Genomic DNA, 68,266 nt, shown 5'->3' on the forward strand with positions numbered 1-68,266 from the left:
TACATTGGTCTTATAATAGCACCTGGCCTTACTTGTTATAAACTCATTTCTGTGTTCCAACTAAAGCCATCATACATGACTTACAATAGCACTTAACTTGCTATAGACAGTCCTGTCATAAAATGTATTAAAACAAACATTTTTTGGGTGACTGGGTGGCTCAGTTAAGTGTCTGACTCTTGATTTCGGCTCAGGTCACGATCTTGTGGTTCATGAGTTCGAGCCAGCTGATGATGTGGAGCCTGTTTGGGATTCTCTCTCTCTCTCTCTCTCTCTCTCTCTCTCTGGCTCTCCCCCGTTCGCTCTTTCTCTCTCTCTCTCAAAATAAAAAAATAAACTTTAAAAAAAACCACAAATTTTTCTAAGAACCTCATGGACATTTTTCTGAGAACCTGAGATGTGGCATTAAGAGAGGACTTTAGGGGCGCCTGGGTTGCTCAGTTGGTTGAGCATTGGACTCCTGATTTTGGCTCAGGCCATGATCTCAAGGGCTGTGGGACTGAGCCCCACATCGGGCTCTGCTCTGATTGTGGAGCCTGCTTGGGATTCTCTCTCTCTCTCTCTCTCTCTCTCTCTCTCCTTCTGCTGCTCCCCTGGGCTCACCCTCTCTCTCTTTAAAAAATAATAAATACTAAATAAAAAAGAGAGGGCTTTAAACATGTTCATTCGCTCATTCATTCATTGATTCAGTTATTCATTTACTTACTTATTTTTAGGATAGGAGAAACTTGAGTCTGTGTACTACGGGAGAATAAAAGTAGCTATCTGACAGACAGGTACCAGAGGCAATGGATCGCAGGGTGTACCTGGATCTGCCAGAGGAGGGACTCCTCACCTCTGGGCCCGGAGGAGAGAGAGGACACAGCATAGACGTGGATGGACTGGGCTGACGTGTTGCATCCTTGTTTCATTCACTCTCTTCGTAAGTTAATGGGTTGAGTCTATCCTTCGAGAATGAGGATGATGAAGTTGAATGGGGACAGACGTACAGAACGTGACTGAGGGGGACAGGATGGGGGGCAGACCAAGGTCTTGGAAAGGATTGTGGAGGGGTGTTTAGGGCCTAGTTGAGACCCGGGCCCACGAATGTATAGAGGAACCAATCTCCGTGGTTGTGGGATTTTCTCCAGCCGCACTCTGCAGCCTAGCGGGGGTAGATCAGACAGGCTGGGGGGTGGAGCCAAGATGTGGCTTTGCCGTCCTGGCAGAGCCGAATTAGGAGGGTGCAAAGGACTCCACACTGAAGGTGGGATCCACACTGAAGTGGGAAGTAGGGGAAGGCGGGAGCGGAGTGGTAGACGGGAGACTTGGAGGTCTCCCGATGACTGTGAAGCACAATTATGCCAGGCAGGGTGGCCAGGGACAACTAGGGACGAAGAAAATTGTGGTCGGAGATTGGGATACTGCAGTGAAGAGCCGCCAGCAACAGCGTTGGAAGGCGTTCCCCCTGCCTGGCCCTGCACCGCTGCAGGGGGCTCTATGCTCCCATGTGCCGGGGACCGCTAACCCAGCATCTTGTCCAATGTAAAGTTTTGAAAAATGTTTATTTATTTTGAGAGAGAGAGAGAGAGAGTGAGTGAGCACGAGCAGGGGAGGGGGAGAGGGACAGCGTGCCAAGCAGGCTCCGTGCTCAGCGTGGAGCCCTATGTGGGGCTCGATCCCACGACCCTGGGATCACAACCTGAGCCAAAATCAAGAGTCGGACGCTCAGTGGACCGAGCCGCCCAGCTGCCCCGTGTCTTGTCCGATTTAGCGGTTGTCCCGGAGTTTGCATTTTCCCACCAAGAGGAAGTATTAACAACTAAATTGATATAAGCAAGCCAGATGGGTCTGCGGGACCACCACTGTTTAATTCCAGCTTCTGCCTTGGTCTCGTCTGCTGGCTTGTGCGAGGCCTGTACAGAGAAGCAAATTCTCACTTTGACACAGAGTTAAACGTAAACAGCAACCGGTGATAACCCTTCTCCCTTTTTCTTTTTCTTTTTTTTAATTCTTTTTCTTTTATTTATTTTGAGAGAGAGAGAGAGAGAGAGAGAGAGACAGAAAGTGCAAGCGGGGTAGGGGTAGAGAGAGAGGGAGAGGGAGAGAATCCCAAGCAGGCACATGTTCAGCGCAGAGCCCAAAGCGGGGCTCAAACCCACAAACTGTGACATCATGACCTGAGCCGAAGTTGGACGCTTAACCAGCCGGGCCACCCGGGTGTCCCCCTTCTCCCTCTTTCTAATCTTTTCCAAATACAACGTAACCCTGTCAAGGACAGTGTGCTGGGTATTCACTGATAACGAAGCAAGTGCACTCAGATATTAGACAACCGACTCATTCTTGTCCCAGGCGGGGATGGGGAGGGGGGAGTATTCACCATTGTGCCCCTTGCTGGACACACACAGCAGGCTGTGCCGGCCAGCTGTGCCCATGCCAAAGCCTACGAGATACAGGAAGCTGCCAGGCCACGAGTTGGTAGGCCCGTGGATGTAGGAAATTACACCTTCACGTGTACATAAAATATGTTTAGGAAACGGAGGCTGAGGAGTCCTGCCGTACAACGAGTAGTCTGAATGGTCTTCGTACAACGGTTATGTCATTCGTTACGTGGTGCAAATCTACAACCCGTTATGTTTTTAAATTCTGCAATCCACCCTTTCAGCATGAGTTCAGAAACTAAAGTGCTTAGTTAATGTGCAATTAAATACCATATTTGTTACTCAAGAAAATTGATCATGAATGTGTAACACGAACACAACCCTTGTCCACGTTTATCACCTACATCGATGTCACTGACCCCTTGAAAACCAGAAGACATAAATCTGCAGAAACGGCGTCAGCGTCTACCTCAAAGGTTTGTACTTATTTTAAGAAGACTGTGCTCAAAGATGAGGATTTCAGGGGATGCAGCTGCCGAGAGGGTATTTATGTATTGCTCTGTGAACGACTTGTTTTGATCCAATGACTTCTCTGCAAAATTCGTTTGCTCGTTTTGATTTCAAGTTTCCTTGTACATGACAAAGAGTGAACCAATAAATAGCTTTAAATGAGGAGCTCTGTTAGCAGCAGGACTTCACAGTTAAATGATGCCACTTATGTGATGTCATCTATACCATTAGATGCTTCAAATAGAAAATGAGTTGAATTAGGGTTCTCCAGAGAAAGAGAACTAATGGGATGGGTGTGTGTATGAGAGAGAGAGAGAGAGAGAGAGAGATTTATTTTAAGCAATTGGCTCACACGATTGTGGAGGCTTCTTCCCAAGTCCAAATTCTGGTGGGGTAGGCCAGCAGGCAGGACAACTCAGGGAGGAGTTGCTGTTCCGGCCCAAATACAGTCTGCTGGCAGAATTCCTTCTCGATTAGGGTCAGCATTTGCTCTGTTCAGGCCTTCAAATGATTGCATGAGGCCCACCCACATCGTGGAAGGTAATCTGCTCTACTCATTTAAAATGATTTAAATGTTAATCTTCTCCAAAAACCACCTTCCCCGAAACTTCCAGAATAATGTTTGTCCAGCTATCTGGGCACCGTGGCCCAGCCAAGTTGACACATAAAATTAACCGTCACGTTAATGAATTCCAATACTTCTTCACTATTGCATCCAGCTCATGGAATCAAAGCAAAGCTTACAGAAATTTATTCTGATGAGGGGGAACTATACAAGATTATTGAGAAAGCTACTGTAAATTCAGTTTAAACATTCAACATTTACGGGGCACCTGGGTGGCTCAGTAGGTTAAGCATCCGATTTCGGCTCAGGTCATGATCTCACGGTTCATGGGTTCAAGCCCTGCGTCGGGCTCTGTGCTGATAGCTCAGAGCCTGGAGCCCACTTCAGATTCTGTGTCTCCCTCTCTCTCTCTGACCCTTTCCCGCTCACACTCTGTGTGTGTCTCTCTCTCTCAAAAATAAATAAATAAAATAAACATAAAAAAAATAAAAAAAATTCAACATTTAGGGTATTTTGGTGGTGATTATTTTTTTCATAGAAATACAAATTTGGTGGAGAAAAAAAGACAAAATTATTTTGTCTCTATGAAAGTTTTATTTTCTGTAATAATGAGTAACAATTATTATTTTCTTGACTTCTTTTTTGGTTTCAAGACTATTATAATTTTATTTTATTTTTTATTTTTGAAGACAATTATAATTTTAAAATAACACATTTTGATTAAAAAAAATTTTTTTTCAACGTTTATTTATTTTTGGGACAGAGAGAGACAGAGCATGAACGGGGGAGGGGCAGAGAGAGAGGGAGACACAGAATCGGAAACAGGCTCCAGGCTCTGAGCCATCAGCCCAGAGCCCGACGCGGGGCTCGATCTCCTGGACCGCGAGATCGTGACCTGGCTGAAGTCGGACGCTTAACCGACTGCGCCACCCAGGCGCCCCCACATTTTGATTTTAAATATATTGTCCAAATTCAGCAAAATATTTCACATGTGAACCAGATTTTCACTTCCCAAATAAAAGTATCACATCTTACAAATGGCATTGTTTGCTGTTTTAAATTTTTCTTAAGTTTTTTTAATTCATTTTGAGAGAGAGATAGAGAGAGAGAGCACGGGCAGGGGAGGGACAGAGAGAGGGAGACAGGATCTGAAGTGGGCTCTGCACTGACAGCACAGGGCCCGATGTGGGGCGCGAACCCACAGACCGTGAGATCATGACCTGAGATGAAGTCAGATGTGCTTGACCAACTGAGCCGCCCACCTGTCCCCGCTGTTTAAAATTTTAAACACTAATAAAAGCTCCAAGTCGTCCTAGAATGACAGGAATGAAATGATAGTACTGTTTCTTTGTCTTTAGAATCACCAGGCTATCACTGTTTAGTTCAAGCCTCTGTGACAATACGGGGGTATGTGCTACCACAGGTGTTGCGGAAAGAAACTGCAAGCCACAAACAAACTGGAAGGGCTCTGAAGTGTTGGGACACCTAATTTAGACACAAATGTGGGTAGTCGAGTCCACGTGTCAGGGGCCAAATGTATAACTAGAAGTGCTCTGAATGAACTCTCGGTGGAACGCAGTGTTTGGTAAAAGGATAAGTAATAAACATGTGCTGATATGAACTTCAAAGTCTATGTCCAAAGAAGTGCATTCGTATGTTTACCAAAAGATATGTAAAGATACATACAAAATGTTCATAGCAGCACTATTTGTAACAAACCAAACCTGGAAACTGCCCACATGCCCATCAACAGGAGAATGGATGTCTTAGAGACTAGAAGGATAAACAGAGTGAAAACTTGGTTAAGGCAAGCTTAAGGCACTTGTTGTGGAAGGAGGGGGGGGGGGAATGGGGGGCAGAGAGAGAGGGAGACACCGAATCGGAAGCAGGCTCCAGGCTGTCCGCACAGAGCCTGACACTGGGCTCGAACTCACAAACCATGAGATCATGACCTGAGCCGTGACCTGAGCCAAAGTCCGATGGTTATGGACTGAGCTACCCAGGGGCCCCTGAACTTTTTTTGGAGCAAGGGCTATGCTATGCACTCTTGCGTTATTTTGTTTAATCCTTGCCATGCCCTGTGATGGAGATATTAGCCTCATTTGACATATAAGGAAACTGAGGCACACTGAGGTCAAGGATTCTGCCCAAGGTATAAACTTGGGATTTAAACTCAGATCTTTCTCAATCCAAAGGCCATATGTACCTTTTCCATTATAGTCTGTTTTCTTTCCATGATAGATAGGGAAGGCAGAGAAACTGGGACAGTATGGTGTTCACACACTGATACATCCTAAAATTATAACTGCTACTATTTCTTGAGCACCTACTATGAGGCGAGTACCATGCTAGGTACTTTACATAAATTGTGTTTACAATTCTCATAACCCTTCATAGCAAGAATTATTATTCTCAGTTTTTAGATGAAGAGACTGAGGCTCTGAGAAATTCAATGACTTGACCAGTTTCACAAATCTCTTACCATCACGTATCTCTCGGCAGCCTTAACAGGGGCCACCAAGTGTGTGCCAGGCACTATGGTGGGTTCTGGAGTCGTACGAACGCTAGGAATGAACAACTGTTGTTTGCTTACCTGACCTATTTGAGAGTAGGGTAAGATTCCTGTCCCCAGTTCCATACAGGGACTTGTGGAGGCAAAAATAAAGATCAGTAATGGTGACAGTTCCCATTTACTGATTATGCAACGTCCTAGGTACTGTACCACACACACACACACACACACACACACACACACACACACACGGATACCATGTCTAATTCTGACAACGATCCTGTTAATACCCTCATTTAACTGAGACGAAAAGAGAGGCTCAGTCAGTCTGATTTGCACAAGGTCACAGAGCAGTTAGGCGTCCCCCGTCCGATTTGCACCCTGACCTGCTGACTCTAGGGCTCTTGGTCTCAACTCTCACACCCAGTTAAAGATGTTTGGTAGAATTAGTAAAACGGAATCCGCAATGCAGTCCAGAGTCTTGGGAAGGGGGCGCCGGGGAACAGAAGCACGTGGTGACGGCAAGCCGAAAAGCCGGCGCCCAGTTTAGGGGCACTAGGAAGAAACCGGGCGGAGGCAGGTGTGGGGAGCCAGGAGCCCTCAGGCTGGGAGACCCAGGGAAAGCTGGACGGAGGCTGCGCACCAGGAGCCTCCGCTCCTTCCGGAGGAAAATTCCCACCTCCGGCGCGTGGAAACCCGCAGGCGCCGGCAGAGGCGCCCGGGCGGTCTGTGGGCGGAGCCTCGGGGGCGGGCGGGGCCGGTTTTGCCTTCGCTCCGGCGGCGGCGGCGGCGGCGGCGGCGGCCTAGAGTGCACGAGCGAGCGGCTCTTTCCGCTCTCCCGCGCGTCGCCGCCTTCTGCGGAGCCTCCGCCTCCTCCTCTGTGGCGCCTCCGGCTTCCTCCTCCTCCGGCTGCCCTCAGCGCGCGCGCCCTTCGGCTCCGTTATGGCGACCCGCAGCCCCAGCGTCGTGGTGAGCGGCTCGGCCCGCGGCACCTGAGCCTCGCGGCCCGCAGTGCGGGCGCCGGCCAGTGTGGCCCGGGGAAGCCCGGAGGGGCGGGGGGCGACCGCCGCGTCCCGGCTCGGGCTTTACGTCACACGGGGTGGCGTGGGGGATGCGTGGCGAGGTGCGGGGTGGGTGCCTCGGGACAGCCCGGGGGAGGGGGGCTGCGTGTGGCAGGGGAGGGTGGGGATGGCGCTTTGGCGGACTCGTGCGGCCGGGGAGGGCCCGCGGGCCAGTTCGGGAAGGATCCGGCGCGCCGCGGGTGGGGGCTTTGTCCGGAGAGGCCCTTCTCTAAACTGGGGGTATGCCGCTGAGGTCCTCGGGGCCCCTGTAATAGAGGGCGCAGGCACGGGAGCGGCCACGTGGGAGGGCATGCGGGGACTGGTACTTGCACCTAGTTCCGCAAATGCCATAATGACCGTGCGAATGCGCATTGCCTGCTTGAACCCTCACAGCAGCCTCGGTAGCGGTAACCATGCCCGCGTTTTTACACACGAGGAAAATAGTGACACGGTATTAGGTAATTTTCTCTCCGCCCAGAGGGAGCTAGGCCTCGAATTCAGGTGTGCCTCGATCCGGATCCTACGTTCTTTGATGCTGCGGGGACAAAAAGTGCGAATCTGGTCCTTACCTTCAAGGACATTCGTACCATCACCAGCCTCTGTATCCTGTCTCCAACCTCATTGGTTCTTTTCGTTTCTGGAACAAGCCAAGCTGCACCCCCCCCCCCCCCCCGCCTTTCCGATCATGCTTGCTAAAACGGCCAACACCCCTCCCAATAGTTACATGCCTCAGTCTGCATCATCGTCATCATTATATTTTAGCAGTTACCTGATTACCTGTTGATTGTCTCTCCCACTAAAACAGAAGCTTTATAAGGCCAGGAATCGCCACCATAACCACAGCATATAGGACAGTGCCTGGCATGTAAGAAATTCTCAATAATGGTTTGTTGAGTGAATAATTAACCACTTGAGCCCCCCAAAAGGAAGGATTCTATTGATATTGGGAACGATGGCTTAAGGTAAAGGGCAGAGTTCTTCGTGGAGTCTGGCCTGGAATCCTGCTTGCTTGGGCTGTTTACTAGCTGTGTGGCCTTGGGTAACTTACTTCCCTTTTCTGGGCTTAAGTGTCCCTAATGTATAACTGAGGTACTAGCTACCTCTGGGTGTTACTGAAATATTGTAAGACTGTCTGCTTAAACAACCTTTCCGTGGTCCTTGACTGGGAATAGTAATAATAGCTATCATCGTGTTTACCTACATAGTCCTGTTTACTCCTTGAAACAACTCTGTAACAGTAGCATGATTATTACCATTTTACAGAGCAGGAATCTTTGGAGCCTCAGAGAAGTTAAGTAATTTTACTTCTTGCCATACCCACGTCACATAGTTGCAAAGAGAAACTCCGACTCAAGCCTAGGTCTCTCTCAAGAGTCCATGCCCTTAAGTGGTATGCTTATTGTATACTATTGTAGGTACTCAAAAAATGGTGGGGGCTTTTGTGTTTACTCAGTTGCTGAGGAAGTTAGATGTTTTTAGCTTTGGGGTGTGATGCCTGCCCCAGCATACAGTGAATTATTATTGCTAGAACTAGCTATTGTTAGTTTCATTTGAACGTTAAGATCTTCGTTGTGTTTTTGGTTTGCAAAGTACTGTTCTTTTTTTATTTCCTTGCCAAAAATTGCACGTTAGTAATAACAGGCACTCGTATAGTGTTTAGTATGTTCTGGTTTCTGTTCTAAGCTCTTTACATATATTAACTGATTTGATATTTTTAAATTTAAAAATAAATTTATGTGGCTCAGAGAGGTTAAGTAACTTATCCAAGATCACCCAGCAATGCTAGGATTTGAATCTGACTTATCTGGACCCAGAGTCTGCTCTTAACCTCCATTTTTTAATGTTTATTTTTGAGAGAGAGAGCAGGGGAGGGGCAGAGAGAGGGGGAGACAGAATCCGAAGCAGGCTTCGTGCTGCCTGTGCAAAGCCCGACATGGGGCTCAAACCCAGGAACCATCAGATCATGACCTGAGCCAAAGCCAGACGCTCAACTGACTGAGCCACCCAGGTGCCTTTTAACATCTCCATTTTAGAAAAATGTTTTATTATTTATTTTTGAGAGAGAGCGGGGGGAAGGGCAGAGAGAGAGGGAGAGAGGATCCCCAGCAGGTTCCACACTGACAGCACCGAGCCCAGTATGGGGCTCGAACTCACCAACCATGAGATCATAACCCAAGCCAAAACCAAGAATCAGATGCTTAACTGTCTGGGCCACCCAGGTGCCCCCACATATTTTAAGATTTTTTTTATTTTTGAGAGAGAGCGTGAGTGGGGGAGGAGCAGAGAAAGAGGGTCGAAAGCAGGCTCTGCACTGACAGCAGCGAGCCCGACATGGGGCTCCATCCCACGAACCATGAGATCGTGACCTGAGCCAAAGTTGGACACTCAACCAAGTGAGCCACTCACGTGTCCCATTTCCCCAACTGTTTTTGGGTTGGGCTCTTCCCAGAGCCATCCAGAACCTTCTTTGTGATCTTCTTTAGCCATTTTATGTCCGGTTCTTGTTATGGACTGAACATTTGTATCTCCAGTAATAGCCAACAGATAAATATGTTGAAGCCCCAGCTGCCCACTGTGTGGTATTTGGAGATGGGGCCCTTTGTGGAGTAATTAGGATTACTAATAAGGTCATGAGATTGGGGTCCTGGTCTTTTAAGAAAAGACACCAAAGAGCTCCCTTCCCCACCCTCCACTGTGCACATAGCTAGGAGAAAGCAGTTGCCTACAAACCTAGAGAGGAGGCCTCGGAATAAAACCTGTTTTGCTGGCATCTTGATCTTGGACTTCCCAGCTTCCAGAACTGCAAGAGATAAATTATTGTTGTTTAAGCCACCCAGCTGGTGGGATTTTGCTAGGGCAGCTCCAGCAGACTAGTACAGTTGTTTTAGAAGGTGTCGGTAATCACCACATGCTTAGACATGCCACACCAAGTCACCAATAAAACAGATGTGGTTTACATTCATTTCGAAGTGTGACTTACATTCATAATCAACTACTTCCTGGTTGATTTAGAAAACTGTGCTAATTCAGTATTAGAGACATGCCAGTGTACTTGACTCTGTTTACAACCAGGCAACAGACTACTTGAAGCTCGGTAGGCTGTAGGGGGAGTCATTGGTGCTGGGTTCCAGGTTTATCTTTAGTGCGTATATAACCGCTGTTGATAATCACAAATTTGTGGGCTGGTCAAATTAGATTCATGTACAAATGACAAGCTTTATTGTGCTGTATAGTTGTATGTATGTCTTTTCTACTAGATTATGTATAAGCTCTTTGAAGGCTCTCAGTTTAAAATCATCTTTGTATGCTCCCTACAAAATTTACTGCACAGTGCCTTACCAAAGTGAATGCTAAATGCATTTTTATGTAATTTAATATATTGCAATCCTTTCCTGTCAAAGCAGCCACTGGATTGTTAGCTAATCCAAATCAGATGAGGTTAATATCAGATATTAATATCAAATCAGACAAATAAGGGCTAATAAGATTAAAGGCCACCGAGTATATTTCTATCTAGCTCTTGTGGAGATTGGAGTTATTGGACCCATTTAATATGAAGTTTTGGTGTTTTGGATGATTAAGAACAAGTTCCTGGGGGCACCTGGATGGCTTAGTCAGTTGAGTGTCTGTCTGACTTGATTTTGGCTCAAGTCGTGATCTCAGGGTCGTGGGATTGAGCCCCCCCATCGAGCTCCACACTGAGTGTGGAGCCTGCTTCAGATTCTCTCTCTCTCTCTCTCTCTCTCTCTCTCTGTTTCTCTCTCTGTCTCTTTCTTTCTTTCTCTCTTTCCCTTTGCCCCTTTCCTTCCCTCTAAAATAAGTAAAATGAAAAAAAAAAAAAGACCACGTTCGTGTTCATTGAATTATATCTCATTTCTTATCATTGGTCCAGGTGCACGTGAGGCTTCTGAGAGTTTGAGTACTCTCTAAATTCCCAGCATGCATCACCTATATCTTTTTCATAGCGGTTTAACACTGCCTTATGGTTATTCATATGCATGTCATGTCTTCTATACTGTAAGCTCTTTGAGGGTAGGTATGTCAAATTTATCTAATCCTGTCTAGTATGTACAACACAGTAGGTTCTCAATAAATAGTTGAGTATTAGTAATAATACAGGTTCTGGATAAGGTCCTCACCATTTTAAAATTAGTATTCTAATATTTGGTCATTATATATGGATTTGAAAGACTTGGACTTTTCATTACATGTAAAAATTGGGAAAAGTTGATGTTGGTGCCTTGTCATCATTTAAATAAATTGCTCCGTATTTAACTTTATATTTGAAATATCTATAAGTAGACATAATAGTATAACAGACCATCATATACCCATTGCCCAGTTCTGACAACAAACTATCTACCTATGGCCAATCATATATTTCTTAAATTAGGACCTGCATCAATAGACCCCTTTTATTTATAGTTAATTTTAATAGAGTTGTGAATTCATGCCTAAAGTCCCTCAAGTGATACAAGTTTTAAGATTTTTTTTTTTGTTTCTGCCTTTTGGAAAGGGTTATATTTTAACATGTTTTTTATGCTTGAAAGCACAAATCAACCCTTTTTAAAAATGGTACTGTTTTTTTTTAAATTTTAATTCCAGTACAATTAGTGTAGTGTGATATTAGTTTCAGGTGTATAATATAGTCATTCAACAGTTCTGTACATTACTCAGTACTCATCACAGTAAGTGTACTCTTAATCCCCATCACCTGTTTAACCCATCTCCCTCCTACCCGCCTCCCCTCTGGTAACCATCTGCTTGTTCTCTATAGTTAAGAGTCCCTTTCTTGGTTTGTCTTTTTTTCTCCCTTATTCGTTGTTTTTCTTAAATTCCACATATGAGTGAAATCATATGATATTTGTCTTTCTCTGACTGACTTATTTTACTTAGCATTATACTCTCTAGCTCCATCCGTGTTGTTGCAAATGGCAAGATTTCATTCTTTTTTTATGGCTGAATAATAGTCTGTTTATGTATGTGTGTGTATGTATATATATATATATATACATACACACAGCATCTTTACACATCTGTGTGTCTGCATATATATATATATATGTGTGTGTATGTGTATATATATATATATACTTTATGCATTCATCAATCGATGGGCACTTGGGCTGCTTCCATCATTTGGCTATTGTAAATAATACTGTAGTAAACATAGGGGTGCATGTATCCCTTTGAATTAGTGTTTTGTTTTGTTGTTTGGTAAATACCCAGTAGTGTGATTCCTAGATCGTAGGGTAGTTCTATTTTTAACTTTCTGAGGTATCTGCATACTGTTTTCTACAGTGGCTGCATGAGTTTGCATTCCCACCAACAGTACAAGAGGGTTCCCCTTCCTCCATATCCTAGCCATCACCTGTTGTTTCTTGTGTTATTGATGTTAGCCATTCTGACAGGTGTGAGGTGATATCTTACTGTAATTTTGATTTGCATTTCCCTGATGATGAGTAATGTTGAGCATCTTTTCAAATGTGTCTGTTGACCATCTGTATGTCTTCTTTGGAGAAATGTCTGTTCATGTCTTCTCATTTTTTAGAAGTTTCTGTATTTTGAGAGAGAGCACAAGTAGGGGAGGGGCAGAGAGAGAATCCCAAGCAGGCTCTGCACTGACAGTGTAGAGCCTGATGCAAGGCTCGAACTCACAAACTGTGAGATCATGACCTGAGCTGAAGTTGGATACTTAACCAACTGAGCCACCCAGGGGCCCCTTCTGCTCATTTTTTTAATTGGATTATTTGTCTTTTGGGTGTTATGTCAGTTCTTTATATATTTTGGATAGTGACCCTTTTTTGGATATGTCATTTGCAAATATCTTCTCCCATTCAGTAGACTGTCTTCTGGTTTTATTGATTGTCTCCTTTGCTGAACAGAAGCTTTTTATTTTGATAAACTTGAATAGTTTATCTTTATTTCCCTTGCCTCAAGGAGACCTATCTAGAAAGAAGTTGCTACCGCTGATGTCAGAAAAATTACTGCCTGTGCTCTCTTCTAGGATTTTTATGGTTTCAGGTCCCACATTTAGGTCTTTAATCCAATTTGAGTTTATTTTTGTGTATGGTGTAGGAAAGTAGTCCAGTTTCATTCTTTTGCATGTGGCTCTCCAGTTTTCCTAACACCATTTTTTGAAGAGACTTTTTCCCATTGCATATTGTTTCCTGCTTTGTTGAAGATTAATTGACCATACAATCGTGGGTTTGTTTCTGGGCTTTCTATCCTGTTCTATTGATCTAGGTGTCTATTTTTGTGCCAGTATCATACTATTTTGATTACTACAACTTTGTAGTGTAACTTGAAATCTGGAATTATAATACTTCCAAGCTTTGCTTTTCTTTTTCAAGATTTTTTTTTTTTTGGCTATTCAGGGTCTTTTGTGGTTCCATATGAATTTTAGGATTATTTGCTCTAGTTCTGTGAAAAATGCTGTTGGTATTTTGATAGAGATTGCATTAAACGTGTAGGTTGCTTTGGGTAGTATGGACATTTTAACAATATCTGTTCTTCCAATCCATGAGCATGGAATATCTTTCCATTTGTTCATGTTGTCTTCAGTTTCTTTCATCAGTGTTTTATGGTTTTCAGAGTACAGATCTTTTCACCTCCTTGGTTAGGTTTATTCCTAGGTGTTTTATTATTTTTGGTGCAGTTGTAAATGGGATTGCTTTCTTAGTGTCTCTTTCTGTTACTTCATCATTAGTGTATAAAAATGCAATGGATTTCTCTACATTGATTTTGTATCCTGCGACCTTACTGAAGTTCTAGTTGTTTTTCCAGTAGAGTCTTTAGGGTTTTCTACATATAGTATCATGTCATCTCCAAATAGTGTAAGTTTTACTTCTTCCTTACCAATTTGAATCCTTTTATTCCATTTTTCTTGTCTGATTGCTGTGGCTAGGACTTCCAGTACTGTGTTGAATAAAAGTGGTGAGAGTGGACATCCTTGTCTTTTTCCTGACCTTAGGGGAAAAGCTCTCAGTTTTTCACCATGAGTATGATTTTAGCTGTGGGTTTTTTTTTTTTTTAATGTTTATTTATTTTTGAGAAAGAGAGCGAGCACGCACGAGCATGAGCAGGGGAGGGGCAGAGAGAGAGGGAGACACAGAATCTGAATCAGGCTCCAGGCTCTGAGCTGTCAGCACAGAGTCCGACACGGGAGTCGAACTCAGAAACGGTGAGATCATGACCTGAGCTGAAGTCAGATGCTTAACCAACTGAGCCACCAAGGTGCCCCAGCTGTGGGTTTTTCATATATGGTATTTATTATGTTGATGTATGTTCCCTCTAAAACTACTTTGTTGACAGTTTTATCAAGAATGGATGTTGTACTTTGTCATATGCTTTTTCTGCATCTATTGAAATGATCATATGGTTTTTATCCTTTTTCTTACTAATGTGATGTATTACATTGATTGATTTGCAAATATTGAACCACCCTTGCATCCCAGAAATCAGTCCCACTTGATCGTGGTGAATGATTTTTTTAATGTATTGTTGGATTTGGTTTGCTAATATTTCGTTGAGGATTTTTCCATCTGTGTTCATCAGAGATATTGGCCTGTAGTTCTCTTTTTTTGTAGTGTCTTTATCTGGTTTTGGTATCAGGGTAATGCAGACCTCATGGAAGCAATTCGGGTTTTCTTTCCTCTTCTGTTTTTTGGAATAGTTTGAGAAAAATGGGTATTAATTCTTCTTTACGTGTTTGATAGAATTTACCTGTGAAGGCGTCTGGTCCTGAACTTCTGTTTGTTGGGAGTTTTTTGATTAGTGATTCAATTTCATTGCTGGTAATTGGTCTCTTCAAATTTTCTATTTCCTGATTCAGTTTTAGGAGGTTATATGTTGCTAGAAATTTATCCACTTCTTCTAGGATGTCCAGTTTGTTGGCATGTAATTTTTTGTAATATTCTCATATAATCACAAATCAACCCTTTGACATTAAATGTGATTTATAAATCTAATAGTATTGATTGAAAATAGAAACTTTTGAATTAGAAATTAATTTGGTATTTTGACAGAGGTAGAATTCCTATTTTGGTGTGCATCCCAGCTGTTCTGTCTATATTAGACTGCATGTCTAGGATGAACTCTGGGCAGAATTCACATTGGCTTTGATTGAAACAAATCAGACTCATGAAGTTCTTAGGCTGCCTGCAAAACCTATAGCCAGGCACTGAGCCATTTTCACAGAAGCTATAGGCTTTATAAATGTTGCGTGTTTCAAAGAGTCCCGGGTGGGTCCTGGTTTATGCTTGTGCGGAGCAGTGAGTAAGTTGGTAGAAGTGGTGAGTAACCTTCAGGGAAGCCAGTTTGGTTTTCTGGATCTTCTTAGTGTTAAAGCAGTATGAAGTGGTACATTTTCATTCTTGTCAGGTAATAGCAGATATATTCTGAGCCAGACTTGAATGTTTATCCTCTCATCTCGTAGGATCTAGCAAGGTCTGTCTTTTCCCAAAACTTGAACTGAGTTTCAGTTTATAAAATTTAGAAAAGTAATATTTGCTTGTTAGAAAGTATTTTAGAAATGTTCCTATAGGGGACACAAATGTCCCATTTCCATTCGTTTTGTAGTGAAAGTGTTCTGAAATACACATGATGTGAATGTTTAGCAGACACATTAGTACTTTATGCCAGATCTTAAGATCTGGCATCATCTTTTTTCCCCAAAAATATAATTTTTCTTGCTGTGTATGAAAGTAATATGTGTTGGTTTAAAAACAAGTTAGTACTGACTTCCTACCACCCTCAAACTGGCTGCCGAGCGAGTGCCTGGGCACTACATGCCACAGGGCCGTGCCCGTGTTCATGTCCTGGTCCACCTACCTGAATCACTGCCAGCTTCCTGGCCATGTGCATAGGTGGAAATGGTGTGAAGGTAACATCAGCTGGATAAAACAATACCTAAAATTCCACCCAAGTCTGGAGAACTCAAAACTGACCTTTTGGGACAGAAAAAGTAACACAAACCTCAGATTTTTCAGAATATAATTATGAATTCTGTGAATAATATTATAAATCTTAAGTATGTATTTTTAAAATTTATTGAAAGCCTAGCTACCTGTCCTTAAGCATCTAACATAGTGCTGACGGAAAGGTGTTCAATAGATGTTTGCTGATACTTTGAGATTTAATTATGGTTTGACCAGTATTTCTTGAAAACTGCCAAAGCTCTTATCATCATCTTCTTGAATGTGATTTGGAAGATATTTAGTCTTGAATATCATGTGAAGTAGAGTATTATAACTGGTTTATTTCTTTGAATTTTAAATATAATGATGAGTAGGAATTATAAATCACCTATGATAAAAAAAAAAGTGAAATTGACAATGAAAATAAAGGCCAGGTCAATATTAAAGTGTGCAACTCAGCGAGTTCCCCCTTCTTGTAGTTGACCACTGTTTGGTATATTCCTTCATGCCCACCCTTTCTTCCTTCTTCCACTCCTTCCTCTCCTCCTTTGTTCCCTCTCCCTTCCCCTCCTCACTTCTTTTTTATTTTTTGGGATTACAATTTTTGTTTGTAGATTTTACTTTCATACATCTTTCAGAATTCCTGTACTTTTTAGATGTGTGTAAAAAAAACACATAATGCCACAAATAATTTAAAAGAAAGACTACTGAATTTTTTTAAAAAGCAGTATATACTCAATGAAGGAAATTTGCAATATATAGTATAAAGAACTAAGTAAAATCACTATAACTCTCTTCCCCGAGATAATAGCTGTTATGATTTTATTATATTTTTTCTGTATAGGTACATGTATAATATTTATAAAACTATAATCATAGTACATTTTACCACCACAGGTACCACATCATCGGTTTTATTCAATAGTTTGTATGCCAGCTATTGGGCATATGAAGACAGCCAAATATGGTTCTACTCAAGCAATCGTGGAGTATCTGCTAGGAAGGCACCTCATGGATTGATTATAACAATCTCAGACTTCTAAGAGTTTGGGTTTTTAAGAAATCACTTAGCTTTCTTGGTGATTTTTTTTCCCCCTACTCTGAGGTGAGAGAGGCTGTTTGTATTTGGGGTAGGAAACAACAGCTTTTGTTCTGTGTGATTTTTTAACTTGTTAGACTACAGTGTATGAAAATTTTTTTCTACAGTGTTACTAAAATCGTTTTTACTAAAATTTCAAACATACTCAAAAGTGGAGAGAATAGTATACTGAATCCCCATATGCTCGTCAGCCGTGTTTAAAATGTTATCAAGATTTTGCTACATTTGTCTTAACTCTTTAAAGTTTTTCGTTTTCTCTTTGTGGAGCTAAAGGAAATTTCATACATGTCATTTTACTGATACAATCTTAACTATTCATCTCTAAAGCATACAGTTCATTTCTTATATAACTATAATTCATTGTCATACCTACAAAGTTACAGAAAATTCTTGATGTCTCATACCTAAATTTCTCTTTTTTTTTTATTTTTATTTAAAAAAATTTTTTTACATTTATTTATTTTTGAGAAACAGAGTGAGACAAAGCATGAGCGGGGGAGGGGCAGAGAGAAGGAGACACAGAATCCGGATGCAGGCTCCAGCCTCTGAGTATGTGGTCAGCACAGAGCCTGATGCGTGGCTTGAACCCACGAACTGTGAGATCATGACCTGAGCCGAAGTCAGACACCCAACCGACTGAGCCACCCAGGCGCCCCTAAATTTCTCTCATAGGCTAAGGTTTTTTAACATCTAAATTCAGTCGTGTAATGCTGTCACTGAAACAGTCATATTTCTTTTTCAGATTAGTGATGATGAACCAGGTTATGACCTAGATTTATTTTGTATACCTCATCATTACGCTGAGGATTTGGAAAAGGTGTTTATTCCTCATGGACTAATTATGGACAGGTTAGTAAGATCTTAAATTGAAGTTTTTGGTTTTTTTCTTAATTTTTTTCTTAATTTCTATTTCTGTTTTTTCTTAATTTTCAGGTGTCAGCAACTGTTTTAAGGCATTGATGTTTGAACATAAACTAGGCCAGCTTGTTGAATAATAGAGGTTTTCTGTTTTAGAGCCCTCTTTACAAAAAACTTGGGGGGAGAGCTAATTACCCAGTGTAAGTCATGGTATACTGGGAATCTGTAGGGAGTAGAATAAAGTAAACATTGAAGGGACATTGGAGGAATGAACTCTAGTAACAGTCTTTGATTGCTCAGCCTTGAACAGGATAATGGGCTGGGGCTAAATCACAGGAGGGGAAGGTAATGTTTTGACTATTATACATGTCTAGCTTGAAAAGTTCCCCTTAAATGAATTGCAGTGAGAGACCTTACTTGGTATTTAAATGCTTGCCTTGTGTGGCTATTTTGTTTTTGACTTTAAGGTTATAGTATCAATATATAGCTGTTGTAAAATATTCTAAGGATTGAGGCTTTAAATGAGTAGAGTTCTTCTTCTCAGCCTCCTGCATAGTCCTTCGTACACACTGGCTATTCACATATGCTGTATGCAAATATATGTACAGTAACTCTTGAACAATGTGGGGGTTAGGGATGCCACCATCTGCGCAGTCAAAATCTGTGTATCACTTCTGACTCCCCTTAAAATTTAACTATTAATAGCCTACTGTTGACCAGAAGTCTCACTGATAACATATAGTTGATGAACACATATTTTGTATATGTGTTATATACTGTATTCTTACAATAAAGTAAGCTGGAGAAAATATGTCATTAATAAAATCATAAGGAAGAGAAAATATATTTATAGTATGATATTTATAACAAAATCCATGTATAAGTGGACTTGTGTGTGCAGTTCAAACCTGTGTTGTCCAAGAGCCAACTGCATATATTTTGACACATAGGCATGTACTATCCTATAGGTCTGAAGTGTATTGGAGATGTTTTCATATTAGTATATTTAGAGCTTTCTCCTATATTTTGAAGGTGGTACTGTCATACAGGTCTGAAATTTATCGGGCACTGTTTCATACTAGTATGGTTAGAGCTATCCTATATTTTGAAGGTTGCATAACATTCCATTTTCTGACTGTACCATAATTGATTTAAGCAGTCCTTTATTGACGGACATGCAAGACATCACCATTATTTTACAGACCATACTAGAAGGGAACATCCTCTTATACACATTTGGTCACTTGCTTCAGCTTTATCCATGGGGAAAATCTGGGTCAAGGGGAAGGTATTTATTGAATGCTTCTGATACCGCCAGATTATGCTCCAAAACGTTTTAATTTATACTCACAGTGGTATACGACAGTGCTCTTTTTCGCAGTCTCTTACAATATTGCCTATTATCAGGGAAATCTCATTTAATCAGAATTTGCCATTCTGATAGGTGACAATGGTATTTTAAATTGCATTTTAAATATTTTTTTTAATGTTTATTTATTTATTTTGAGAGAGAGAGCAAGTGGGGGAGAAGCAGAGACTGAGGGAGAGAGAATCCCAAGCAGGCTCTGCGATGTCAGCTCAGAACCTGATGTAGGGGTCGAACCCATGAACCGTGAGATCATGACCTGAGCTGAGACCAAGAGTTGGACACTTAATCGGCTGAGCCACGCAGGCGCCCCTTAAATATTTATGATAGATGTTACAGTATAACTGTATTTTGAAGTTTATCTTTACTTTATGAAGCAAGGGTATACTTCATGGGGGACAAAGGATGTGTTTGGTGCAAGTTTAATGCCTAAAGGGGATGTTTGTTATAAAGCTAAATATATTTCTATTATATCGTAAATTAATTTCTATTAAATTCCTGATACTTCTCTAGGACCGAGCGTCTTGCCCGAGACGTGTTGAAGGAGATGGGTGGCCATCACATTGTAGCCCTCTGTGTGCTCAAGGGGGGCTATAAATTCTTTGCTGACCTGCTGGATTATATCAAAGCACTGAACAGAAATAGTGATGGATCCATTCCTATGACTGTAGATTTCATCAGACTGAAGAGCTACTGTGTAAGTATATTTAATATATGCTTATAAAAACCTCGGTAACTGTACGTTTTTGTGTGTGTGTTTGAAAGTCTACAAACCATACTTACATGTTCATTGCACTTGGTTACAGTGACATTTTCTAATCTATTCACTACTACTTTGTATACAAGTGAATATTGTCTTTTTCAAACTAGTCACCTTAGACTAGTCACTTTTCTTAAAGGATTTTTGATCTGGTTTTGTTTTTCTGGTTTTTTAAAGACCACTTTTGGGAGTTGCTGTTGGGACCTGGAGTTATATTTTTGACTATACTTAGTGTTGGCAGATCTCTTCTCTTCTCTAGAGCTAGATTGGTTTTCCGGGGAGTTGAAAGTCAGTTTGCAGCTGATAAATAAGGTGGGCCAACAGTTGTTTCCTAGAAAGCACATGTGGAGTGAAAGCACCGGCCCACTGAAGAAACCACTTTGGATTCAGTTACTCTGCCGGTGTCACGGGATCTCAAATGTCTGAGAATATTGACACAATAACCATTATTGACACTGTCAGATGAGCCAGAGTCCGTGTGATCTTTACATGTGAATTTCATCCTCCATAATTTCTTTGAGCATGTGAATGTGTGATTTTTATTAGTTCATAGTGTTTGTGTCTGGTTGCCTGTGGGCGCTGTAGTTCCTGTGGGTTACTATTTTCCTTACAAGTGGGGTTTCTCCTAGCTTCTTCAAAGATTAGAATAAATGTCTGGTCTTTGTTGTTTCATGAATCTGTATTGTGCATCTTTGTAGAAACTAGCCTTATGTTTATATTTTCATTGAGAATAAGGCTGCTTACATTTAACTTTCAACCTTCATTCTCCCAGTTGATCATCTATTTGACCCAAGTTTTTTGACCTTTTCCACATTTTCATCAGTCCTGTGGGTGATTGGAGAACGATTTAAGACATTTTCCCTATCCCCCGAAAACCCTTTGTGCTCATACACCATGACATTCCTTCACAACTACAAGCTCCTTTTAATTTGTCAAAGTCTTGCATGAATTAAAGAATTGCTTAAATGAAGAGTTTGGATCTTCACTCAACAGAAGTTAGTTACAGTTAGTTAGCTGGTTTACACTAAGATTGGAATCTAGTCAGTGTAATTGCTGGCAGTAGCTACCCAGCCTTTAATTGATTGTTGCACAGAATGCTTTTTCTTTGAAAACTTGAGAAAAAAAATGAGGGGAACTTAATATTTTCTTCTTTAAAGTATTTTATAGTTATAAGAACAGTATAAAGCCATGGAAATACTTTGACAGTTTAATTCCATTTTCTCCTTTCAGGTTTTTTTTCCTATTAGTTTTAAATCTTAGAGGATTATTAAGCTTAAGCCCTGAGGTGATAAAAAGAATGAGATCTTAGGGGCACCTGGGTGGCTCAGTCGGTTAAGCGTCCAACTCTTATTTGGGCTCAGGTCATGACCACATGGTTCATGGGAGATGCAGCGCCTCATTGAGCTCTGTGCTGAAGTGCAGAGCCTGACTGGGGTGTTCTCTCTCTCTCTCTCTCTCTCTCTCTGCCTCTCTCTTTCTCTCTCTGCCCCTCCCCTGCTTACATGCACACTCTCTCGCTCTCAAAATAAATAAACATTTAAAAAATCACATATTAAAAAAAAGAATGAAGTCTTAAGCATAAGCAAAGCAAGTTTTTAGGTTAGTTTTTACATAGAGAAAAATCATATCTGTTCTATGTGAAATTCTGTGTAAATTTACTACTAAACAACAAAAAATTAAACCCATATACTTACTGTTGATTTGAAGTAACATTTCTGCCCTATTTAATAATTCATCAGCTTGTCATGGAAGATCTTCACACGTACATATTAAAAATCATGCAGCTTAACTTGATAAAACCCTGAGATGGAAATTTAGAATTGTTGCAGTGTCAGTAACATTGATGTTAGTGTAGTTTTACATGCTGATCTTGACCAATTTGAAACAGTGAATTAAACCTTAACTGATCTGTACTAATCCTAAAGTAATGCTCCATGAACTGTTAAATGTTTCTGGAATATGTAAAGAGCAGTAACAGTAACAGCACACTGCATCTAGTTTTCCTCCAAAATAAAAATTGCCTTTTTTTGATTAAAGAATACATGTTTATTACAAAAAGCATACAATTACAGGAAGTAAAGAAATGAAGAAATGAAGTTACCCTGACTTCCACTACCACTTTTATTTCTAATGTGTTATTTTTTATTTAAAATTTTTTAAAAATGTTCATTTATTTTGAGAGAGCGAGAGAGTGCATGCAAGCGGGGAGGGGGCAGAGAGAGAGGGAGACAGAGAATCCTAAGCAGGCTCCCCACTGACAGCACAGAGCCCGATGCAGGGCTTGAACCCGTGAACTGTGAGATCATGACCTGAGCCGAAATCAAGAGTGGGATACTTAACTGACTGAGCTACCCAGGTGCCCCTATTTCTCACATTTAAAAGAATTTTCTCTCTGAGTATACATGCGTACATATCCGAGTTTACACGTAGTCTTTTTTTTTAAACATCACAAACAATAAGATCTTTTGTCACCATCAGATGTCTTAATTTTAAAAATTCTTGGATTGGCGACTCATATCCATCAGCTCGTTCAACTTTAGCACCAGCCTCATCCCCAGTAGCTTTTCCAGAAGCTTAACCATGAAGCTCCATGAGCTTTCCCGATTCAAACTTAGGCTTCTGCAGCATTTTCACTTTTCTAATGAAGACATCCTGGGATGGATAAATAGACCGACAGGCCTTTTCTGTGTGTTTTCCAGTGCTGTCTGGAATCAATTTGTTGACGACTTCTTTCAAGTCACTTGTCTGCACCTGTCGGGTCATGATCTCCACCATCTTTTTCTGAATTGGGTGGACCTGTTGGTGCTGAGCGTGAGAGGTCTTCTGAATCTGATTGTTGCATTTGTTAGTAAAACCAACACAAAATAGATGAGGCCAGTAACCATTGCTAGTCTTGGCGTCAACATGAGATTCAGTCCTGGTCTGCCATTTTTTGACCATGGAGCACATTTTGTCATGGGTAAGATCTGTGCCGTGGAAATTAGGCAGTTTTTGCCCTGGAAATCTTCAGTAATTAGCTTGCATTTTCTAAATGCAACTTCATCATTCTGCAGATCAGCAAGGGTCACTTCAAAAATACAACCCTTGAGGTCATCATATGCGATTTTGGTTCCTTGAGTTCTTGTGACTAGCGTTTTTCCAATATTTGTTATATTGAACATAGCTGGTGCTTTCATATCATACCAGTCTTTCCTAGAAAATGGATCAACAACTTTCTTCTTGGCTCCGTTTTTGCCGACTTTTGTAAGGCACTTGTTCTTGCCAGCCACCATGGCACTGCTCAGGGAGCCAAAAGGGCATAGTTTACATACTCTTAGAGTAGCTAGGTAGGATTTTATTTGCTTAGTGCCTCGATGGGAAATTGCCTGGGGATTCCAAATACCATATTTCATTAAATGTAAGGTGTCACTGATGTTAACGTACCCCTGTTTTTTGTACTGCTACAAAAGAAGACACTGTCAGTTATATTGTAAGTTGCCATCAGTTGTAATACATCAATTTCAAGGGTATTAAAATGTGAGTGTGCAGCTTAGAACAATGAAATGTAGTACTGTATATTCAAAGACCTTTTCTATCCTTAAGGCTTTGTGATAATTCAGAAGAATGGAATAATTGATAAATATGCAAATGTGTTTTCTTTCTTATAAGTTTAATTTCATAGTAATTTTTTAAATAATTTTTTTCATCATAAAAAGATGAAGCCTCTGGGTGGCTCAGTCGGTTAAGTGTCCGACTTCGGCTCAGGTCATGATCTCGTGGTTCACGGGTTAGAGCCCCGCGTCGGGCTCTGTGCTGACAGCTCGGAGCCTGGAGCCTGCTTCCGATTCTGTGTCTCCCTGTCTCTCTGACCCTCCCCCCATTCATGCTCTGTCTCTCTCTGTCTCAAAAATAAATAAACGTTAAAAAAAATTAAAAAAAAAAGATGAAGCCTCGGGGAAAAATTGTTAGGTAAATTTTTTGTGGTAATATTGTGTGGGTCTTAAACAAAGGGAAAATTAACCTGATTTATCGTGTCCAGACAAAGTGGCTTACGTTAAAATGAAATTGTTCTTACGATTTGAAATCTTGGAGAAAATTTTTTGGGTTCTGAATTATTATCTCCATGTACATTTGAGAACAGGGAGGTGCAGGGGGATAAAATGACTTGCCCAAGATCATACAGGTTTTTTGAATTGAACCCGCACCTTTAATTGTGCAGAACCGAATCTCGTTTGGGAAAACTTGTAACTGACTTGAATTCTCTGATATGGCTTCCTTTTATTTCTTCATTTTCTACCAGTTAGAAGTTTTGTATGCAAACAAGTTATCTCGCCAGTTGTGAGATTTCTTTTCCTCAGTTGCAGTCAAGGTGTGTAAAGCTATAACTTTCAGTCTTGATCTTGGAAGTCGCTTGGTTAGTAGCTTGATTAAGCTGTTTTATGTATCAAAGATGCAAATTACCTTGTAATTTGTAAGAGGGTGGCTATTTGAACTTGTTAACGAAAAATGTGGAAAATATTGGAGTAATTTCTTAAAGTGCCTCTTATGAGAAGAGGTCAGTAGCTTTCAGTCTGACCTTTTCCTTTATTTAGTCGATTGCTTTCAGGTCTGCTTTTTTTTTTTCTTTTTTTAATCTTTTGGCTTTTTAAAAAATCTTCTATAAATCTAATATCTATCTGTCTATAAAGCAAGTGGAGCGATTTCTATTTCCTGCTTATTCATTTAAGACCATAGACATGTATGGGGGAAAGAAGTTGTTCAGCAGGAATTGGCAGGAAAGGGGATGTGTACTATCTGTGGTATAAGCATCTACCAGAACTGTATCAAAAGTATACTCTGTAGCCATTTCCTGTGGGTTTTCACTTGGATGTAGGCTGAGGTATTATATAAACACCTTGTTTCTTAGAACATAAAGGTAGTGTTCAAGTTTGGCCCTGCTAACCCACAAATTTTATATTCAAAAAATGAAGGAAGATAATTCACTCAGCAAACATATTGCCCATCTGTTGTATACAAGGCCATGCAAAGTGGTTCTGTTGAACATGTTTATTTGATCAGATCCTTGCTCCAAACCAGACCTGGAATGAAAAGCATTAAGATTGGGTGCAATAACTACTCAAGGTTGTAGAAACTGTATTTGAAAACGCTAGATTTTTAAAAAAATTTAAATGTTTATTTACTTGAGAGAGACAAAGCATGAGTGGGGGAGGGGCAGAGAGAGAGAGAGACAGACAGACAGACAGACAGAATCTGAAACAGGCTCCAGGCTCTGAGCTGTCAGCACAGAGCCCAAAGCGGGGCTTGAACCCACAAACCGTGAGATCATGACCTGAGCTGAAGACGGAGACTAAACCAACTGAGCTACCCAGGTGCCCCGAAAACACTAGATATTAAATGTCAGCACTAACTCTTCAATTTCTTCAGTATTACGTTGTGCAAATGGTATCTTTGGTTTGATTAGAGCAGTGCTGAGCAATAGAACTTTCTGTGATGATGGAAGTGTTCTATATCTGTGCTGTCAAATACAGAGCCACTCTGTTGAGCACTTGAATTAGGTCTTCTGCAACAGAAGAACTGAATTTTTAATTTTATGTAATTTTAAGAACAGTTGACCCTTGAACAATACAGGGGTTAGGGTGCTAACCCCCTGCACAGTCGAAAATTCTTGTATCACTTTTGACTCCCCCAAAACTTAACTACTAACAGCCTGCTATTGCCCAGAAGCCTCACTGCTAACATAAACAGCTGATTGATTAACACATATTTTGTATGTTTTTTGTATTATATTCTGTATTCTCACAGTAAACTTGAGAAAAGAAAATGTTACTAAGGAAACCACAAAGGAGAGAAAATACACTTCTAGTTCTGCACTGTACTGATCAAAAATATGCATGTATAAATGGGCCTGCACAGTTCAAACCTGTGTTGTTCCAGGGTCACCTGTAATTGCCACGTGCTCAGTGGCTACTGTCTCGGATGGTGCAGGAATAGATGCTCCAGGAGCCCTGCTTCATTAGCATCATTAAAAACATTTGTTTTACTATTTTTTATTTTTAAACATTTATTTGTTTTGAGAGAGAGTGAGAGCATGAGTAGGGGAGGGGCAGAGAGCATCCCAAGCAGGCTCTCCTCTGTCAGTGCTGAGCCCAATGAGGGGCTCAATCTCATGAACCAGGAGCTGAGATTAAGAGTCAGACGCTTAACTGACTGAGCCACCAAGGTGCCCCTATTTTCTTTTGCCTTTTAAGTAAGTTCTGGGCCCAACATGGGGCTTGAACTCACGACCCCAAAATCAAGAGCCCCAAGCTCCACCGACTGATTCAGCCGGGCGTCCTTCACTATTAGCATCATTTTTTAAATTGATAATAATAACTTTTTTTTAAAGGAACGTATTTTTTCAAAAAACTCATAAAACACGGGTAAATCAATTACTCTCTGGGTGTATATCCTTCCAGACCTACTTTTTCTGTATATATTTTTCAAAAATTGGGTATCTGCCGTTTTTCATCTGAGGTGTGGTCTACTTCTAAAGGTATATGATTCTAATATTGTCACTGCTGTTGATATTTGATCACGGTACAGGAAAGTGGGGAAAGACAGAGGATGCTTGTGGTTAGGATGTGCGGAGCGCCTGCCTGAGTGTGGTGCACCGGGGCCGAGCTGGACGTAGAGGGAGTGACTTTCCCGGCAACTGCACTCGAGGGCTCTGAAAGAACTGTCTGGAGTTCGCTGCAACGAGCAATCCCCGTGGTGCTAAGCCCAGACGTCCTACCTCAGTACGACTCCTAGTCTTGCCCTCTTGGGAGCTCAACTCTGGGGGTTGGCCTCTCTGCGTCCTCTTCTTACGGTCTCCTGTTTGTCTGTTTGTTCCAAGCCGTTCTTTTGCAGCCCGTTCGTTGTGTGTTCTCGCACAGCCTTCTCTCCTGCTTTCCTGTACCGGGCTGCGGTTCTTGTTGCCGCCTAGAGGCTGCAAAATCCCTAGCCATGTACAGCTAAGAATAAACAAAGTTCCTTCCTAACTCCTTTCTCATTTTTCTCACCTAGACTCATGAAAGGTAATTGTACATGTGAAATTGCTATAACACTGTATGTTAATTATACCTGAATAAAAAAAAAGCAAAAATCATAACTGCCAGTCTTAACACTTAAAAAAAAAAGGTAGACACAGTTGCTAAGGGTAGGTATCTGTAGACCCAGAGAGTTTCTTTGGGAATGTTATGTAGTCGACGATGACACTCTCGGTTGAGGACAGATTGGGCTGTCTGGCTGGGACGAATGAGGGGATGGCGTGATTGAGAAGAGGGAAGAGCAACTCGTGAGGGGGACTCTCCCCTCCCCCATGCCAGCCCCATCATCTCGTTAAAGATGAGGCATGCGAGAGTCAACTCAGTAATGTAACAAAGCAGGGATACAGGGGGAAACTTGTTGCACCAGGAGAGGAGGGGAGGCAGGTTCCTCTGGCAGGACACTTGATCCATGGATGCCATTTCTGTGCGATTGGGGCATTTGACGCCTGTATCCTAGCACACTGGGCTGGAATATTTTTCTTAAACGCATCTTCTTTAGTAGCCTCCATTGGAAAGGTGGCTTTTCACGTGAAAAGGAGATTTAAACTAAATTATCCTCTTGAGGGGTGCCTGGGTGGCTCAGTCGGTTAAGTATCTGACTTCGGCTCAGGTCATGAGTTCGAGCCCCACGTCGGGCTCTGTGCTGTCAGTTCAGAGCCTGGAGCCTGCATTGGATTCTGTGTCTCCCTCTCTCTCTGCCCCTCCCCCACTTAAGCTCTGTCTCTCAAAAAATGAATAAACGTTAAAAAAAAAAAGTCTCTTGAGGCAAACAGGAATACGGAGGTTTGTTTGGATGCTAGTGGAGCAAGTGTCCTACATGCTTAGAGTTCTCTTTTCTCTTAGTGCGTCACCATAGTCTTTGAATCATGGGTTTTTTTCCCCTTGACTCCATACTTTTCAGTTCTCCTTTCTCTGTTTAAAAAAAAAAAAAAAAAAAAAAAAGGCGGGGGGGGGGGGGGAATGGCATTTGGAATTGCACTGTAATACCAAACTTGTACAGAAGATGTCACTGTCTACTTTGCTGTACCATGTAAATCATTTACTATGATTCATTCATAGAAAGCTTCAGGTTTTGTACAGTCTTTCTTTTTTTTTCTCTTTTTTTTTTTGCTATTAATCATTTCTCTCTGTTTGAAATTCTAGCTTTTAAGTTAGTTGAATAAAAGGTGTCTATTATTTCCTTGAAAAGTAATATGCTTGAATTTTTTCATATCAGAAGTCATACTTAGATCTTTTTAGTTTGCAACACTGAATAGTTTTGGCCCAGTTGTGTTTTTTTTAAAATGATGCTCCATATAAAATGGACATGTGTAAAGAAGCATATGATGAAAATGGAAGTATATAAAGGTAAAAAGCCTTGTTATCCCCTTTCTCACTACTGAGACGTAACTGATGTTATAAACTTGTTTAAAATGCTGAACAAAAGTGGTTTCATAGGCAACACATTGCTCTACTACTTGGCGTTTTTAATTCCCATTGTTCATGTCAGCATGTATAGATTTTCAGATTCTTTTTAATAGTGGCACAGTATTACCTTTTGCAGATGAATTTAATTTAAATAGGTCCCTGTTAATAGACATGTTGGTTGTCTCCAGTTTTTCTTTTTTATAAATAGTTGATACAGTGAACCTCCTTTATATGTATCTTTGCATAGTTGTGTTTTTATAGCATCAGTAGGATTGCTGGGGCAAATGGCACACATGCTTATGATTTCATTTTATTTTATTTTTTATTTATTTTTAAGTTTTATTTATTGAGAGAGAGAGAGCGAGAGAGAGAGAGAGAAAGCGAGCAAGCAGGGGAGGGGCAGAGAGAGAGGGGGGGAGAGAGAGAATCCCAAGCAGGCTCTGTACTGTCAGCACAGAACCCGACTGGGCCTTGAACACACAAACTGTGGGATCATGATCTGAGCTGAAGTCAGACGCTTAACTAACTGAGCCACCCAGGAGCCCCACATGCTTACAATTTAATAGGTATTGCTATGTCATTTTGAAAAAGGCTTGTACCAGTTTATACTCTCACTGGGAGTGCTTGTTCCCCCTCACTTTTGTCAACATATATCATCAGGCTTAAATTTTGCCAGTGTGAATGGATGAATGGTAGAACCACGTCGTTTTAATGTTTGTCTCTCAGCTCAATATCATTTTATATGTTACGGCCTTCTCTTCTGTGAATTGCCTATTTGTGTTTGTTCTTCATTTTCTATTGGATTCTTGTTCTTGGAATCCAGCATATAATGGGAATATTTGTTACAGATCTTTTCTTTCAGTTTGGGTTCATGTTATGCCTGGGTTTTTACCCTTTCTAAGAATGTGGAAATATTTCTTCTACGTTTTCTTCCGGTCTGCTTATAGTTTTATTTTTTACATTTAGATTTTAATTCAGCTGGAATTTATTTTTGGGTATGCTGTGAGGTAGGGATCATACTTTATCCCCCCCCCCCCCAAATGGATAACTACTTCATTGAATAATTCATCTTTTCCTTACTGACTTAAAATACCGTCTTTATCATATACTAAATCCTCATATATTTCTGGGTGTGTTTCTGGGCTCTATTCTGTTCCGTGGGCTCTTTGTAACTGTGCTGGTACAGCGTTGTTCTAATTGCTGTAGGTGTGGTATGGTCTGTTCTCTGGTAGGGTAGGCTCAGCTCTTTCGTTCACCTGCTCTTTGGCTCTAGCACAGCCAAATTATGATTATCACCACTAACTACAGTGGATAAGGAGGATTTCCCTTTGAACTCCTGTAAGGGTCTCTGCTGGATTCTGTGACAGAAGAAAACTGGGAGCCTAAGAAGCATGCCTTAAAGGACTACTAATCAGACCTGTTTCTCCAGACTGTGTTGAAGATGACCTGGCTCTTGCCTAGATTGTTGAAGGCAGTATTTTGGGGGTTGAGTGTGATATAGACCAGAATCTACAGCTTGCTTGACTCATGGGAATGGTCCAGGGCCAGAACCAGACATCTGTCATGCTAATAACTTCCTTCATGGTTCAGAAATTACTGTGACTGAATATGGGTGGCTGCTATAATACTGCCCACTTGACAATGTGTGTCTCCTATTTTTTAGGACTCTTAAAAGCATCAAATCAGTAATGGCCAATTAGAACTTTAAAGTTCTTACTAATGTCTAGCTGAGAGCTACCTTGTTCATTTCTTGAAACATAATTCTTAATAATTTGTATCATTTAGAATATCATAATGATATGACATTAGATAGCTAACTTCTTAAATCTTCTAGGTCCCATTTGATAATTTGAAATGTGTGTGTGTGTACGCAAAAGGATATACATATATGTATTTATATCTTTTTTTTTTTTTTTAACTAGAATGACCAGTCAACAGGGGACATAAAAGTAATTGGTGGAGATGATCTCTCAACTTTAACTGGAAAGGTATGTGTCTTGAAGGGGAAGAAAAGAGTTCTCTTGACTTCATGCCAAGAGTCAATTAGTAACACTGTGCTTTATCACTAAGAGGCAGTTTACATGGTTATTTATACACCTAAACAAGGGTTATTTAACTCTTAGAAGCAATCTAAGTTAGCTATCTTTCCCTAGGTCATATGCAAGAGAGGCAGAAGAATCCAACATTAAAGTCCATATTACAAAGTACTTTCTCTGTGGTGATCTAATTTGGAATTGTTCAAAAATACATTTTTGGGCATCTCCTGGGCAGGCGGCTCAGTCAGTTAAGCGTCCAACTCTGGATTTCGGCTCAGGTCATGATCTCATGTTCGTGAGATCGAGCCTCATGCTGGACTTTGCACTGACAGCTCATCATGGAGCCTGCTTGGGATTTTCTCTCTCTGCCCCTCCCCTGCATGCACATTCTCTCTCTCAAAATAAATAAGCTTTATATATATATTGGGGGCGGGGGCGAGAAACAGTCTTCTTTTTAAAAACAGACTCACTCAAGGGCACCTGACTGGCTCAGTTGGTAGAATGGGTGACTGTTGATCTCAAGGTCATGAGTTCAAGCCCCATGTTTGGTATAGAGATTACATAAATAAATAAATAAAGCCTTAAAAAAAGTAAAAAAAAAAATAGATTCACACAGCAAAACATGTAGTAGTTGTGGAAGTGTGGGTTCTAGAGATGGACAGCTTTTTTTTGTTTGTTTTTAAATAAACTCTACACCCAACATGGGGCTCAAGATGAAGAATCCCATGCTCTACCATCTGAGCCAGCCCTAAGATGGGCAGCTTTGATTCAAAGCCTGGTTCGGTACTTCCTCTGTGTGACCCTCGGCAGATTATCTCATCCCTCTGCCCTCCCGTATGTAAGGTGGGGACAGTAATGGCAGGTACCTCATAGAATTAAGAGCATTAAGTGAAATAGTGCATTAGATCTCTTCCAACAGTTTCTGGTAGTTAGAATACTCAATAAATTCAAACATTCTACTATTTTAAGAAATCTCAAAAAGAGTTCTTTAAAATGCATCAAGATATTTCCAGTGTAGACAGTTGGCCGAAATAATAGAGATATTAAGATATTTGAATATTATTCTTGTGATATATTGAAATGATTTTTGAGTAACCAGTGATAAATCATGGAATGTTACAGTTTTTTTCAGCTGCTAGTTATTTTTTTATTTCTAAACACTGCCAAATATAAAGGCATAATCTCATAAAAGTATCACAACCATCCCATGAGGTAAATACTGTTACCCCTATTTTACAGATCAGGAAACTAAGACTCAGCAAATTTGAAACACTTGTCCAGAGTCACACTGCCGCTAAGTGGCAGAACTTGACTTTAAATGCAGGTCTGTCTGGCCCCACAGCTCTTTTCTTCCTCTGGCTTTTAGGTTTTAATGGTTACAGCTTGCTTGACTATCTGTTAGGAAACTTTAGCATGCAATACTGGTGTCAAATCCCCTTGCCCCATGTCAGTGTCATGCCAAACTAATCTTGTCTTCCTCAGCATCTTTTGAAAACTTCAAAAGAGAAATTATAATCTGTTGACTTTTTCCCCTTCCTGCCCATCTTATATACCACTGCCAAACCTATTCTTCCCTTCCAGCGTGCTTTGCCCATATTTAGAAGTCATTTGAAGTCCTTACTCCTATAATCAGTTTTTAGTGCTGGAAGGGGCCTAGCCTTCAAAGCGTCCTGGGATTCCATTTGACCTTGCCTTTCCCGCCTAATGGCTCTATCCTATTATGTGGCTTTGTGATCTTTAAAGGTCTCTTTCTAAGATAAATTTCTTTTCACGATCATCACAGTAGAACACATTTATTGTGGGGAAAAAAAACAAGACACGTTAAGTTGGGTGAAGCTATTTCATGGTGGTGAGATTGTTTAGACTTTCTATTTCAGTTCTTTTTGGGACACTGTGTGTGTGCAGATACATAGGTATATAAATGTTCTTCCTCTTTTTCTCCAGTTAGTGCTTGAGAATATGGGCTTTGGACCCTGAAAACACTTCTTTAGATCTTTACCACTTCACTAGTTTTATGACTTTAGGCAAATTATTTGACCTCTGAGTCTCATTCTTTTCATTTATGAAGTAAGGATGTAGCTATTTGGCATAAAATGAGCTCTCCATAATGGTAGAAATTCTCATTATTTTTAAATATTTTTAAAATTAAGTTTCTTTATTTGTTTTGAGAGAGAGAGCGAGTGAGCTGGTGCACATGGAGGGGAGGGGCAGAGAAAGAGAGGATCCTAAGCAGGCTCCTTGCTATCCGTGCAGAGCCCGAGCCTGGCTCGAACTCACAAGCCGTGAGATCATGACCTGGGCTGAAACCGAGTCAGACGCTTAACCGACTGAGCCACCCAGGCGCCCCTCGTTGTTTATTTTTAAAACAGTATTGAGATCGTACTCTAGATACTACGATTTTGTATCGGGTCAATATTTACTCTCTTTGGATTTTGATTGATTTGTACAAACTGTATCATAATACCAGAAGTCAGTGGTTATGATTTAATCAAGGTTGTGCAGCTAGAATTAGAGCCAAGACTAGAATACAGTTTCTGTCTCATAATTCAGTTCTGTTTTCAAACTGTAACTCCATCCCATGGTGTAAATTGCTTGCTGCAGCAATGAGCCACAGTTAGGATGGGAGGATGTTGTCCTTCAGATGTGCTAGCACAGAGCCACATGGTAGGTGGTGAGACAGTTATTGGTCCAATAATCGCTTATATTTGCTTTTAGTAGTGATTGAGATTGCGGTATCTTTTGAAAAGAGCCAAATTAGTTGTGATATGAGGAAAGGGGTAAGTGATATACAGACTGTGGTAACAGTGTTACTTACGTACATTACAAAATACACACAAAATTACAGGTTAAACAGGGTAAGGTTAAAAAAAGTTCTAATATTTCTTTCTTGCAACCCTGTGGATCTCGTGTGCCCTACCTTGATAACCACTGACTTAGAAGAATATATAGAACATTAAAATTCCGATGCAGTAGGTATGTGACCAAGAAATGAGATCTGCAAATACACAGTATAGCATGAATCTTTCTTATGACAATGATTAAACCAGTATGTGAAATGCTGCCTCGTTCCCATAACTGACATAAGAATAGATAGAGCTCTTCTCTACCTTGGAGGTCATTGTTAGATGGTTTCTCCTGTAAGGGCTTTTCCAGTTATAAAATTCTGAGAGGTAGAAACTGGGGTGAGGGTTTATGGTGGAAGAAAGCATTGGTACCTTTCTTTAGTTGAGTCCAAGAATACGAACACATCCAGAAAATGCAGATCAGTTTCAGCCTAATGAGAAAATGGGTTTTGAGTTGGGTTCCGTATGGTAAGTTAAATGCATGATTTTGGAGTTACAGTAAAAATTATAGTTGTTGAATGTTAGAGTTGGAAGATACATACTAGTTCAAGTCCCTTATTTTACACATGGTAGACTGAGGCCCAGAGAAATTTCACTCTCTGCCCAAGATTAGACATTTGTTTAAAATAATGAGAATTAAAAAAATGTTTTTTAATCTTTATTTATTCTTGAGAGAAAGAGAGACAGAGTGAGAGTAGGGGAGGAACAGAGAGAGAGGGAGATGCAGAATCCAAAGCAGGCTCCAGGCTCTGAGCTGTCAGCACAGAGCCGGATGCGGGGCTTGAACCCACGAACCGTGAGATCATGACCTGAGCCGAAGTCGGGCACTTAACTGACTGAGCCACCCAGGTGCCCCTAAAATAATGAGGATTTTTTAAAAAAATGAACATATAGGTCAAATTTTATTTTTAAAAATTCCATTATAGTGAAAATTTCTAATTAAAGAGTTCCATATCCCAGCAGATGGCCCATTGTTTAAATCAGGGTTTGATATAGGAAGGTATCTTAAAACAAGAATTTGGATGATGAGTTTGTTATGATGTGATTTGAGTTATAATTGGAAACACTGTCTGACTCATTGTACTGATTTTCATTTTTTTTTCTTCTAGAATGTCTTGATTGTTGAGGTAAGTTCCACCTTCTTTTAATATAGTTATTTATGACTCTTCTGATTTAGTTTGCATAGTCCTAAAGGTAATCCAGGGAAAGAAATTCCTCTTCATCAATTTTAATGGTGGGCTTGTGTTATGTAAAAGGGAGTAAGATTGTTTTTTTGTGAGAAATACTTAGTAATTTATTTTTATTGGATAATGGAAAAATGTTGGTATATTTCTTACCCTTCTCTTTTGGGCTTGAAATTTTTTTTTCTTTCTTTTAAAGTTGTGTATATCATTCCCGTGTATGTTTTTTTATACTTCTGTTGCATATGTGTATCCATATCCAAAACATATTTTGTGATTTAATGATTCTGTAGTGCTGCACTATACATATTCTCTCTCACCCCTTGTTATTTTCACTCAATACATTCTGAGATTGTTCGTGTTGGGACGTACGGTTCGTTGGCCTTAAAGTGCAACATCGCATTGCAGTGACAGATCCACCAATTTATGGCCCTACAAATAGGGCAGGCCTTCCACTTTTCCTACAGGGCTGCTAAGAGCATCCTTTTGCGGTACCCTACATGCACGTGTGTGAGTTGCGTCTACATACAGGCACTCAGGAGTGCAGTGACCACACTAAGTACATTTTGTTTTACTGTTATTGCCAGATTACTCCACAGAGTGGTTGTATGCTTTTTCATTCTCACCAGGAGAATGAGTTCTCATTCTTGTATGTAAAATGTTTAAGGCTGAAGAGCAACAGTATCCCCCAATTCATTTTCGTTGTTTTTAAGGTTTTTAGAAACTTTAGCTTGTGGATTAAAAACTAAACAGATAACACTTTTCCAAGGATGCAGGAATATCCCTGGGAACCGGCTGCTTGTTCGTAAATGTAGGTTAATTCCACTTCAGATTGATTTTGTGTGGGGTAATGCCACCTAACAAATTGCTGCAAATCCAGCTTAAAACCACACGTGTAGCGTCTCCACTTTCATGGGGCAGGGGCCTGAGTACCAGTTAGCTGGGTTCTCCGCTCGGTCTCATCAGGCTGAATCAAGGCTGGGGCTCCTGTCTCACCCATGGCCCGTGGTAATCTTCCAAGTTCATTTGGGTGGTTGGCAGAATTTAGTGCTTGTGGTTGCAGGGTCGAGGGCCCCGTCGTCTTCCTGGCTGCTGGCCTGGGGCGGCTCCCAGCTTCTAAAGGCCGACCTCGCGCCCTTGCACGGGGCCCTCTCACCTGGCAGCTGACTTCTTCGGAACCAGCAGGAGATCCTCTCTCCGGTGTGCTGTCTCATAGAGCTAATCACAAGAGTGACCGTCCCCCTCATTTTCACAGGCCTGCTCATGCTGGGGGTAGGGGTTATCCTGGGCGTGTCCACTGGGCAGTGGGAGTCTTGGGGGCCATCCGAATTCTAGCGACCGCGGCCCGGAAATCCGCCTCTTTCTCAGGTCTGTAGCCCTGACGTTGCTGATGACTCACACCTACCACTTTGTGAAGCTTCACACCATCTGTGGAGGGTTTTCGTTGAAGAGCATTAGGGTTATGGTTTAAGAAGTTTTTTCTCAACTGGAGATGGGTTTGTTTTGGATAATGTCCTACTTTTTTTAAAATGAAGTAGGTTCCACACCCACCACAGGGCTTGAACTCACCACCCTGAAATCAGGAGTCACGGGCTGTGCCTATTGAGCCAGCCAGGCGCCCCGTTAATGTTGACTAAATAGCTAAGATTCACTTTCATGTAAAGTCATTTTGTATAGTAAAACCTTATTTATTTGGATACTTTCAAGATGGCATAAAGCAGTGTTTCTCAGAATGTGGTCTATTAACCACGTGCATCCGAGAGTTGGTTACACTAAAAAAAAAAAAAAAAAGCATTATTCCATTTACACACCACACTTTGGCATTTTGTATTTATATAATTTCTCAGTTTGATTCACTATATAAATGTCTTTTCTCTTTTTTTTTTTAAGGATATAATTGACACTGGCAAAACAATGCAGACCTTGCTCTCCATGGTCAAGCAGCATAATCCAAAGATGGTCAAGGTTGCAAGGTATGTATATAACATTATGACATGGGGCATTTTCTTCATTTGAAACAGGATTAAGTAATTGCTTCTTTGTAACAGTAAATGTGCTCGCGTCGTGTTGTCTTCAAAAAGTAATGTGATCTCGAATAAGACTCAGTAAATATCCTTTGTAAATAATGTTGTCATGTGTTAACAAAGCCCTTCATTGCAGTCATTTTTGCCTAATATCATTAACATTTGGTTTTTCAGCATGCTGATAATGGTATCAACTTGTCCCAGGTAGCATGGTAGATGGTTTGGGACTCTCTTGGAAAAATGAGACCAAGGATCCCAAATTGAGGTTCGGAGGTGGCAGGAGGGGGATGGGTTCCGAGGTCCAGGTAGTGGCGACACGTGCCAGCCTCACCTCCGGGCCCTGCCTGTGCTGTTTGGCTTGTGCTTTCTTAGTTCTACCTTTGTTTGTAGCTTAATTATAATTGTATTTCATTATAATTACAGTGTAATCCCTGACAACTGGGAGATAGCACTTTACTCCCACTTTGCAGATAAGGGTACCAAGGCGTAGGGAGCTGGCCGAAGGCACACAGCCTGGCTAGCACACTCTAGAGGTGAGGTTTGAAGCCAGGCAAGCCGGCTCAGAGTTCGTGCTTTACCGCCTTAAGTTTTCGGTAGGGTAACATCCCAGATGGTTTTTTGGTTTTTGTTGTTTTGTTGTTTTAGATTTTTGCAGTTTCAGCGTTTATTTTGAAATCATTGACCATGCTATAATTTTTCTGTGACAAGAGTGTATAATGATGCACTCTTAGGGCACTAGTACCCTGGAAGCCAATCGGGGCTCTTGCTTATTTCTCTACGTGCTCTTTAGGATTGTAGATGTCAACCCACTGTGACCTAGGATGTCCTGTAGCCTCTGAATGTTCCTTTGTCCCTCTTTCCCGGAGTATGCTGTGGAATTGAGAATGCCTCATGAAAGAGGGATTTTGTGTTGCTGGAGGTATGACGTGCTCAAAGAATAAATACTTAGGTCATTTCTTACTGATGCATTTGGCCTAAGTCAGTGTTTCTTAACCTTTTCTTCTTAGTCTCTCCCTCACCGGTGAATTTTAATATCTCAAATACATTGTATGTCTGTTTACAGTATGCGTGTATCTGTGCTTTATACATAAGAGTAAGCATGAGAGCTTATTTTTGTTATTCAGTGCAGCTTTAAGAATGACTAGATAACCATTTTAACTTAAAAGTTTAATTCAAAATGTAAGCACTGTTGGGGCTCCTGGGTGGTGCAGTCGGTTGAGCATCTGACCCTTGATTTTGGCTCAGGTCATGATTCCAGGCGCTGGAATTCCAGGACCCTTGATTTTGGCTCAGGTCCTGCATCCAGGCGCTGATCATGGAGCCTGCTTGAGATTGTCTCTCTCTCTCTCCCCCACCCTGCCCCTCTCCCCTGCTCATGCCCTCTCAAAAAATAAAAAATAAAACACTTAAAAACTATGAACCGATAGGAATGTCAAACGGAATGGCTGCTTTGGCAAATAGTCTGGCAGTTTCGTGAGAAACAAAACACGTAGCTATCATAGGACTCCAGCATCTGCGTTTATCCCAGAGAAATGAGGACTGACGTTCTCACAAAAATTTGTATATGAAAGTTCATAGCGGCTTCATCTGTAATAGCCCCAAACTGGCAACAACCAAAATGTCCCTCGGTGGGTGAATGGCTAAGCAGACCGCCGTGCACCTTCTGTGGAGCCCCGCTCAGCGGGACAGAGGAGCGCGCCATTGAGCCACGCGGCCACTTCGCTGAGCCTCGGGGGAGTTGTGCTGATAAGAGCCCATCCTGAAAGCTCACCTCCTGTGAGTCCATTTACGCCACCCCCTTAAAGTGACAAAATGATAGAAACGGACAACGCATTAGTGCTTGCCGGGGTGAGGGGGGTAATGGGTGGGTGTGACTGGAAATAAAGAGGTGGACAGAGAGAGCCTCGTGTGATGGAAAGTTCTGTATCTTCAGTGTGGTGGTGGTTACATGGATCCACGCGTGTGATAAAATTGCCAAGAAGTATACGCACGCGCACACACACAAATATACGTGTGAATGACTGGTGGAATCTGGAGAAGGTCGGTTCCCCAGAGTCTGTGTGGGAACTGGTGGTGGCAAGCTCCTAGCGACGTGAGCTGTCAGCACTGGAGGAACCTGGGGAGAGGGCACGTAGGACCTCCCGTGCACTTTTGTGACTTCCTGGGGATCCATAATTATTTCAAAATGAAAACTTTGAAAAAGCTGTTAACGTTGGACTCTCTAGCTGCTTAGTAACTTTTAATACAGGTGTAGCTCATTCTGTTGTGCTTTGCCTCATCGCACTTTGGAGATGCTGTGCGTTTTACAGACTGAAGGCCTGTGGCAGCCCTGCATCGGGCAAGTCGGTGCGCAGGCGCCGTTCCTTTTTCCAATAGTATTTGCTCATGTCGTCTGTATCACATTTGGATGATTCTTGGAATGTTGCAGAGTTTTTCATTATTATTGTATGCTTGCCGTGGGGATCTGCGATCGGTGATTATGACTTCTGAAAGCTCAGATGATGGTTTTAGCATGTTTTAACAATACAGTGTTTTTAAATTAAGGCACGAACACTTTTTAGACATAATGCTGTTGCACACTTAATAGACTACAGCGGAGTGTAAACATAACTTTGTGCACTGGGAGACCCCAAAATTGATTTGACTCCCTCTTTTGTGATATTTGCTTTGTTGTGATGCTCTGAAACCAAACCTGCAAGATCTCTGAGCTATGCCTATATAATTTACTCACTTCTACAGACTGTAAAAATTAAAAAAAAAACAAAAAACAAAAAGAAACCTGTGTCGGTGTCCCATCCGTAGCAGTTCTGATGTATGGGTCAGGGGTGTGGTCTGGGTATCTTGAGTGTTGTTTTGTTAAAGTTCCCAGGTGATTCCGATGTGCAGCTAAGGTTGAGAATCGCTTCCTGTCCTTCCCAGGTTTTTAAATATATTTATCTAGGAAGGTATAAAATCATAAGTTGTGTCGGGACTGCCCTTAACGTGCGTAAAGGCTGTCGAAACACTGTCTGCAACTTTTCTTAACGGCTGAAGATTTTCAGCAGGTACTAGGCATTTGAGTTACAAGATTGGCTTATGTTGGAGGTGGCTTATCCCACCTGTGATTTTCGCTCTCAGAAGTAAATACTAGCTCCTCCAGCATGCTAGTTATATTTCAGCCTAAAGATCTTTGTAAGCCACGAATTAAAGGTCTCAAAAGGCGATGCTCACATCTCCTACCCCTTTGCAGCGTTAGGATTGGATTTCCAGGGATTCTGAACCACTCGTTGGCACTCCCCATCCATTCATCCTTCTGATTAGCCGCCCTTCGATGGGTGCATGGGCGCTCGGGGTGCAGCTCTCGGGACAGTCGATCGTGTTCCAGGCGGGGCTCAGTCAAGGGCCTCATCTGTGGTGTGAACTCACTGCTGCTCCTGCCCAGTGATCCCTGTGACCCAGTTCGCCGTTTCATAGTGTGCCTTGGGGTGTGTTGAAACCGAACGTAGTATATTCCACATGCAGGTGAAAGCAGGTTTTAGAGCACTGTGTTCTCTTGTGTGGTGCCCTGTCATGTCTCCATATGTCACATGTTACATTTTGTCACTAACAGCTTGCTGGTGAAGAGGACCCCTCGAAGCGTTGGCTATAAACCAGACTGTAAGTGAATTACTTTTTGTCAATCATTGAACCATCTTTAACCCAAACGAGTTTTGTCGGAAATGGTGTAGAGTTACTTTAGAGAATATTTGCGGAGAAGGCACATTTGTAAGCATTGGATCGGAAAGTGATGTGCTGTATCTAAGTGATGAATTGCGATTCTTTGTAGTTGTCGGATTTGAAATCCCAGACAAGTTTGTCGTAGGATATGCCCTTGACTACAATGAATACTTCAGGGACTTGAATGTAAGTAATGCTTCTTTTCCTCGCTCTCATTTTTCAGAACCCGTATACAAATTTACGAAAGAGAAGAATTGTTTTCTCTTTCCAGCACCTCATCATTGGAACAGACTGATGGTTCCCATTAGTCACATAAAGCTGTAGTCGAGTGCAGACGTCCTGAGAGCTGGAACGTGGCCAGGCTAGCGCGACACTTCTTGCTGGCTGCAACAGTTGAGCAGCTTTAGTACACAGTAACTGTCCCATTATGATTGCGGATGATAGATGTGTGGTCATAAGTAAGAAATAAGCGAACTGGCTCAAGTCTTTGCACTCACTCTCTTTCAGATCCCTGCCTCTGCTCCGTAGGCGGGAGGCCTGAGAGCGCGTTGGTGCACACGGGCGGGGGAGATTAGCCAGGCCGTGCGAACATCTGTCTGTCCAGCGAACAGCCCCGCGGCACGGTGCAGAACGCGCTTCTTGCCTTGTGTCGCAGAATACGCTTTTCTAATGTGGATTTCTGACTTTCTGTTTTACAGCACGTTTGTGTCATTAGTGAAACTGGAAAAGCAAAATACAAAGCATAAGATGAGATTTCAAGTTGAGTTTGGAAGCGCCTGGAGTCCCCTTGGAATCACCAGTCCCGTGTTCTAGTTCTGTGGCCAGCTGCCTAGTAGAGCTTTTTGCATGTATCTCCTAAGAATTTTATCTGTTTTGTATTTTAGAAATGTCAGTTCTTTATTTGCACTATAAGCATATAGACTATCAGTTCCCTTTGGGTGGATTGGTGTTTGACTTGTGAATGAAAAATCTCTTAAACCACACCACTATTGAATGAAAATAATGAAATTGTATCTGTAAGAAACATTTAAAGAGAAGATATATTAGTTTTTTAATTGGTATTTTAATTTTTATATATTCAGGAAAGAACAGAAGTGATTGAATATTGGTAATTATACTACTGTGTATTTAGAAGAGGAAGAAACAGTTTTCCTGTCAGTGACAGCATCTAAGGTATTGTTGTGTTGGATAAGCCATACGTCCTGGAATTATTTTACTGTTTCAGTAGTATCGACTGTATTTTCTCACTTGTTCAGATGATTTCCGGTGAATCTTTGTCAACAGTTCCTTTTAAATACAAATCTGCAAATTCCAGAAAACTTGACCACGTTTTGAATTCTTCAGTGTAAAAATCCTTACAATAAAGGCTGTCTCTTGAAAAGAAACTATGCATACCTATCATTTCTCTACAAATTAACCTAGTGTCGTTTTTTTGTCCGTTACCTTTTCCTTGTCTGTTAAGTTTTAGCAGCTATTTTAGTTGTAATCTTTACCAAGCATAGCAAATACTGATTACCTGGTAGAGTGGGTTGGCAGAGCTAGTGAAATCCTTACCAACCCGGGGGACGTTAAATTTCCGACACACGGTGTACTTTATCACACCTCACTGTGTTAACGCAACACGGCTTTGTCTCGGAGTTGTGTTAGATGGCTCACATCGCAGTCTCGCATGCGGCTCAGCAGTCTGCCTGCAGACACGTGATGGTACCTTCCTCATGTAGACAGGAATCTTACTGATTAAAGACCAGCAGCAGCAAAACCTCTTGTTTTCTGGGAGCAGGAAGAAAAGTTTGAAACCCAAACTCTCAGTGGCTTCTCTGCCCCAGGTAGGGTATGAACCGGCAACCCCGTGAGCCATCTAGCCGTATCGATGCCTTAAAAAGTTGCTGTAGGGGCGCCTAGGTGGCTCAGTCGGTTAAGCAGCCGACTTCGGCTCAGGTCATGATCTCGCGGTCCGTGGGTTCGAGCCCCGCGTCGGGCTCTGTGCTGACAGCTCAGAGCCTGGAGCCTGTTTCAGATTCTGTGTCTCCCTCTCTCTCTCTGCCCCTCCCCTGTTCATGCTCTGTCTCTCCCTGTCTCAAAAATAAATAAAACGTTAAAAAAGTTGGCTGTAATTTCCGGGAGCGAAGTAGGGAAGAACTTTAAGTAATACCAAGTAATCATTTGTCGCAGTCCTAGAACTTGCAGAAAACCTTTTCACTTCCGTTCTCTCCTTTGATCTTCATAACCCTGTGACGTGGAGGTTGGCGTTGGTGCACGCAAGTGGAGCACCCGCCGTGAGTCCCGATTCCTCTCCTCCCGTCAACACGTCACCTCCCGGTGGGCTACCCGATGGGCTGCGTCCCGCTGCTTCTCCCCCGCCACCTTTTCGGGTGCACTTCCCACCTCCGGTCAGGTTGAACCGTGTGAAATGACCGTTCTTGTAGGTAAAAAATTATTGGCTGTTGGCAATTTCGAGTGGTATAACGTAAAAACGTGCTGTGTTATCTACATTTGTATGTATTGCTTACTCTTTGTCTCCCCCATCCAAGTCTTCTAGAACTGGAGCCCCATTAGGGAGGCAAGAATTTTTATCTGTCTCGTGCACTGATGTAGACTCAGTGTCTCAAAGTTACTGGGAACTCAGGTGATGTTGAATGGATGAATGGCTAAGAGCCCTGGGTTAGACCACCCTGACCTTGGCTTATTAGCTGTATGGCATTGAGTGACTGAACCTTGGAACCCGTTTCCAGCTCACGAATGGGGGGAATGCTGGCTCTCCACAGGCGTGCCGTGAGGCTAGTTAGATGCGGTAGTGCAGGTGACACAGGACAGTGTGGCCTGGGACCTAGCAAGGGCTCCGTGGACATTAGTTGATGCTGAAAGAAATGAATGTTTTGAGAACTTAGGTGCATGGCCGGTAAGTGGCAGAGAATTAAAATGAGATCTGTCTGATTCTTGCTACAGTGTCATGAAGAAGCTCAGCTGTTTTCCTCTGATTCACCGGAACTCCTTGGTTTCTGGTTGGGTGATGTTTGAGCTGCTTGGTAAACCCATCAGGAAGCCCAGCTGGCAGCCAGGAAGGAAGGCCCCGGGAGCTCACACACTTTTCTTTTTTCTTTCTTTCTTTTTTTAAATCTATTTTTAGAGAGGGAGTGCAGGAGGGGCAGAGAGAGACGGAATCCCAAGCAGGCTCCGCACTGTCAGCGCGGAGCCCAGCGTGGGGCTTGAACTCCCGAGCTGTGACATCATGACCTGAGCCGAAACCAAGAGTCAGACGCTCCACCCACCGAGCCACCCAGGCGTCCCTCATGCACTTTTCTCATAAGAGTTCTCAGCCCTTACTTCACCCGCTTTTCGGGCGTACGCTTCTAATCATTTTATTTCTTTAACCAATTTACAACAGGTTACGCGTAGTCCGTTCATAAGACGACAGAAGGGACACACCATGGGAGCATCAGTAATTTCTGGAATAATGGTCTGTCAAGGTAGAGGAAGAGCACCAACGGCAAAAAAGCTAAAGCCTTCTGGGGTCGCTTAGTCATTTAGAGGAGCAGATGGGCATACAGGGCACGCGTCAGTAGTCCTCGGCTGCACTTTCGTTGTATAATAAGGGAGGTGCATGAGGAGAGGAAAGTGAAATGTCATTTGCTTGATTTTAGGAGATGCGGGAACATGGAGTCTGTTTTAGGAATATTCCCACGGGGTGCCTGGGCGGCTCAGTCGGATGAGGGTCCGACTCTTGGTTTCAGCCCAGGTCACGCTCCTGCCGTTCATGAGTTCGTGCTGTGCTGACAGCACGGAGCCTGCTTGGGATTCTCTCTCTCTCTCTCTCTCTCTCTCTCTCTCTGTCTCTCAAAAGAAAGAAACTTACAACTAAACAAACAAAAGGAACATTCCCATCCAAGGCAATGTTGGTGCTTAAGGAGAAGGGGTAAGCATCTCTCTTCCTTGGAAAACTCACGTGCACCTTATTCGCTGCAGCCTCGCTGCTTTTCTCTCAGTTCCTCAGCCATGCCAGTCTCCTGCCTGCCACTCCGTTCCCCCCGATCAGCCGGGCTGGCCCACGTACCACCCCAGTGGACCCTTCCCCGGTCTCCTCCAACAGCCTCAAAGTCGCCCTCTGCCACATTCCGTTTCACTTTCCTCGCGGCCCTCAGCACTGTCGGGCTGGGGAGGAAACAGTCCAGGCGGAGGCGGTCTCGGCGTAAGTGAGACCGGCGCCACGCGGCTGCCCGCATCCCCAGTCCCACAGGATGACACCAAACCAGAGAGGGCGGATGACACAAGGGCTAGTTGCCCTGTCGTGGAGGAGCCGCCTCCACGCCCCACTAAATGCTTTTCTAGCCGGCAGCTCTGTCCCCACTCGGGAGGCGAGGTGGCAGGTCCCATGGCTTAGCCCGAAGCCGGGGGCGGGGGAGGGATGAGAAACTGCCGCATGGCACAACCCCGCAACACGAGGTGGGTGACAGCCTCGGCACGGCTCCTCGCAAGGCAGCGCGCCTTACCTCCTTCCTGGGAGGGTCACTGGGGTCGGATAGCGGTTGACTTTACGTGGCCTACGTGGTGACATCTGTGGCAGAGGGGTTCCCTTAGAAGCACCTGCCGATCGATCTTTCTCTGCTTCCTGCCTGGCTTCCCTAATAGACCTTGGGCCTGTGAGGGCAGGACCTCGCCGGTCTTTTCCCCCGCCGCATTTCCAACATCTGCCTGGCTACTACAGTGCTAAGTATTTGTTGGATAAGTGATAGGAGCTCAAAAAGCAAATAAACTATTGAAAAATTCTATCTGAATCACCTAGAATTAGAAGCAAAATGCTCAACATTTCAGGGTGAGCAAAAAAACCCAAGAAACAAAAAATTCTGTTTCTTGTTAATACCAGCTAATACTGAATGATTACCATATGGAATGGAGTCATACTAAGTAAGCACTGTTGAATCTCTATGATACCCCTATGAGGCAGATTGTTTTGTGTTTTTAAAAGATGTTTATTCATTTATTTTGAGACAGAGAGAGAGAGAGAGAGAGAGTGTGCGTGTGCATGCACGCAAGCAGGGGAGGGGTGGAGAGAGAATCCCAAGCACGCTTGTGCTGTCAGCACAGAACCAGACTGAGTCCCCATCGCACAAACCTGGAGATCACGACCTGATCCCTTATCAGGTCAGATGCTTAAGCGGCAGCCATCCAGGTGCCCCGAGGCAGATGTATTTTGATCATCCCGATTTTGCAGATGAAGAAATGCAGGCCCAGAGAGGTTGTGTCATTTGCCCAGGATCACACAGCCAGAGGGGGCAGATAAGGAATTTGAACCCAGGCAGAACCAGTTCTTATTCCAGAACCTGCCCTCTTAGTTCATTGCCACTTAACCGTTAATGCCCAGCTTTCATGTGCAAACGAATACACTGACAGCATAGAGAAAAATATTAAGCTCATTGAAGGTAATAGCTCCAAATGACTTGAACATTAAGCAGCTTTTTGAGGTCACAGCCGATCACTAGGAATGTAAACTGACTTCCTCCAGCGCTAGGAACCCTTTTCAAAGACAGTTACGGAGTTCTTCCAACGTGATCTTCAAGTTGTTCTGCTGGCTCCTTTTACGATCCCATGGGCAGCTTCAGACAAAATAACTTCCTGGCATGAAGGATTGTGTGTGTGCTCTTTGCCATTTTTAAATGTGAATTTTATAGATACTTCAAACCACTTGAAAGAGTAATGATTTTTTTTAATGGTTTTTCATTATTATTTGTAACTTCAAGCATTACTGGTAAAAACTGCCAGATTCTTTCAAGTTTTCTCTTTACACGATCTGGGTGCACTTCACAGCGAGCCTTGTCGTTGTGACTCATGACCGAAGTGACTTTCAACCTTGGTGGCTTTACAGCGAAGCTCCCTTTCCTGACAATTTTTTCTCTTTCCTTCATTACGACGACCTTTGCGAGCTATGGTTCAGTTATATTGCCCACGGCTTCCCCTGGAGCCCCGGGCCAGAATCAGCCGTCACCTCAAGGAGCCCCAGCTGGTGTTGAAGAACGGCGTTAGACACCAGGATGTGGCAGTGAGGTGTCCTCACTACCGCTGGGGTGTCCCTGCCTCCGGGTCCTCCTAGTGGGCAGAGCTAGAAGACGAAGCATGCACACTCACACACGTGTCTATGCTTGTATCCGTCTACGTGTGAAAATGAGTTCCCACTGGTGTCTGCTCTAATCCACACGGCAGGATTCATTCTAGCCCTCTCCTTCCCTTCCTTGTGAACCTTTTGCTTTGGGAGAATCTGGCTCAATTCACTACCCTGTCCAACCCCAGGATCGTAAAAGTGGTTACATGTGCCCGTAACAGATTTACCTAACAAGAGCCCATGTCTGGGCGCAGATCGCTTCGTCGCAAGCCTTACAGCATCCGGTTGAAATACTGTTGCCCGGAGTTATTTTCTTCTGCCTCCCTTTCGGCATGGCTGTGTTATTCACCTGTGCGGCACGTCGACCTCGTTGCTTCGTTCCTGTTCGCGGCAGACCCTCGAGGTAGGCACTCTCGTTCCCGCCATTTTCTTAGATGAGGGGATTGAGCCCCACAGATGTAAGGAAGGTGTCCAAGGTGACGTCTTGGAACATAGCCAGTCCTCCCAAACTGGGATCTGACCCCAGGACCGACGTTTGTGCCACACCTCTTCCTTAAAATTGTCCGGTCCCTCCTCAGACTGGGTCTCCCTGAAGCTCGGCGTGTCTGAAGTCACCTTTCTGTTAACTGTTGGAACCCTCTCTCGAGTTACTCAGGTGTGGTCCAAGTCCCCAAGGGGCCACCCGGCCTTTGGTTGGAACCTGGGGGAAGATGTTGCCTTCAGTTGATCCCACCCTCCCCATTTTCAAACTGTGTTTACGTGTGTTACGGGCAAATTTGGAAATCTACCAATTTCTTTCAAAGGCCACGGAGCCCTCCTAGAAAACAGTTGTGTCTCAGGCTCTGTGCTGGGCATTTCGGGGATAGAGCGGAATGCAGCCGGTCCCTGCCCTTGAAGGGCTTAAGGTCTAGGAGGGGAGAGGGGTCAAGTATACGGGTGTTGTCATGCAAGGCAAGGCTCCATTGTGCTGGAAGGAGAGGGCGCACATAATGTAACCCGGGTTCAAAGAAAACCCAGAAAGAGGAGGGGACGGCAGGCGGCATTCTGAAAGAAGCTTCAGGGACAAGCAACATTTCACATGCAACGTGGGAGGAAGGGAAAGGTTTGGATAGGTACATAGAGAGGAAGGGAAACTGGGGAACAGTTTGCAGCCACAGGGTCTCTGAGCAGAGGCACGGGTCAAAAAAAAAAAAAAAATCACAGGGCAGCGTGGGAAATGGCGAGAAGGCTATTTTGGCCGTGGCTTCTAGAAAGGATGTAGAAGGGAGCGATACGAGAGAAAGCCAGAGAGGTGGATTGGGGTCCTCTTAAGGGCTGTGAGTCTGTTAGGATGTTCTAGACTTCCAGTCAGATGGCCCAGCTCAAACTGGCTTAGACAATAAGGAGGCGTCTTGGCCATGGGACTGGGAAGCCCAGGGGTAGCTCAAGCCTGATCAGTTTGATCCACTGCTCCGTGCTGATGCCAACCCACGTGGTCTCCATCCCATACTCCGCTGTCTGTCCTGCCAGCTTCATCCTCGGCCCTCCCGCCGTCAGATGACATCAGCTGAGTGCGAGCTTCGTGGAGAATGGCTCTCTGGGTCAACTTGCTTTTAGAAGTGGTGACAAATCCCTCCTTGGGTCTCACTAGACAGAATGGGCTCGAATGTCCACTTCTTAACCAGTCACTGGCGGTTGGGGGTGGGATCGCCCTTTGCCCCATCAGACCCACTTCCGGAGCTAAGATTATAGAGTGCATTTCCCTCGAGACCCATAGAACAAAATCAGAACTTGGTAAAGAGGAAGTAAAGTAACGGGGAATTGGTGCTGGGGAGGCAACCAACAACCTCTGTGGCCTCAAGTGCCAAGAAAGGAGTCTTGTGCTCGTTAAGTGAAAACTGGGGAATGTGGAAAGTTTTTAAGTTTGATAAAGTAAAAATATTCCTGTTTTTCAGGGCATCTAAGATACTATCCATTGTTTGTCTAGCGGGACAAACAACTTGGTTTCTTCAACAAATAAATTGCAAAGAAGAACACGAAAGGGGAAACCTATGAAGAGAGTTAAAGAAATATCAACCAGTAGTAACATATGGACCTCATTTATGTCCCGATTCGAGTAAACTTTAAAATACACATCTCTGGGGCACCTGGGTGGCTCAGTCGGTTATGTGTCCAACTTCGGCTCAGGTTGTGATCTCACAGTCCGTGGGTTCGAGCCCCGTGTCCGGCTCTGTGCTGACAGCTCGGAGTCTGGAGCCTGCTTCCGATTCTGTGTCTCCTTCTCTCTCTGCCCCTCCCCTGCTCACACTCTGTCTCGCTGTCTCTCAAAAATAAATAAACATTAAAAAAAATTTAAAATACGCATCTCTGACATGAGACGATTGGAAATGTGAACACTGACTTGAACATATGTTGATACCAAGGAATTATTGTGGTTTTTAAAATGTGGAATAATATGTTGTGGTTATGGCAAAAAAAAAAAGAGTCCTATCTTTTAGAAATACATGCTGAATTATTTACAGATGAAAATGGTTTGATGTCTGGGATTTATCTCAAAATAATACAGGAGTCAGGAGAAATAGGTAGGGTCATGACTACAAGATTGGTTATGAGCTGATAATCGCTGAAGCTGGGTGATGGGTATATGCGGAGTTCATGATGCCATTCTACCTTTTTCTGTGTTTGAAAATTTTCATCATAAGTTGCTTTTAGAAAGGAAGAAAAGGGGGTGCCTGGCTGGCTCAGTCAGTGGACCATGTGACTCTTGATCTCGGGGTTGTGAGTTCAAGCCCCACGTTGGGTGAAGAGATTACTTAAAAATAAAATCTTTTTAAAAAGGAAGAAAAACAGCTTATCAGGATAAGCCTGAGAAGGTGGACAGGGCCCTTGCCACCATCTGGCATTAAGAATACTAAAAAACATATTATCCAGGGACTGTGACAGATTAAAGATGGCTAAAAATTCTTTCTAACCTTGCTCTTAAGAGGTGGAGCAAACTCCCCTCTCCTGGAATCCAGGCTGGCCTTAGAGAGTTGCTCGACAATTGGCGGCAGAAGTGATATTCAAGGACTATTGAGGCTAAGTCATAAGAAGCCTTATAAGCCTTATTTGGCTCTCTTAGAACATTCTGGAAGACTTGAGCTACCATACGAGAAATTTGACCACCCAGAGTCGGTCATTTGGGAAGCTTCCAATAAAGAGTCCCAGCTGTACTCAATCTTTTACCCAGCCCCACCAAGTCTCCAGACTTGAGTGGAGCCCACACGGACCTTCCAGACCAGCCCGTCTGCTATGTGAAATAAAAGAATCACCCGCTGAACCCTGCCTGAATTCCTGACCCATAAAATCATGAGATATAATTAAATGGTTGATCCTTTAAGTCACTATGTTTTGAGGAAGTTTTTGAGGCAGCAAAAGGTGGCCAGAACAGAGCCATCTATCTAAGTGACAGGTGGTCACTTAGGGATAATGTCATGAAGGGATAATAAACATGGAAGTCAGGATAGTGTTTCCTGGGGGAGGGAGGTGTAGGGAGGAAGAGGTGGGATGACACGGGGAAGAACACGGGGCCTCACGCTGAGGTTGGGTGATGTGGGTTCTCAACTGGGCATTTTTATTTTGCCTGCGCTTTACAATACCGTAGGTACTAAATATCACATGATAAAAAAGACTTTTTTAAAAGATCTCAAGCAAGCACGGGGAAATGTTAAAATTTGTTAAAGCTGAGTGGTGGGTACACAGCCATCTGCATTCTGATTCTCTGTGCTTTATATTTGAAGGGATTCTCTAGACATCTGACATATAATTAGACTATTGTAAGATTGATTAGTGGGGCTTCTCCAAGGACGGAAAAGAAAAAACAACATGTGATATGTGTATATGTGAGTGTAGAAAAAGAGGCCGAAGTTCAGTTCCCAAAATCGTAATGATTATTATCTCAGGGAGGTTCTCGTGTGTCTCTTGTGGTAACATACATGGACCATAAAATTGACCATTTTCAACATGTTAAAGTGTACAATGCAGTGGCTTTAAGTACATCTGCCTTGTGAGGCAACTATCACTACTCTCTATCCCCAGAACCTTTTCATCTTCCGAAATCGACACTCCATGCCCCAATAATCCCCTAGCCCCGCCCCCCCCCCCCCCCCCCGCCTCTGGAAGCCATCATTCTACTTTCTGCCCTGTGAATGTGACTGCTCTACGTGGTTGAATGTAAGTGGAGTCATACAACATCTGTCCCTTTGGAACTGGCCTTTCACTTCGCGTGATGTCTGCAAGATTCGGCCATGTTGTAGCAGGTGCCAGAATCTATCCATTCGTCCGTCGATGAAGCCCAGAACCCCCAATGTGACTGTACTGAGATAGGACTTTGAAGAGGTAACTAAGATTTAATGATGTCAGAGGATGGGGCCCTAGTCTGATAGGACTGGTGTCCTTGTAAGAAAAGGAAGAGACACCAAGGATGTGTGAAAAGGCCACGTGACGACGTGGCAAGAAGGAGGCCATCTACGCCGTCTACAAGCCGTGAGGAGAGGTCGCAAGAGAAACTGACCCTGCTGGCACCTTGGTCCCAGACTCCAGCCTCCTGAGCTGTGAGGAAATAAATCTCTCGTTTAAGCCCCCCCCAGTCAGTGGTCTTTCGTTATGGCGGCCCTAGCAAATGAGTACATTTGGGTTGCTTCCACAGTTTGGCCATTGTGAACAAGGCTGCTGTGAACGCGGGTGTACAAATATCTATGGGAGTCTGCTTTCAACTCTCTTGGGTACGTATCGAGAAGTGGAATTGCCGAATCATACGATAATTCTATGTTTAATTTTTTGGAGAACTGTCATGCTGTTTTCCACAGTGACTACACCATTTAGTATTCCCACCGGCAGTGCACAAGTGTTCCAGTCTCTCCACGTCCTCATCAACACTTGCCATTGTCTCTTTTCTTTTTTTTAATATGTACAAAAATTTTAAGTAAACTCAACCCCCAACGCGGGGCTCGAACTCACAACACAGATCAAGAACCGCATGCTCTTCCAACTGAGCCAGCCAGGCGCCCCCTGATTTCTTGCTAATGGCCATCCTGGTGGGTATGAAGTGGTATCTCATTGTGGGTTTCTTGTTTTGTTTTGTTTTGTCTTTTTTTTTAAAGTGTATTTATTTTTTGAGCAGGTGAGCAGGGGAGGGGCAGAGAGGGAAGGAGACACAGAATCTGAGGCAGGTTCCAGGTTCCAAGCTGTCAGCACAGAGCACAACGTGGGGCCTGAACTCACCGAGCTGTGAGATGGTGACCTGAGCCGAAGTCGGAGTAAGCCACCCAGGCACTCCTGTTTTGTCTTTAAGTAGGCTCCTTACCCCACGTGGGGCTTAAACTCATGACCCTGAGATCAAGAGTCTGAGCCAGCGAGGTGCCCCTCATTGTGGTTTTTGTTTTGCATTTCTCTAAAGATTGGTGATGTTGAGCATCTTTTCATGTGTTTATTAGCTTTTTATTTATTAAAAAAATTTTTTTAATGTTTGTTTATTTTTGAGAGAAAGAGACAGAGACAGAGCACGAGCAAGGGAGGGGCAGAGAGAGAAAGTGACACAGAATCCGAAGCAGGCTCCAGGCTCTGAGCTGTCAGCACAGAGCCCGACATGAGGCTCAAACTCATGAACCGCAAGATCATGACCTGAGCCGAAGTCAGACATCTAACCGACTGAGCCACCCAGGCGCCCTATTTATTTATTTTTAAATGTTTATTTATTTTTGGAAGAGAGAGAATGCCCATGAGTGGGGCAGGTGCAGAGAAAGAGGGAGGCCAAGGATCCAAAGCAGGCTCTGTGCTCACAGCAGAGAACCCAATGCGGGGTTCAAACTCGAGAACCATGAGATTGTGACCCAAGCCAAAGTCTGATGCTTAACCAACTGAGCCACCCAGGTGCGCCTCGTTATTTAAATGTATTCCTTCTTTGGAGAAATGTCTATTCAAGTGCTTTGCCCATTTTCTAATCAGGTCGTTTGCTTGGTTCTTGAACTTTTATGTATATATTTAAATGTGTATCATCAGAAAACATGAAATTATTTTTGATGAAACTAAAACAGAGAAAGGGGATTATTTTTAAAAGGAAGCTAATGCACTCTGATTTTTTTTCGTATCTTTTCAATCATTATGATTTTTCTGTCATTCTGATTATATCAAAAAGAAAGCCTCAATTTGTGCTATGGTTTTTAATGTTCTCTGAGTTTCAAAAATGTGGGAAATACAGAAACGTAGAAGGTAAGTCATCCAAATACAATTGTAAGCGCACAGTGTTTTTTATCCTAATTGTAATCACATTTTATGTACTACCATGACTTCTTGCTTTTGCGTGTGTGTGTCACACACATTTCCAGGCTACTGCATGAGAAGACCAACACTTCCTCTCAACCTCTCTGGGCCTCAGTTTCCACTGAGAGTCCACTTCCAATAACATGGGGTAGGTAGTCAGCAAATAATTCTTTAAAAAAATTTTTTTAATGTTTATTTATTTTTGAGAGAGAGAGAGAGGCAGAGTACAAGTGAGGGACGGACAGAGAGAGAGGGAGACACAGAATCCTAAGCAGCTCCAGGCTCTGAGCTGTCAGCACAGAGCCCGACGCGGGGCTCGAACCCACGAACTGCGAGATCATGACCTGAGCCGAAGTCAGACGCTTAACTGGCTGAGCCACCCAGGCGTCCCTAAATGGTAATTCTTAATACAACTGCTGCCCAAATTTTATTGCCAGTCTTCTTAACACCTGTATGCTATTTTAAAAACAGTAACTGTTTCAAAATCAAAATAGCTCTTTATTTCCCTGTGTGTGGTCTCTGGAAGGCCCTGGCTTAAAGCAGTCCCTTTCACAGCCCTGCCTAGATGGCTGAAAACTTCCACGGTAGGATGTACATTTGAACCATACACCCAATGCTGAGAATGTTCTTTAAAAACGAACCCAATGGGGCGCCTGGGTGGCTCCATCGGTTGAGCGTGCAACTCTTGATTTTGGCTCAGGCTGTGATCCCAGAGTCGTGGGATCAAGCCCTGCATCAGGCTCCACACTGAGTGTGGAGCCTGCTTAAGATTCTCTCTCTCTCTCTCTCTCTCTCTCTCTCTCTCTCTCTCTTTCTCTCTCTCTCTCTCTTTCTCTCTCTCTCTGACCCTATCTTCAGCTTGCACTCTCTGTCTTAAAAAATTAACCAAAGTTATTCATTTATTAGTCAGAATAGCTTTATCATTTTTTCCTGGTTGTAGAAGGTATACATTCTCAATGTAAAATACATACATATGATAGGTTAAGTTTAAAGGAAGAAAGTGAAAATCCCCAGGGAAATCCATCCCAGAGAGAACCACAATTTAAAAGTTGGTGGACATACTTCCTGACTTTTCTCTCTGCATATACATTTGTGTTTTCTTAAATGATAGGACTTTTAAAACAGAAATAGTATATATTCTCAAGAGCCTTCTTAATGTAAGAATAGCTATCACAGTATGAAAACTCAGTTTGTTGTTACTGTGGCTCTGGCACTTTATTTTTATTATAATTTAAAAAAGGTTTTTGGGGGGGCAACAGTCTTGTTGAAAGACTGGGGATTGCGGTGCCTGGGTGGCTCAGTCGGTTGGGCGTCCGACTTCGGCTCAGGTCGTGATCTCACAGTTCGTGGGTTCGGGCCCCGCATCGGGCTCTGTGCTGACAGCTCGGAGCCTGGAGCCTGTTTTGGATTCGGTGTCTCCCTCTCTCTCTCTGCCCCTCCCCTGTTCACGCTCTGCCTCTGTCTCAAGAATAAATAAAAACATCAAAAAAAAAATTAAAAAAAAAAAAAGACAGACTGGGGATCTTTGCTGGCAATGGCTTCAGAAGCCATTTTGTTCTACTGGGAGGGAAAAGAATGAGTGCATTATGGGTGGGAGGGATGAGAAAGTGGGCAGGAGCCTGTGGGGAGACTGGAAGAGGAGGCCTGGGATTCAGGTGTCCAGTACCATTCTTCAACGCGCTCCCGTCTTCACTTGGTGACCCAGAAAGTGCTGGGTCCAGTCAATAGGGGCAGAGCTTGAGTCTAGAGCACTATCTATCTGCCCAGGAGCATGTGAGCCTGAGGAAGTCCCTCCAGCACCATAATCCAAGAATAGCAGGACCACACAGACTGCCCACCTTGTGAGTGTGGCCATTACTTTTGCTAACTGTCCCGTTGTCTTGTGAGTGCGAAAATCACTTTGTCGGGGTCTCGAAACGTCCCCAGATCATTCACTGCCCTCAGGCTTTCAGGGAACCACTGTTCATGGAGAGGAGCGATGGAGGGAAGCTCTCAGAGCCTTATTCAGAGGACAAACAAGGATAAGGGAGGGGACATCCCTTTTACAATAAAAATGTGACCTCCTAAATACCTATTGAATGTGTCTGCTTTTCTCGAGCTCTTTGCTGCCATCCAAAATCAGGCCCATCATCTTCTCCTGAGCTATGGCTTTGGCTGTACACCTGCATTTTTATTGTCTCATCTATTTTAAGGACATGAGACCGGGAAGACTCTAAAAGACAAGGTAGAGTACCATAAACACAAGGATGTGGGAGGAAGAGAACTGGCCGGGGAGTCAGGGCACGTAGCCCATTCCCTGCCATTCATCTCCTTGTGGCCTTGGAGAGGTCCCTTCCTAGTTTCAAATTTCTCCTTCTGTAAGAAGGGGGTAGGACAGTGAATTCTATTCAGCAGTGCTCTCATCCGAAAGGGTGTGGGCAGGACAGAGTTGCAGGCACCTTGGCTCCTTCACCATCTTGCCCAGCCCCAGTCCTAACCAACCCTACACAAGCATAATGGTTATTAGCTGGTAAGTGACCTGCCTATTTCTTCTGCAGAGGACGATAATGGAATTCAGAATGTCTCCAATATAGTATTCATAATGTCCTGCATTCAATAAAAAATACTACATACACAAAGAAGCAAAAAAAAAAAAAAAGTCTCATTATCAAGATAAAAAAAAGTGACTGTAAACAACCTGAGGGAGCCCAGATGCTCTAAGTAACAGAAAGAGATCACGGCACTTACAAATATGGTCAAAGAACGTTAAGGAAACTAGGGTTTTAGTGAGTGAACAGATAAGGAATCCTAGCAGAAAAACAAAACCCCGGGGAAAAAAGGGAAATTCTAGAACTGAAAAGTACAAGTAACATAAAAGATTCACTTGATGAGCTTAAAATAGAAAAGAAATAGTAGAAGAAACAGTAGTTAAACTTAAAGGCAACCAAGAGAAATAACCCCATCTGAAAGATTAAAAAAAAGAAGAAAAATGACCATAGTTTTAAGGCCCTGTCAGACAATATGAAATGATATAACCTAGGTGTAATTGGAGTCTTCGGGAATAATGAGTGAGAGTCAGGCAGGAAGCATTTGAAAGCATTTGAAAATGTCCCACATTAATAAAAACCACCACCAACAACATTGATTTACAGTTTCAAGAAGCTCAGTGAACCCCAGCTAGGCATATCATAGTCAAATGCTAAAAACCAAATATAAAAAAATAATCCCGAAATGACATACAGGGAAGCAAGGATAAGATTTCTTGCTGACCTGAGAAACGACAGAGGTCAGAAGAGAATGAAACAACTTTGTTAAACTGGGGAAAGAAAGAAAGCCTGTCAACTCAGAATTCTGCATCCATCCAAAATTGGCCTTCACAAATGAGTGGGAAACGGCTTCAGATAAGCCAAGGGTGAGAAAATGTGTCCCTAGCAGACCTTCATTACAAGAAACCATTGAAGGAGGTCCCTCAGACCAAAAAGAAATAAGGCCAGAAGGAAAGCCAGGTATGCAAGAAGGTATGTAGAGTGCTGGAAATAGCAAGTGAGTGACCTGATTTTACAATTTTGAATATTTTCCATTGACTTGCCTCTACCCCTCTGTCTGTCTCTCTCATTTGTTCAAATCCCTGGCTAAGTGGTCTCATAGTGTCCACTAACCTTGTAAACCAGCTTTCAACCCAGTTGATAACCTATCAGCTCTACTTTTTTCCCTCTTGGGAAACAACCTTCTTGAAGCCTTCCACCCCCTGCTCCGGTCTGAACTTGTAGCTCTCAAGGTCTAGTGCACGGGTTTCATGCTGGCATCTCCTCCACTATGACCTTGGGAACTGCCTTTGTACCTCTCCTGTGTTGTGCCCCTATTTGATGGATCCCATATCTTTGTCTTAATTGGTTTCCTCTCACGTTCTGGTTTCTTTCTCTTTTAATCTGTGTCCCGTTGTATAGTTTCCCGATTCCTGCCACAATTGTAAATCTTGGCATTTTCTTCTCGAACAAAATAAGCAGCATTGTTTTGCAGTCGTGCTTGAAAATTCTGGTATTTGAGGTTCTTCTGCATTTATTTCTACTGACTGTTATTTCTACTGGTTCTTCATCGTAATGTCTTAAATTTTTATGTGTCTTTGTGTTGGACATTTGGTCTTAGTTTAAAGAAACAACTTGAAGACTAAGATATTGTTGTTCCTCCAAAGAAGATTTTGATTTGTTTTCCCTAGGTGCCTGGGGCTCCCAGCTATCTGAAATAAACTTAACCTGATTTCAGGGTATGAGACTTCCTGAGTTACACAGATGAATGGAAGACAGGCATGTGAGACATGATTTACATCCAATTCATCCTTACTCCTAGGGCACCATTTCTCAGGATGTAGTCCAAGGCAGGCGATGGTTTACCAGACTTTTTATTCTGGCCTGAACCTGGACTCTGACTTTTGTTCCCTGTCCCTGGGAGTCCACCAGAAGTACCTGATCTCTTGGCTGCTTCTTCTTGATTAGAAAAATCTCCCTGAGCCAAAGTGACCCAAAGTGACCCAAAGAGCTGGTCTTATCTCACTGGGTTGTTGTCCTCTCCTGGGTCTTGACTCACTACTTTCTCACTAAAATTATTTTGTTCACCATCTTTGATGTTTTCAGCAGGAGTGTTGGTCCCCATTGCCTAGTCTGCCATTTACAGAAGCGACGTCTCTCTCTTCTACATTTTGGCGGCATGCATCCTCCAGTAGCTTCCTGAGAAAAAGTGCCCAAGAGTTAATTTTTGAGGCCTTGTATGTTTGAAAATTCTATCCTCATAATTGTTGGTTTGGCTGGATTTGGAACTCTAGGTTGGATATGAATTTTAATATTGAACGCATTCCTTCCTTGTATTCTAGCGGCCAGTATTTCCCTTGAAAAATCCAAAGCCATTCTGATTTCTTGTCCTTTTCATCTAATCTCTTGTTTTCCCCCTGGAAGCTCTTAAATCTTCTCTTTATCCTTGTATTTGAAGTTTCCATGATGACGTTGCTTTGAGTTGGGTTATTTTCACTCACTGTGCTGGGCACACTGTATTCTTCCAGACTGGAAACTCAGGTCTTTCAGCTCTGGGTATTTTCATGTAATATTTTTTGGATAATCTCCTCTCCACGCACCCCGCCCCCATTTTGTTTTAATTTTCCTGCTCTCTTTCTAGAATGTCTATCTAATATTTGTCTCCTGGACCAATTCTGTAATGTCCTTTTTCTTTTTGGTCCTATTTTCCCACTTTTTGCCTTTTTGTTCTACTCTTTGAGAGCCGTCCTAAACTTTTAATTTGCAAGAGTTCTTTCTTGTTCTCTAAATGCTCCTGCTTGATGAATTAGGTCTCCAAGGATATTGTGGATTGTTAAGCATTCTGCAGTGTGCATTATTTCCTTTTCATTTGAGTTTCTTTTTTCCTATTTGTTTCTTTTAATGTTAGAAGCTTTTTACTAGTGTCTTGGCCAGAACCAGGACGAGGTACGCCTAGGGTACAAAATTTCGGGAAGCACTCCCTTCTCAGGCTCATCCAAATGCAGGGTCAGCACGTGAGGGGGAGCGCCTCCTAAAATTGTGCACACTGGGCACCTTGCCTTACTCTAGTCCCCACTGTGGACCCTGATCCATATTTAAGGATGAGAAATGAACATACTCATTACGGATAAGTCTCATTAAGGATGAGAAATGACCCATGCCACGGAAGCTCCGTGGCATGGGTCAGGCCTGTCCACTGGCTGCACTTTAGAATGCCTGGACCAGGACACAGACATTTGATTATGGCATCTTCACATGGACAGCATCTTAATTTGGGTTTTCTGAAAAGTGGAGGCTGAGAAAAGGGTTTGAGAGAAGGTAGTTTATTTGGGCATTGGTCTCCGAAATTTGGAGTCAAGGAGCTGAGAGAGTGACACGGGGCAAGAGAGAAAGCCAATATCAGTGTGTGCATGACTGAGGTCATCCCCGTGGAAAAAACATGGGTTTTATTTCCCCTAGCTCTTCCCCTAGTCCTTAGAAGGACTCAGAGGTTGGGGCACCTGGGTGGTTCAGTCCGTTAAGCATCCAACTCTTGATTTCAGCTCAGGTCATGATCTCACAGTTCATGAGTTTGAACCCTGCACCGGGCTCTGCAATGATGGTGCAAAGCCTGCTTGGGATTCTGGTTCTCCTTCTCTCTGACTCTCCCCCGTTTGTGCTCTCCCTCTCTCTCTCTCTCAAAATAAAGAAATAAACTTAAAAAAAAGAAGCACCCAGAGGCCTCCCAGAATTGACCACCAAGAACAAGAAGCTGGAGCATTTATTTATTTGTTTTTTTAATACAGTTAGAGGCTTAATCGTACATTTACTTATTTACTTATTTATTGATTTATTTTTAATTTACATCCACATTAGTTAGCATACAGTGCAATAATGATTTCAAGAGTAGATTCCAGTGATTCATCCCCTACGTATAACACCCAGTGCTCATCCCCACAAGTGTCTTCCTTAATGCCCCTTACCCTTTTGGCCCATCCCCCCACCCACAGCCCCTCCAGCAACCCTCAGTTTGTTCTCTGTATTTAAGAAGTTCTTATGTTGTGTGCCCTTCCCTGTTTTTATATTATTTTTGCTTTCCTTCCCTTACATTCATCTGTTTTGTATCTTAAATTCCATATATGAGTGAAGTCATATGGTATCTGTCTTTCTCTGACTGACTTATATCACTTAGCATAATCCCCTCCAGCTCCATCCACGTAGTGGCAAATGGCAAGATTTCCTTCTTTTTGATTGCCGAGTAATACTCCACTATATATATATATATATATATATATATATATATATATATACACCACAACTTCTTTATCCATTCATCCATCGATGGACATTTGGGCTCTTTCCATACTTTGGCTATTGCTGATAGCGCTTAAGACATGTGCAATGGTTGGGGCGCCTGTGTGGCTCAGTTGGTTAAGCATCTGACTCTTGGTTTTGGCTCAGGTCATGATCTCATGGTTCGTGGGTTTGAGCCCCACGTTGGGCTCTGTACTGACAGTGCAGAGCCTGCTTGGGATTTTCTGTCTATCTCTCCTTCTGTGTCTGCCCCTCTCATGTGCTCTCTCTCTCTCTCTCTCAAAATACATAAACTTTAAAAAAGAGAAAGAAACTCTCAACGGTTCCAATTTCTCCATATCTGGCCAACACTTGTTGTTTTCCGGGTTGTTTTCGTAGTAGCCATCTTAATGAGTGTGACGTAAATTTATTTTTAAGTATAATTGTGTCTCTCTATGGTCAACAAAAGCCATTTTCACTCGCCAGAAATAAAAAGAAAGGAAAAATGAGCACATAGTGCTAAATACATTGGTCTTCTCCTCTACTAACCACCCTCCCACCCACCAGTAGTATCATACTCTATGAACTCGGGGCACAGCAGTACAGGGTCCTCTGTTCCCTCCACCTGCTGTTCCCTTCCCCTGCCTCACATTTGGTTGTAGGGCTTAAATAGCACGGCCTACTTAGGCTACACAAAGCGCTAGACCAACACGGCGGGAGGGAGTGTCCTGCTTGTCAATTGCTAGCTACGTAAGCACCTCAAAACATTGTCTCTTAGAACAACAGCGATCATTTGTTTTGCTCAGGAATCTGCGATTTGGCGGGGATGGCTTGTGGTATCCGAGGACTGGGCAGGGATGACCCTGAACCACGGGGGGGCTGCAACAGTAATGGGCCCCCTGGGCCTCTGTGCCCCTCCTTATGGGGGTCTCAGGGCCTTTCCACGGCATCTGCCCACATGGCTTCTCCGGCACGGAGTCCTCAGAGTAGTTGGACTTCTACGTAGAAGCTCGGGGCTCCAAGAGACCCGGCTGGAAGCTGTTGAGGCCACTTCTGCCACATGGGGTAACAAGTCACTGAGGCCAACCCGGACTCGAGGGGAGGGAACACAGACCCCGTACCCCAGGGGGAGGAGCGTCAAACAATCCGTGGCCATCATTAGCCCGTCAAAGAGAGACTTGCTAGGCACCGGTGTTCTCCACTCTGAAGACTGTGAGTGTCCTAGGCAGACAGAGCACCCCACTGCGGTGGCAGGACGAAGCCATGACTCTGGGGGCCCAAAACGCCCGTCCTGCGGCAGCTCGCCCCGTCTGTTTGGCTCCCGACCCATTCACGACTGCCTTTGATTTCTTTCCGCTCCTGGGCCGGGCCCGTGTGCCTTTCCAGTCTCTGTGGGGCCAACCGTGCTGTTTTACGTGCCCGTGGCATGAAATGGATGGGGGCAATATGTGCATCTTGTGACAGGCTGCACTGTGGCTCTAATGCTTTGTGTGCTGGAGAGCGCGTGGGAGCCGGCCGCAGTCGAGCAGGCAAGACTTTCCGGAGCTCTGCAAGGAAAGTTGTTCCTTGCATGTTCAGTTCCAAGCGACAGAGCACGGCATTGCAGTATACCGCTGTTTGGCTTTTATAAATATTTTGTCCTAGGTCGGGAGCCGCTTCAACTTGGCTGTGTCAACGGCCCCTTTGGTACTCTCCAGATAAGTAGGTGACAGTATATTTTATCATAAGACACTTTGGAGAGTGAAGGAAGATGCTGTGAAATAACGATGATGCTAAAATCGGCCTAAACTCAGACCGGCCCCGGGAAAAGGACTTCAGATCCCCTTATCTCTGAGCTGTCTCCACCATCAGTCCCTCAACCAACCTGGGTTGAGCACGCCCTCTGCTGTGTCAGGCACAGGGCTAGGCTCCCGGGGTGGGGGGGGGGGTGGTAAAGGGGAGCCTGGTTCTTGCCCTCAGGCAGCTTGCTACTGAATCGCACGACGCACACCTGAAAAAAATCCACTTCTGGGGCGCCTGGGTGGCTCAGCCGGTTAAGCGGCCGACTTAGGCTCGGGTCATGATCTCGAGGTCCGTGAGTTCGAGCCCCGCGTAGGTCTCTGTGCTGACAGCTCGGAGCCTGGAGCCTGTTTCAGATTCTGTGTCTCCCTCTCTCTGACCCTCCCCTGTTCATGTTCTGTCTCTCTCTGTCTCAAAAATGAATAAACGTTAAAAAAAAAAAATTAAAAAAAAAATCCACTTCTGTGAGCAGGTGCCCGGACATGGGTGTGGCAGAAACTCCGAGGAGGTTCGGCATGGCGGGGGTGGGGGGCCGTCTGGGGAGCCCTCTGGAGAAGGAAGCACCCGGAATGGCTCCTAGAGGTGCAGTGGGTCGGAGCAGGGAGAGAGCAGCCCAGCTGGGAGCTCCTAAGGGCCTTCCCTCCAGCTAATATGTCCCCGCCAGTGGCGGGTGCTGCACGTACAGATGAGCGTCCGGGCAGCAAACGGGCAAAGCGCTGGAAAATGGTGCAGGCGGGGGAAGGCTGAACCGAACCACCCGTGAAGGTGAGGGTGGGAGCACCGCAAGAGCGGGGCCTGGAGCACTTCCTGGAAGCATTTTATCTTCCAAGTTGAGTTTCCTCCCGGGAAGCTTGACTCATGAGGGTATTTTAAAAATGGAGCAAGTCAGAGTCCTGGCCACTCCAGCCCTTTCAAAGTCCCTGTTTCCAACCTAGTCTGCCTCAAATCCAGAGGGCTGTGAAAGATCACGTGATTCCCCTGCTCCAGAAACTTCAGACTTTCCCTTGTTTATAGTATAGACTCTCTCTCTCTCTGATCCTTATCCTAGCTTGTAAATTCTGAGATCTGGCAGGCAGCATTGTTTTCCGTTGCAAATGACAGAAGCACAACTCACCCTAGAATGTAAACTCCATGGAAGCAGGCACTCAGTAAGCACTTGGTGAGTGAATAAGTGAAACCAGCTATTAAAAAAGGGACAAAGGGCGCCAGGGTGGCTGTTGGTAAAGCGTCCGACTCTTGACTGTGTCTCGGGTCATGATCTCATGGTTTGTGAGTTCCAGCCCCACGACGGGCTCTGCGCTGACAGCATGGAGCCTGCTTGGGATTCTCTCTCTATCCCACCCCCCCCCCCGCCCCTCCCCTGCTCACGCACGTGCACGCGCGCGCTCTCTCCAAATATACTTTAAAAAAAGACTTTAACAAGATAAATAAATAAAGGCACAGTATGTGCTCCGGACCTGGGTCTAGGGACTCAAGGCGTCGTTTCCCTCAATCTCCGTCTTGTGTTTCTATGTGTTTCTATGTACACATCATCCTCATTCTCTCCTGCTGAAGGTGAGCTTCCTCCCAGTGATGGACACGGTCAAGCGGGGTGAGTAGGGGCGTAGCCACATAGAGCTCCAAGCTTAGAAACTGCAGAAGAAACGACTCTATTTCACGATAAAAAAAAAAAAAATCCCAGGGAAGTAGTCTCATTGGTGAGGCTGGGAGCTTTCTGTAGCACCGCTGGCACGGAAGGGGACACGAGTCGCTATGATTGACCTGACCTGGGTCATGTGCTTGGCTGGAGGCTAAGCAGTTTATTGCCGACGGTGTGGGCAGGGGCAGTTCACCCAAGGAAAGAGCAGCAGAGCTGTTATCAGAAGAAGTTGAGGACCCTGGTACCGGTAGGAAAAACAAAAAGCCAGAATGTCTAGGGACCAGTGCCTGAAAACTCACTTGCAATGGGACTGGAGTGGAAGCAGTCCTGGACCGGGGTGGAAGCAGTCCCGGACTGTGGGACAGCCCGGAGGGGCCTGCAACACCCTTGAAATGCTTTTGAGGTCTCAGTTTTATCTTTTTGGATCTGTGCTGCTTTCCACAGGAAAACGAGGCTTTAAACGATTCGATCAAATTTGCGCTCTAGGAAGTTGTGCCGTAAGTATTCTGTGGCTTTTTGTACCCCTTGGGACACCCTCAACGGTCTGAAGAGCTCACGTTGAGAGGCCAGACTTGACCTTAACAATTTCCTCCAGACCTATTTCCTGACTGCCTCGGTGCCATGCCATATCCAAGCCTGCCTGTGCCTGTGCGGGGTCGTCCTCCCCTGCTGGGATGTCCTCCCCTGCCCTCTCCGCCTCTTCTGGCCTTGCCCACCTTCAAAGGTGCTCATCAGGCCCCACACTCTTTATAGTGTCTGCCTGGGTGGCTCCCTGTGTCCTTTATACACAGCGTATTACGGTGGAGAGAGCCCCGAAAATCAAGGTTCCGGTTCTAACGTTGCCACCAATTCTCTGCACGACCTCTCTACGAGGTATTTCCTCTCTCTCGGCAACTCAGTTTCCTCTTCTGTAAAATGAGGGATTGCACTGACCCCGTTAGCAAAGGGCAGCTCCCAGCTCGTTCGGCGCCTGCTCCTGCCCCCCACCCAGCCCTTCTTGGCATAGCCCCAACTGGGAGTGGTCTCTCCACTGGCCAAATTCTAGGACATCGTATTGGTCCAGAAATTCAGGGCCTAGAGCTTTTTTTCACTGGTAAATGAAGAGAGTTAAGGTCAGTGCTTATATTAAAGATCTCTCTCTCTCAGCTGGGCATGAGACCTTCCATTTAGTAAGGGGACCCTCCCACACTCTTCCCTATTTTACACTCTGTCTAGCAGGGACTAGAGTGAAGCCTAGGGAAAGGAGGACACTGGATAATTTGGCTGAGCAAAGCAGATTCTCTGTGTGGTCCGACCTGGCTCAGAAGAAGGTCAAAGCACCAGCTGATCCCAGTTTTATACCCAATGGCAGATGCAGGAAAGGATTCATGTGTTCGAGGCCTCTCTGGCTCAGAATCCCCTTACCCCCCTCGCTTCTGTCCTCTCCTCTCCCCACAAGTCAGCAGCACAGAGCCAGGCCTCCAGAAAATGTGCTCAGATTGATGGAATGAGGCGGGGAAAAATGTTTATGAAAGACATACAGAGGGGGTGCCCGGGTGGCTCAGTCGGTTAAGGCTCCAACTCTTGGTTTCGGCTCGGGTCATGATCTCACAGATCCTGGGATTGAGTCCCACGTAGGGCTCCGCACTGATCATGAAGCCTGCTTGAGATTTTCTCTCATCTCTCTGCCCCCTCTCCCACCCACCCACACACACACTCTCTCTGCCCTTCTCCCGCTCATGCTTTCTCTCTCAAAATAAATGAACTTAAAAAAAAAAAAAAGACATACAGAGGAGTACACATGTCACCGAGGATGACTTTGGCTGTATGACTGTTCTTAAGCAGAACAAAGGCAGGACACCAGGAAATGGGAAGAATGTTCTTTCAAGTATATTTTTGCCTCGTGACTGCAGCTTCTGCTTTAAGGACTAAGATACATGTTTTGAGAGTAATGCCCAGAGATAGGGTCTTGCTCCAGAGTGCGACGAATTCTTTGGGGGAAACTGTTTCCCCAAGAGAGCCTCGAAGAGGGTGGGAGAGGCCGTACATCCTCTTCTCATGCGGTATCTCCGTTCAAAGAAGTGCAACTGAGGAATGCTCGAGCCCTTGGCCGGTGTCTTCCCAGGCCAGGGGCCTGGTATGTTTCCAAATGGTTATGTCTCTCTTAACAAAACAGGGAAAGCCTAAATTCGGGTGTCACGTGGGCTCCCCAACACCAGGGCAGCTCTGGAGCTCAGCAGAACTGGTGGCAAGATGCAGGGGGCTTTATCTGCCTCTGCAAAAGATCGGCTGGGTGGAATTAGGTTTCCTGTAAGGTGTTTTCCTGACTCAGGCATGTCCCAGATGGGCCCATGTGTCTTGAGGCCCCAGGCAAGCATCCAAGTCGCGCCATCGTGAATTGCTCTTACAGGAAAAGGAGCCTGTTTCAACTTTCTATACTTCTTAAAGTGTTACTTTGATTAGACAGGAGATAGCAGTGTGTTTAACGATATTACTATTATTACTCTGTCATGGTTATATTTTTAAATTATGCTTTCTCTACCCTTTGCCAAGAGCAAAGGAGAACACACATTTGCACTGCAAAACCAACCAAAGCTGTGTAGGGTTGGCCCAGACAGGTTTGCAAATGTCTGCTAGGCCCATTGCTATCCAAATAGGAAGTCTCTCCCTATCCCCAGGTCAGGGGGCTATGCTGTTTTTTTAAAAATAAATACAAACTCTTTATAAAAAAAAAAAAAGGAAGTTTTATTATCGCTATAAAAGTAATGAATTTTGTTGTTTGTACAAGTATTACTTGGAAAATACATAAAAGTATAAAGGGAAGAACAGATATCATCTATAATACTAGAACCCACAAATAACCACTATTAAATTTTAATATATTTCTTCCTAGCCTGTTCTCTAAATATTGATACAAAACTATGGATGCAAAATGTCCCCAATACACTCATATTACATATTCAGGAACATATTGCAAAAATAATTTTGTACCTTACTTTTTATTACTTTATCATATCGCAACCCACAGAGAAGCATTATAGGATTTTTGGTGTGCTCCCTCCAGCCTCTTATCTGTATATTGATACAAAACCATGCATGCAAAATGCTCCCAATATATTTATACCGCATATTAGGAACACATCGCAAAAATAGTTCAGCATCTTTCTTTGACAGACTCTTGGTATACTTTCTCCTAGCCTTCTTTCCATATTATTGATGCAAGACTATGAATGCAAAATGTTCCCAATACATTTATATTACATATTAGGAACACATCGCAAAAATAGTTCAGCATCTTTCTCTGATCATGTGTGCCGCCCGAGATCACCACTATTAAGGTTGTGATCTATTTCCTTCCAGCCTTTTATCTCCATATTGAAACCAAACTGCACACGGAATGCTGCCTATACTCCTAGACTGCATAGATGGAAACTGCGAGCATGTTGCATGTTTCTGTTAGCATCACGTATTTCGTCAGGGGCACAGTCTCGTGTTACTTACTAGATGCACCATATTTTATTTACCCTATCCTTCATTGTTGATCACCAGGATGTTCCTAATTTCCATCCTTACAAATCCTAAACTGAGCTTTTTTATGGATTCTTTTTCTGTGGCTTTTTGTTCATGCAGTTTTTGTTGTTTCTTGACCATTTTTAGAGGGTCAACATATTAACGATGAGCCTCCTTATGTCTTGGTGCTTACAGCAAATGTATTTCCAGTTGTTTGCTTGAGCAGAAATCCTTTGTTTTAACATTCTGGCACGAATATAGAAGTTTCCATTCATTAGAAAGAAACTTAAAGTCTGACCCCCGCTTCCCATGAAACTACGAAAATACAACTCAGCCCCTTCTCCTGCCGTGGCAGCCACGTTCTTCCTTGCTTAGGGCCCACTTTTTCCCGATCTTTTCATCAGCTGGTCTTGCAATACTTACCAGCCGTATTGCTGTGAAGAGGAGTGGCTCCCAGACCTTTCAGTTATCAATCTGTCACAAGTGCACAGTGGTCTCTCGTGACATGATGATCCCCGAGATGTCTGAGGTCTGTGCATCCTTGACCCAAATTTTCTGGGTTGCCCATGACCCCTAAAGGCTTTTTAGAGAATTATGTTTGACAACATAACAAAACAACACGGCATAACGAACACACAGGGAAAAGGAGAGAAAGAAGAGACTCCAGCTCAAATCCCAGCACCTTAGGCAACAGGTATGTTTGTCTTGCATGGTCTTTCCAGTTTCTGCTCCTGTTTAGACCTACATTTCCATCATGGTGTCCACATGATTTTATGTCCTGATTTGTAAAACTTGGTTATCATAAGCATTTTCCAGGTTTCTACATAGGCTTTATAATTATTACTTGTAACAGCCAAAAAAGGTTCCACTGAGTGAGTGACCACATTAAGTTAACCCCTATGGTTGAACATTCCACTTGTTTCCTTAAGGTTAATTTGGTTGAATCTATAGAAAGTAACAACATGGGCCACAGATTCTAATGAACTTAAAGCATTTGTGGGTTGTACATATCTACTTGTACACGGCTGGGTACTTTAGTCACTATTTCCTCATCCTGGGGCCAAATCTTGGGCCTCCCCCAGGAAGTGCTCAGGGTGTAGGCAAAAGCTCATTGTAAAACTGATCAATATCACCTTGAATTTTTTTAACCAAACGAATTCATTTCCGACTCTAGTCACTACTGTGTAGAGGGTTCTGCTTAACCGGTAATGATATAAGAAGCACCGCATGAGGTCTGGAGGGAGAGGCTTGAGCCCAGCCTGAGCCAAATCCCTAACCTCCAGAAGCCCCAGTCTTCTTCTTTGTAATTGGTTCTTTTGACTGCCTTATCCTATTTTTCTCTTGTTACAAGTAGAAAATATGAAAATATTTGCAAAAACACGTACAAGCACGCTACAACCACAAGGTGCTGGGATTACTGGGATTCTGACTATTTCGGCTTTTGTGACCAAGACCTTTAAAAGATCTGGTCTTGGGAGAATGGTCTGGTCTGGAGAGCGGGTGGAGGTGGGGGAAGGCGAACAGGTGAAGGAGCTGCCTCAGCAGAATCACACTTCAAAGCAATGAGAACTCCCAGCTCTGTTCTCAGCTCCCAGACCAACAGCGGTAGCGGTGGCGGCGGCGAAGCCCCGGCCACCCCCCCCCCCCCCCCCAGCAGCTCAGATTGTTGAGCTAGTAAGGGGGAGTGCTCCAAAGCCTGAGCCACTACAGGAAATGGAGATCTTTTCAGGGCTCCTCCCTAATGGCTCAGTTTACTATCCTGCAGGGGTGGGGGTGGGGGTGGGGGGGTGGTTAAGCCTTTTTGAACTTGCCAAAGAGATCAATTGTGGAGGAGGGGAGGGAGGCTAAGGTGGTGGCTAGGTGAAATGGGGTGTTAGAGAGGACAGATCTTTGTTCATTTACTGAGCAGTAGCTAGTGGGCAGGGTGAGTGGGGTGGAGGGGGCAAGGAGATATACATTTGCTAGAAT

General features: G+C 43.5%; 1 protein-coding gene and 1 pseudogene across 4 annotated transcripts; one reads left to right on the top strand and one right to left on the bottom strand.

Annotated features, from left to right (window-relative positions):
* The first annotated feature begins 6,674 nt into the window (after positions 1-6,674).
* On the top strand, positions 6,675-41,627 carry HPRT1 (hypoxanthine phosphoribosyltransferase 1). Of its 4 annotated transcripts, none has more exons than XM_027054237.2 (9): positions 6,675-6,916; positions 17,768-17,874; positions 19,763-19,946; positions 30,385-30,450; positions 34,451-34,468; positions 36,413-36,495; positions 40,136-40,182; positions 40,352-40,428; positions 40,750-40,934. In XM_027054237.2, the coding sequence occupies exons 1-9, from the start codon at positions 6,890-6,892 to the stop codon at positions 40,768-40,770; spliced, it is 630 nt and encodes a 209-aa protein (XP_026910038.1). In that variant the 5' UTR covers positions 6,675-6,889; the 3' UTR covers positions 40,771-40,934. The 4 variants fall into 4 exon arrangements, 3 of the variants coding, with proteins under 3 accessions (XP_026910038.1, XP_026910036.1, XP_026910037.1); XM_027054235.2 differs by lacking the exon at positions 40,750-40,934 and adding an exon at positions 40,941-41,627 and having other exon boundaries at positions 6,680-6,916; XM_027054236.1 differs by lacking the exons at positions 6,675-6,916; positions 40,750-40,934 and adding exons at positions 7,044-7,070; positions 40,941-41,627.
* Positions 22,246-23,281, bottom strand: LOC106981550 (40S ribosomal protein S3a-like; annotated as a pseudogene).
* Positions 41,628-68,266: the final 26,639 nt, after the last annotated feature.

The sequence above is a fragment of the Acinonyx jubatus genome, chromosome X (assembly GCF_027475565.1).
Source record: "Acinonyx jubatus isolate Ajub_Pintada_27869175 chromosome X, VMU_Ajub_asm_v1.0, whole genome shotgun sequence".
NCBI lineage: Eukaryota > Metazoa > Chordata > Mammalia > Carnivora > Felidae > Acinonyx > Acinonyx jubatus.

What these genes read in the sequence shown, in the direction of transcription:
- HPRT1 (XM_027054235.2), top strand. Translation starts at nt 6,890, where the DNA reads ATGGCGACCCGCAGCCCCAGCGTCGTG. An exon ending in TCAGACTGAAGAGCTACTGT is followed by an intron (nt 19,947 to 30,384) that starts GTAAGTATATTT and finishes TTTTTTAACTAG; the next exon opens with AATGACCAGTCAACAGGGGA. An exon ending in AATACTTCAGGGACTTGAAT is followed by an intron (nt 40,429 to 40,940) that starts GTAAGTAATGCT and finishes TCTGTTTTACAG; the next exon opens with CACGTTTGTGTCATTAGTGA.